Genomic DNA, 72,089 nt, shown 5'->3' on the forward strand with positions numbered 1-72,089 from the left:
CTGGGTTTATGTCACAAGCGCGAAGTGCACGGGAAAAACGAGGTTCTTTAACTTGCAGTACGGACCGAGAAAAACGAAGTTAGTACGATATTTACTATATCTCTTGATTCAAATAGAAGGGAAAAATATTTTAGTTTAAGCGAAACGGCCAGTAATGATTAACGAGCGTCAAATCCTAAGCACGAGAATATTTCATTGGCTTCCAATAAAAACTGGACTTTGGGTAAAAAGTTCAAAATATTCGTTAATTACCCATGCGTAGTTTAGAATAATGCAAAATTACACGAAAGCAACAGTTTAAGTATACCAAGGTTTTCTGTAAGGAAGTGAGATAAAACGTTCTATAAGTAACACTCTTGTCGAGAGTTTTTTTTTAATTCCTGAAATCTGCAAAGCACAACGCGTTTCTGTGTAGAGAGTGCGAACTAACGGCTAACTTTGTTCAATGTCAGTGTCAACGTCAAACAAATGAATGAATTTTATCAATTCGATCGAAAACAGCACAAGCACCTTTTTAACGATTAGTATCGGATTTTTGGTGATTTGTGGCGTTTTCATAGAAGTTGCAGGGTGCAGACTGAAAAAAAAGATTAAAGACGGGTTTACATTGACTCGATGTTTGTTGACGCGATGAAAGAAAGGCGTGGACTCGCTTGAGAGCTGAACCTACTTTTTAGAGCTTTAGGAGCAATAAAAACGAGACGATTTAGACGAAGATAACTCCAATATGCAATTTGAAAGCTTAAAATACTGTCATTTTGCTTGTCGACACCTTTAAAGAACTTGCCTAGGAGCTTATCGAGAGCAGCAGCTGGTATGCTTATTACATTAGAATTTCCATCAAACTGCTGTTCGTAAAACCCTACAAACGTTTTGCACTCGTATTTTGACTTTTCAAAGTATTCGACGACCTTTCGGCTGCAATGGAATAATCTGGTTTACGACCCGAATTATGTTCGTCGTAGATAGTCGTATTTCTCTACTTGCCGCTTGTCCTACTCAAAAACTCGAAGAATCCGACTCGAAAGATTGGGATATCTGCTTCTAAGTTTTGCTCTCTTTCCTCGTTGGCGAACTTTTCCTTAAGTCGGTTCAAATTTTTCTTGAAGCGATATTTTGGCGATCAAAACAAACTTTTGAATTTAGCGGGCCATGCAATGAAAAACGGCGCGCTAAATGGACTAATCATAGCGCACGTTCTACCCGAGAGATGTAACGAGGGGTTTTATTTGATAATCTACGAGCTTAATGCCCTGAAAATACCTGATCAGATACATCACTGTACGCACGCACAAGTAGTTTGAATATTCCATGCCAAAGCGCTTTCTGCTACTGACTGAGAAGCTACGTCGTACTAGTGCACGTGTCAACCGGACTGAGGATGAATCACCACGCCCTCACCCAACTAACCGCCCTCGTTGGGCTGTCCGCAGCGACTAATTCTATACATTTTCAGAACATTTGAAATTTCATAAATACCAGCTGTATGTTTTTCCTGATGTTCATTTGTTAAGTAAGGAATTTCAGGTATGTTATGTTCAAATGACAAGGACGACGAGCGAATATATACGTACTTTTCCTATAATAAAAATTGTCACCGGTTGATCGATTGAAGAAAAGAAGAAGAATAAAATAAATTGATTGAAGCTGTAAAGAAAATATAGTTCTTGTATATATGTGATTGTACATAGTGCGGAGCATAGATTTCACAAACGGACGGTATAAAAGTCTGGTAGGGGTTTTATAAAACCGCACGATCAGAACATATTTACCTGTCATGTAATGAAAAAGGAAGATCACGAATAACGAGTGCTGAAAGAGTCCGATAAATAAAGGAAACAAGAAAAAAAGTGTTTCTGGAACAAAATCTAGTGTTTCCGTCCACTCTAGATCTAAATTCATCAGCAGAAATAAGACAAAAATCTGTTTCCGAAAAGTAACCCAGTATTTCCGTCGACGTTCTGTCTGATTACGTCTACGGAAACAAGAGAAAAACGTGTTTCCGGAACGTGACCTTGTATTTCCGTGAACGTTTAGGTATGATGACGTCGACGGAAATATAAATAATTCATGTTTCCCCCACGTTACTATGTGTTTCCGCACATGTTAACATGAAGTTACACTTGCGGATACATTTGTTTGTTTTCCTTCAACTGAAACCTGACGGAAACATGTAAAAATGTGGTACAGTTCCGCTGTGACCGCAGCAACGGAAACACGAGTAAACGTCACCAAACCGACAGCGGAAACGCGTGTTGAGCATCGTGTTTCCGCAAGGTTTTCACATATTTCTTCCACCTTTCCGTTTATGGATTCTTGATATTTCTTCCTGTGTATATTATTCGCATCTACTTTAGCGGTAGCGAAATATCAACTTGCTTGATAAATAATAAAACAGAATACGAAAGAAATCAATTTCGAGCAAAGAAAAGCTTCACCACAGCTAAGAGTTGTCATAGGCGAATAAGATTGCTTTGCTGTGGGTGAGATAGTTTTTTTCGTCTGCCCTAGAGGGATCAACGATTGAGCAATTCTATCTGGTGGTGTGTTGCATGTGGAGGTAGTGTCTAACTGCACCAGGATTGATTTGCTTAGGTCCTTGGTCATATCCAGTTCCAAGGGGCTGGACAATTAACGCCCTAGGGCCTCGCCTATTGGATGTTGTGAAGTACTGTAAACAGTTTGGGCATATATTTCTGGTTTGATATCAACCTTAAGGAGATCAGTTTCATACTCCTCCCCTGAACTTTTTTCGGGTTCTTTGTTACCAGCGATGGAGGAACGGAAAGCTGCCAAAGCTTTGCCTTTTGCCTGCCACTTTAGCCTTTGGTCCGCTTCTTCTGCTGTTTCTTCGGCAGGAGGCTCGCTGTCTTACCATCCATTGAGCTCGCGCCAATCTTTGAACATATGAATGAACTTTTCACAATTTCTTCGTGGATCTTCCGTGGATGAAAACTGCGGGAGTTGACCGCAACCCCCTGTCCTGGACATTTTAAAAAATGTTGTTTTGAAGGACAATTTTACCTTTATCTTCAAATCACTGTTTTACAATTTACCAGAAATCCGATTTCAATCGTTCAAAATTTCATTTAAATTCATTACCTTTCATGGAGTTTTTCTCCTTACACAAGACCACATTTTTTGTAGCGACTCATACAGGGGATCAGTTAAATTTTATCGCGACACAACCCAAATCCTCTGACTCCTCGCCTCCGCCCATTCAGGTGATAAGTAATGGCTGGTAACTAAGGTCATTGGCTTTGTACTTTGCACCTTTACTCGTTCGCGACGTGGAAAGAAACGACAAGGGCGCACCCAAACCAGTCGCTAGACACTTTGATCTTCCTTATCATTCATTACAACATATGGCAGTTTGTGGCCTTTCCTTACAACTTGGTAGTTCGGAAAGCCGCAAAACACCAGAACAAAAATTTATCTTCCGAATCGGCACTCTTAATCCCCACGGTATCAACGAGCGCTTTTCATTCAACTAATTTATTCTTGTTTTCTTGTCACCATATTCCCACCAATAGCGTAGCTCTTCTTTCTGCATATAATCCCACACACAACCCACAATTCCACCAATCGCTCTGACGAAGGGCTTACGCTCGGAACATCACCTTTTTTACCCTATAAGGTGGCCAATTAACGTTTTTAACTCAGTTGTTAACACTAAATTATCTGCTATACTCTCCCACCGACGCAGCACCACAGTTTCTTTAGAAACTTACCCCCTTTACTAAACCTTGGTTTCAAATTTTAATTGCCCTGAAGTCCACGCGTTGCAGAGGGGCCAATTTACAGCTCATAATGGCAGGATCCAAATCCTACACCCCAACTGGTATATTTGCCAAGGCCCGGTTCCAAATTTTAAGAGAAATTCCATGGCCATTGTTATTAGTGGGGATGGGATTTCTATTAAAATTTTATTAATCCTGCTAACTTCAAAAAAGGTTCAGAGGTTCCCACTTCCCCCCTACCACTTTGCTCAAAATAAACATTCCCACTTTGAGAACATATTGTAACATACATATTTGTAAGGGACTAATAGAGATCCTATCACACCCTTGAAGCATTAAAATTGTTAAAATTGAGGTGGCAGGATTCAAATTCTATATCCCAACTCGCAAATTTTCCAAAGTTAACAAGTACCATAGCAAAATCAACAAATTCCCACCTCCTCCTTCCCACTCCCCCCTCCCACTTTGAGAACATATTGTTAGTTGTTGAGATCAAAATCGAACAAATCACATCGCGTATTTACCAAAACTCGGTTTTAAATTTTAATTTACCATTGGCCCATGCGATCGGCTGCATTCAAAAACAGATTTCAATCGTCACTAGTTCCATTGAAACTCACCTTTATGGAGCCTTTCCCCTAGCGCAAGCGAATATTAGGAAAAAATAATCAATTCGGACTTTTTTTCATACAATGAATGCCCAAAATAGACGGCATTCCCACCTCATCCCTCCCACTTTGAGAACACATGTTTAGGTCAAACAGAGATATTTTGTTTATTACACTCGAATCATTTATAAACAGCATAGTGTCAAAACAAAGGTTCTCTTCTTTGCGAAAGTTTAAACTGTGTATTTGTAAAAAAATTGATTTCTTTGGAGCTGCCGATGTAAAATCAAAAAGAGGCATGATCCTCGCAGGTGAGCTGCAATTTTACCAACAGCAGAAAAGAAAACTGAGATAAATTCAGGTTCGGACAAGATTTGAACCCAGGCCTCCCTCCAGAAGTAAATGTCAACTCCTCCGCCCTTATGCCTATTTAATTTTATAGGACGCTCCATAGCCCCTGAATATTTGCTTCAGTTATATGGTCATTGTCCTTCAAATGTTTTTTTAAGTGCGTATAACAAAACATTTAAAAACATTTTATAGTCGAAACGAAGGCTCATTTTACTGCGCGACTTTTCGATATGAATTTGTAATGAAATAAGTTTCTTTTAACTTGCGGGTTAAAATAAAATAAAGACATGACCTTCGCAGGTGAGCTGTAATTTTACCAATAGCAGAAAAGTTGACTAAAACAAACAATTCAGGCTCAGACGAGATTCGAACCCAGGCCATTACATTTCAAGACTAATAGTGGAACAAAATTTACCTAATTTTCTGTTTTGCTTTTCTTCGACATAAGCACTAAAAAAAACAAACAGCAGATGTGGACTTTTTTTTGCCGTACATTTCCAATACGCATCAGTAGATTCCCATGGGAGACGTAGTTTTCCAATAAAATAAGCAAAATTAAAGCCATAAATAGGCAAAATTAAAGCCATAAATAGGCAAAATTAAAGCCATAAAGCGAAACAGCTCATATCCAGTGCGAATGACTTACAGCGACTTACGGCGCTTTATTTAGGCAAATGCAGCAAGCGTGGTACATAGCTAAATATGCCTCGTTTTTTAAAGCCGTGGAGCGGAACAGCCCATATAAAACGCGAATGACTTGAAAGATACCTCGTTCTTTAGGCGCGGAAAACTTAAAATATTGTTTTTCAAGCCTTAAAAAAAAAGAACGCGCTTAACACAAGAATATGAAGTACAGTATACGGGATATATGCCTCGTTCTGAAAGCTCTGACGCAAAACAGCCCATAAACAGAAATACAAAATTGCACAATGTCAGCTACCAGAGATCACTCTCTCAAACTATGTCTGCATTTTCCTGTTAGTCAGTAAGAAAGTCCTGAACTATTAAATAGCCCATTTCAAGCGCAAATGACTTGAAAGATGCCTCGTTCTTCAAGCGCGGAATACTTCAAATCTCGTTATTTAAGCCTTAAAAAAAAAACACACTTAACACAGAAATATGAAGTACAGTATACAGGAAATATACCTCGTTCTGAAAGCCCTGACGCAAAACAGCCCATAAACAGAAATATGAAATTGCACAATGTCAGTTACCAGAGATCACTCTCTCAAACTATGTCTGCATTTTCCTGCATTCATTTTATTTTACTGACAATCGATATGTCGAGTAGTTCGAGAATGGAAAAGTTGCCGCCGAGTTACTCTTCCGAGTCAGCTGAGTGAAAGGTATTGCATAAAAAAAATAAATAATAAAAATAAAAAAATAAATAAAAACGTTCATTTTCTTCATTTGGTTAATTTCACATAATTCTGTCCATTCCAAATACGCTACTAGTCTGTTTCAAGAGGGGAAATTTGTCGAAATCGTATTGCGGGTATCGGTCTTTTTAACCTCTCGAGTTCGCGCCCATTTTCGTCCTGGCTTTGTTTCGGTTATTTATCTCCTCTGAATGTTTCATGATGAGAAATTGACCACTTTATAATTATTTCCTTAAACCATACAATACAAAAGCGTTTGAACACAGAGTTGAGTTCAAATAGAGTTTGCTTGTGAAGTGTCTTCAGCGGTCTTGCAGCCGAGGTTTAGTCAAGTAACCATTAAATCAGTATCTTTTTTTCGGTGTATCGAATTGACGATCGCGTCAAATTTATCACTACCCTACATCACTCAAGGGCATCGTTTCATACTGCCCAAAAGCCCAGCGCGTTGGAGATTGCCTTCGTCTGTATTTTTCTGAACAGACCTTTTATTTCAGTGCAGATCGGTTTTGCACACTGGAGTAAATTAGTAAGTTAAAGGGAAGGATAGACCTCAAAAATTTAGAATACACATAAAAAGTATTGGAAAAAATTGTTGTAAGGTAAGCCCTGAAAATGTTTGTCATTAGGGCCCGATGATTTCCAAGGGTAAAGATCAGAATTCAGATTCCGATGATTTTGAAAACGATCGACACACCAAAAAGTGTAAGCCAGCACCTTGAGTAAGGTTTTATTTCAAAATTTGTAGAATTAACTAAAAAGTTGCGTGAACATTGTGAAAACGCTAAGGAAAGGAAAGCCTATGTTAATAAAATTGCCCTATGGATCTGTGATCTGCGTTCTCAGTTTTCGTTTACCCGCCAACATCGCTTGGTTATTTTGGAAAACTAATGAAGCTGAATGGTGGGAGATCAATGATGTATGGCAACTATATGTATCCTTTAGAACTTTTGATAATGAAAAGCCGATTAGTGTAGCCATCTTGAGTGAGAACTTTCCATCTTATCCTATCTTGTCTCTAAACTTGCCCTTTTTTTGGTTTGTGTGACACTTATGCATTCATTTTAGTCGTAATTGAAGTGATGTGCGTTTTCTCTGGGGAGACCGATTTTTGAGCTTTTAGCGCAAAAACAGTTGAATTAGGGTGTAAAATAGTTTTATCCTTTAAAAAACAGCTTGGTTAATACACAGAGTTAGTATTCCGCCCTTCTTACTCTGGTCTATACTTTTTTGGTAATTCTATATTCGAGTAGAAATTGTCACTATTTGTGTGTTTTACTAGCTCCATGACCAAATAATAAGTTTAAAATGCATGCAGTTAAAAGGCTGCATAAGCGCAACACGCAAACTTCGTGTCATTACACGCACCTGCAAGTGTGAGTTTGAAAAACGTAAAAATTACACAAATCATTTAACTAACTTAGTTTATAAAATAATTGAAATAGTACGCGCGCTCTAATTGGCCATAAAACCATTTTACATGAGCGTACGTAAACACGGTTTTTGGTCCTCTTTCATTAGTTATTTTAGAAAAGAAATGTAAAATGGTTTCAGTGTTTACATAGCCTATGTAAACACGGAAACCATTTTATATTTCTTCGATACACATTGAACTTGTGTACTGAGACAATTGGATTCACAATTTTTCGCAAGATTTTTGACGAGCACGAGCATATATAACTGCACTTTGATGGGTTTCTTACGAATTAGAAATGCCAGTATCAAGACTTAAAAGATTAACTTTCACTGCTTCCGCTTTTCTTCGAACAGTTTCTTCCGATTGCCACGAGTTCACTCGAAGATTTGAATTTAATGATCATAAAATGGAATTTTTTAATTAAAAACAAACCAAAATTTTGGAGCACTCCCCCCCGATCAAAATCATTAAACAAATCGCACAATATTGGGAGTCGCCGGGCTCCTCGTTTCATTGGTATGCACCACTTGCAGCTAATCAGCATATTTTTAATGTCAGATTAAGTACGTCAGACCACAATTCTCTAATTGTACCAAGTGTTTAAATGTCGAGTAGAACGCGATCGCAAATTGACACGTTTAGCGTGCTTCACTAGCTCCATTATCCGGCTTGATGATTGGTTAAAAATGGGTGCAGTTAAAAGGCTGCACGCGCGCAACAAGAAAACTGCGTGTGAGTACACGCACTTGCAAGTGTGAGTGGGAGATGCGTGTAAATTACACACATCATTCAACTAGAACTCATTAAATGTATGTACTGAGACAATTGGATTTACATCTATTCGTAAGATTATTGAATAGCATGAGCTAGTAAATGCACTTTGTTGGGTTTTTTATGAATGAGAAATGCGAGTGTCGGAACTTCGAAGATTAACTTGCACCTCTTCCGCTTTCCTTAAAGGTTTTTCCCAATTGCATGAGTTGACTTGAAATCTGAATATGCTGATTATGGAATGAAGTTTTTGAAGAAAAAAAAACTGTGAAGCGCTTCCCCAATCACAATCATTAATGCTTCGATGAAATTTTTCTTGATGTCTGTTCTCTAAATCTCAAATTCAGAACGCACAAAATTAATTTGTTTGCGTGTGTGCTGCGGGCTAAATGCTCACCTAAAATATCGTTTTTGCTTCTTATTGGGATTTGGGTCGCATTAGTTACCTCAGCCTCCTGTAACTATTCGATCACGTATGTTATCCTGTCTAATCTTTGACCAAATTTTCATTCACATCCACAGATCGTTAAGCATAAACGATATCAAGAAGTTGTCTAATAATTTGTTTGCTGAATTATTCAACCTGCAAACCTATTAGCTTTACTTTAACTGTTCAAGGATTTTAATAAAACACATGTACCTACATGAATAATGAATTTCACAAAGTTTCTAGAACTCTAAGCTAATGGCATAGCAGGTGGCGTAATACACAAAACGATCGCAATGCTACATCAGTTAACAACTCAAGTTCGAGATAAAGACAAACATAATTGGAAACATAGTGTTCTTAACAATATCAAGTAATCGGCAAATAGAGGCACTTGCATTCAAAAGAGCATTAAAGAAACGTCTAAACAACCCGTACTGGATAATGATGGATAGAAAAAATCATAATATGATCCTCTCGCCTCTGTAGATAGAAAAACAACAACAATAAGGACAACAAGGACAAAAACACCAAAAAAAACATTAAATGCTCATTTAAATGATCTTTGTATTCTTCTTATTAGGATTTGAATTCTATCCAGTTCTTTAACCTGCTGTAACTATTTAATCACGCTTTTTCATATGCCTAATCTTTGTAGTTACTTCCTTGGCAACCAAATAGAAAATCTACCGCCTGGAGTCTTCGCTAACAACACCGAGTTGACTTACCTGTAAGTAAAACATTTGTAGCTTCATATTTGATACTATCGATACTATTTTATTTCAAACTTTAAAAATTGTGTTTTGTACAACACTTATTGTTATATTTTGTAAGCAACTAATGTTGATTCCATTCCACCTATAAGACAACACACGTTAAACTGTGAAGATCTAAATTCAGATTATTCAGAACATATTTTTACCCAGTCCAGGGTAGTAACATCATTAATAGCATTTCCAAAGTTATCCCCACCATTACTTTTTATATTGTCGAGAAGGACATGATTTATCTATTATCTTTAAATCACGTTTCTAAACTTCACCAGAGATCATATCTCGATTGTTCCTTATTTCGTTACATTTACCTAATTTTCTGTTCTGTTTTTCTTTGACCTAAGTAGTTAAAAAAAAGCAAAAAAAAGGTAGATATCGACTTTTTGACGTATACACCAATGGGTAACGTAGTCTTCCGATGGAATTGGCAAAATTCTATTCTTAACACCTTCCAAGGGAAGTAAGATACGTTTGACGCGAAAAAGGTACCGGAAATCAGATGAAAATCAGAGACGGCACATAATGTTGTCCGATGGTATCCTTCGATACCTATTTGTCGAATGGAATCCGATGGGGTTTATGGGAATCCAACGGTGTCCATCCACGTTCACCGAAATTACTGGTCTTGTGGTTAACCTAACCTCAGACAAGTTTAGTATAAACGAAATACGCCTCGTTCTTAAAGCCATAGAGCGAAACATCTCTTTTCAAGCGCGAATGACTTGAATTTATACCTTGTTTTTTCAGGCCTTTTAAGCAAAACAGCGCTTTACGTTAACAAATGCAGTATGCATGAAATATGGCCCGTTTTTTAAGCCATGAAGCTAAACAGCACATTTCATGCCTCATTCTTAAAGCCCTAAAGGAAAACAGCCCATTTCAAGCTCGGAAGACTTGATATATATTGTGTTCTTCCAGCCATTTAGACAGAACGGTACTTAACGCAGAAAAATTGGATGCACCTTACGTAAAATATGCCTCGTTCATAAAGTCATGAAGCAAAACTACTCATTTCAAGGGCGGATCACGTGAAGCATATCGTGTTCTTCCACCCATTAAGCGAGACCGCGTTTTGCACCGGCATGTGCAGTATGCGTGAAATATACCTTTTTCGCCAGACCGTGAAACGAGATTGGTAGATATTGAATTCGATAGAAGTAAAATCTGCTCTATTATCTTCTATTCGAAGTGAAAGAAGCTGGCATAATGTCAGTCACAACAGATGACTCTCTCAAATTATGTCGGCATTTTCCTGCATTCCTTTGATTTTTATGACAATCGATATGTCGAGTAGTTCGAAAATTGAAAAGTTGCCATGGAGTTACTCTTCCGAGTCAGCTGAGTGGAAGGTATTGCATGAAAAAAAAATGGCAAACGTTCATTTTCTTCATTTGGTTAATTTCACAGAATTCTGTCCGTTTTACATACGCTACTACTTTGTTTCAAGTGTGGGAATATGTCAAAATCGGATTCCGGGTATTGGCCTTTTTAACCTATCGTGATCGCGTCCCTTTTTGTCCTGGCTTTGTCTCGCTTATTTATCTTCTCTGGATGTTTCATGATAAGAAATCAACCCCTTTATAGTTACATTCCTGGACCAAAGTACAAATGTGTTTGACAAGAGAGATGAGTTGAAATGGGGTTTGGTTGTGAAGCGTCTTTAGCCGTCTTTCAGCCAAGGTTCAGTCAAGTAACCATTTAATCAGGAATTTTTTTCGGTTCATCGAATTCTCGATAGCGTCAAATTTGTCACTACCCTATATCACTCAAGGGGATCATTTCACACTGTCCAGAAGCCCAGCGCGTTCGAGGTTGCCTTCATCTATCTTTTTCTGAAAAGACTTTTTATTTCCGTGCAGATCAGTTTTGCACACTGGAGTAAATTAGTAAGTTAAAGGGAAGGATAGACTTCAAAAATTCAGAATACTCATAAAAAGCATTGAAAAAAATTGTTGTAAGGTACGTCTTGAAAATGTTTCTCATTAGAGCCCCATGATCTCCAAGGGTAAAGATCAGAATTCAGATTCCAATAATTCTGAAAACGATCGCCGGATACACCAAAAAATGTAAGCCAGCGCCCTGAGTTAGATTTGATTTCAAAAGTTGTAGAAATTAATCACAGCGATGTATGAACATTGGGAAAACGCTAAGAAAAGAAAGGCCCAGGTTAATAAAATTGGCCTACGGAAATGTGATGTGCATTCTCAGTTTTTTTTTTAGCCAAAGTTGTTAGGTTATTTTGGAAAACTAATGAAGCTGAATAGAAAGAGATCAGAGATTTCTATAACGTACTGTATAGGAATTATAATTATGTACCCTTTAGAACTTTTAATAATGAAAAGCAGATTGAGGTAGCCACCTTGTCTCTCACACTTATGCATTCGTTTTAGTCGTTAGTGATGTGATGTGCGTTTTCTTTGCAGAGACCCATTTTTTAGCTTTTAGCACAAAAACCGCATTGAATTGCGGTGTGCGGTGTGCGGTTTAAAATAATCCTATCCTTGAAAAAAAAAAAGCTTGGCTTAAACAGAGTTAGTAATCACCTCTCCTAACTCTGGTTTATACTTTTGTGGTAATTCCATAGTCGAGTAGAACACGATCGCAAATTGACACGTTTAGCGTGCTCTACTAGCTCCACGAATAAATTAGTAAACTGTAACGCTTCTTTTGATGTTTTCTTCACGGACGACGAGATGGTGAGGTGCTACACGCCAGGAACTAAAGGTTTCCAGGAATTGGATAGCGGAAAATAAGGCCTTCTTGTGTCCGTTTTACAAATAAAGTTTGACTCGCCATGTTTTTGTGAGCAGTGGGATCAGATAGCCGCTCGCATTAATACGAAATGTAGAGGAAAGGGGAGGACTCTTATTCACAGACTTAAGAAAACTAGTTTGTTTTCAAAACACTGAGATGGCACAATTAGTCCATCATTTCAAATAGGAAAAAAGTGTAGGTCGGTTAATTGAACAGATTTTAGCCATTGTTTAACAAAACCGCGTTCTAAATTATTTTGATTTTGGCTATTCCTAGCATATGAACATTGCTAGTTATTAAGAGAATAAAAAAAGGCATAAAACGCAGACTAGAAAATCATTCATCTGCCCAAAATAAGGCATTTACAAATAGGTTAGGTGAAGACAGTCAAAGGAATCTATAACGCCTAAAGTTTGGCAAATAGATTGTCAGTTAATAAAAGATGACGCTACTGTTGCACCATAAGGACTGTCGTACTTGTCGTAATGCCTCGGAGACTAGCACAACAGACAAACACGGTAAGAACACAGTTTACCCTCAACGAAGTAGCCATTTGCTTTGAGTTATACAGGTTTGTTTTAACTATTTTAAAGAGCTTGTGCTTGCTGCCTTTAAAAGTTCATGCGTGATTTCAAGAGCAGAGGACTTTGCTCGTTCGGCTCGTGTTTTAAAAGCTGTTTTAAGAAAATGAGGAATTCGAAAATGAAGGAAAAAACTCAAACACAGTTTTAAATGATGGACAATTAGTCGAAATATTCCTTCATGTTTGGCAAATTAGTTGCATTGGATATTGAGTATCGCATATCGGCCGGGCGTATCAGTGAGCTAAAAAGCCTTATAAGCTTAGGACGTACTTCTTGTACAAATCGAAAGCAACTTTAACTTAAAATTGGCGCGGTCTCCGTGCTATATTGTTTATTGACCACCTTCTAACAAAGCTGACGACATGAGCATTGAAGCGAGCATCGAAAGAGTTTATTTATTAAATAAAGAAACTTTGATTGTTTCCGATATCAACATCGACTTCGGAGAGAAACTAGGCTATGGTTAACATCGCCTTGCGAAAGGACTTCGTAATTTGCATTCCAAACAGCTTGTGGATTTCATTACACGCCCCGTGAATGGCGTTGAATGTGATCCGTGTAACTATCGTCCAATTTCAGTGTTACCGGTTTTGTCGAGAGTCATTGAGCGCCATGTGCACATCCTATGCACTTTTCTCTGCGATAATAACTTGATTTTTTTAAGGCAGTCTGGTTTTCGCAAAAACCTCAGAACTGAAACTGCCCTCATCAGGATAATCGATGACCTATTTAATTTGGACAAGGACAGGGTCTCTGGAGTGGTGCTTATTGACTACAGCAAAGCATTTTATATGGTTGACTATGAACTATTACTGAAGAAACTGGAGGCACATGGCATGGTGAATACGGAGCTTAAATGGTGTCGGTCTTATTTGACCGGAAGGAAGCAAGTAGTTCACCTGAGTGGAAAGGAGTCAAGTGGGGTGCCGATGGAACATGGAATTCCTCAGGGAAGTATTTTAGGCCCACTATTCTTCATACTATTCAACAACGATCCACCACTGCATGTCAGTTCACAAGAAGACCTCTATGCTGATGATGGTACCCTTGCAGCATCTGCTCACTTTAATAATTTACTTGAACTTTAACTTTCACTAAATATCTCCGCAAATGAGATACGTCACTGGGCTGACTCAAATAAACTCCCAATCAACGAGTCAAAGGCTAAAGTCTTAACGATCACCAGAAAGTACCTGGCGTCTAACATCAATAATGCACTTGTTGTCCACTCCAACTTGTTGTCCGCAACACGCAAACTGCGTTCGTTTCCTACACGTAATTGCAAGTCTGACTGTGCGATGCATGTAATTTACACGAAATCTGGCAATTACAATTCATTAAATGTTTTAACTGAGACAATTAGAAGGAAAATTTTTTGTAACATTTTTGACGAGCATCAGCCAGTAATATAACTGCACTTTGTTGCGTTCCTTATTAATGAAAATGCGAGTGTAAAGGTGGCTGGTACCAGTTTCCTCACAGGGGAGTTGGTCACTCTCATGCGTCACGCGCGAGAGAAACGCGCGAAGGAAGCGCGAGATTTAAAAGGCGTAAAATTCACAACAAACATGGCGGCGCGAGGCTTTCTTCGGTCTACGCATTTCTGTCTTATTTTGTAAGAAGTTTGCCCACCAGAGTGTATTTGATGTATTCAACGGCCACTGCGTATGCAGGAGACAGAAACGAAAATAAAGAAGGCGATTCTCGGCGACATAAAGGCTGCTTCGCATCGAAACGAAAAATCCAATCGATACGAAATCTCGTGATAGCAAAAGGAAAGAGAGAACTCAAGTGAAAGAAAATCTGCCAGAAGAAGAGAAAGACTGCGAACCTCCAAGGAAAATAAAAAAGAGGTCCTAACAGGTAAGTTATGTGTTACATCGCTGTTGCATTTTGGCTGGTTCGACTGAGATTTGTTACGTTTTCTTCTTTCCTTTTATTCTTTTGATTCTTGATAATCAAATACCCGAAATCAAATAGCTAAGCAAAAATTTTATCATTACAGCACACTGAATACGAGGTTGATATTTGAGGTACAAGACTGATTGAACTTCCAGTTCTTCGAAATGAGTTGAAATCTTGCTCAAGCTGCAAAAGAGATAAGTTCCTGTAGGAGCCTTAAGAAATATTTTTCTCAAAAAGAAAAAAAAAAAGACACACACAAAACAAAATAAGTCGATAAAAATAATAGATCTTTTTATAAATCTCATATGAGTATATTAAAATGTTTGTCTCTGGTATTGTTGTGTAAGGTGGGTAAAATAATTTTTAGGTAAAATAAAATATTTTAAAATATTACAAGTATTGTTTAACACAGTGCAGGAAACTTTTTTTAGCTATTAAGTATGGGCATTTAGACAGGCTCAAATATGACTTTTCTTGCTGGTCAAATTTCAGAGTACAATATCTTACCTCCTGTCATCTTGAACTTCCACTTTCTTAAATTGTTTGCTTTCCTCAAACTATTTGCTTCTATGCATAAATAAATGACTTTGATCACTAGGCCATTTATTGCACCCACAGGTCCATTATCCCTTACAAACATTATGGCAGAAAAACAAAGTGGTCTCAGTAGTATCTTCAGCATTAAATGCAGCTTCTGTAGTCACGAAAATGAAGTAAAATCCTCTGCTGAACACAGAGCTGGAAGCCGTGGTCCTCTTGTTAATGATTTCAACACAAGTGCAGTATCAGGATCCCTCCATGCTGGCATGGGGAATACCCACCTATATAATTTACTCTCTAGAATGTACCAACAAAGAATTTTAACCTGTTTAAAAGAAGAGAAAGAGAAGTTGGAAATGCCCTAGAGAAGGTTGCTACAGACAGCTGTAAATTTAAATTAAGTTTAGAAAAAAAATTGCCGAGAAATATTCTGGTCTATCTGCAGACCATCTCCCTGGAGTAGCTGTCTCCTATGATATGGGTTGGCAAAAAAAGGGGAAGGGGACACAACTCTGCGACTGGTCATGGGGCTGCCATAGGTCTCGCTGCTGGAAAAGTTGTGAGTTATTCCACAAGATGTGTCGAGTATGTAGCCATAACAAATTAACTGGGAAAGAAAAAAAGCATGATTGTTGAAATAATCACTATGGTCATCAAAATTAATGGAAAGAGATGTTGCTTGTGAACTGTGGAGAAAAGCTCCTCAATCTGGAGTCAAATTTTCAATTTATGTCGGGGATGATGACTCAACAACCCTTGCAGACATAAAGAACAAAGTCCCTTATGGTGTTGAGAAATGGTCCGATGTTGGTCATGCCAAGAAATCCCTTAATACCAGATTATACAATCTTAAGAGACTGCTTCAAAGGATTGAATTGCTCAATTCTCAGTTCAAAGGTTATAAATTACATCACTGAGTGCTTCAGTTTTTGTGTCAGCCAAATGTGGGAGATCCTGAATCTTTAAAGCAAGGTCTCAAAAACATTATTCCCCATGCCTTTGGGGAGCATACTTGTTGTAATGTTTCATGGTGTGGTTTCAAGCAAAATCCTGTTGCCTACAAACATACAGACTTGCCAAATGGCAAAGATCTTTTTGGAGATTCCCTAAAAATAGCCTTAAGTGACATTCTGGACCAATATTCTACTGACATTGTAGTGAACAAACTGACCCCACATGTTAATTCACAGAGAAATGAAAGTCTTAATAGCACCATTGGTTCTTAGAACTCCAAAACTCATTTTTATGGAGGCAGTGAAAGTAATGATTTTTGAGTAGCATGTGGGGTGGCACAAACCAATATTGGATACAACCACATTGGAAAAACATTAGAGATTCTTAATATTGAGCTTGCTTCTCTCTATGAAAGACATGCTAAAGCAATGGACAAGAAGCTTTTTTATGACAAACAACAAAAAGAAAAAAAGAAATTCAAGAGAAGGCGTAACCAGTTATCTTAACAAAAAACCTTGCAAACACTCAGGAGGGAAGTCAGTGAAGGGGTCACCTATGAGTCTTCAGCAGGTCTAAATTTGGACCCAACAAATCATGAAACAGTGTCACAAAATGTATTTGAAATGCCTACAGAAATATCACTCACTGAGCTAAAAGGATAAATGAAGAAATAACACCACCCTACACTATAAGGCCAAAGATTGTGCACTTACAATATGATTCAAAACAGAAATAACAATTCGTTATCTTTGACACATAAACGACTTGCACAGGGAAGCTAGCTGAGATGTGCAAACTGTCTGCTGTAAGTGGAAATGAGAAACATGAATTCTCCACTTACATTCTCCCAAAAGCAACATAAGTTACAGTGCCTACCTTGTCAATGGCCTGACCATAAAGACCATAAAAGGAGTAAGGACATTGTGCCAAGGAAGCATTCCTGTCGAAAGTATAACCATAGAGGAAGCACTTCGTGACTTCCTGACTCTTATAACTAAAGTCAAGTCTTCTGAGCGACATGAAAATCAAATTACTGTTTTAATTGGTCATTATTCGGCAACGCTCGATGTCCCTACTCTCCTGAGAAATAGTGATGAAAACTTCAAGGATGGCATTACTGATATGAATGTTTACTTTGCGGATAGTCTACATCTGATGAAAAAACTGATTAAAAACAAACATAAAGCATCTGAGCTCGATTCTAGTAGATACTGCAAACCAAACCAAAGAAACTTTTATAACCATTTGTTCAAGGAACAATTTGACGCCCATGATGCTTTAGAAAATGTCAGGGCGCTGAGAAAAATTCTTTTTGGATCGTCATTAAGCCTCTCCAGAAAAAAAACATCGTTGAGAATTCCAGTATCATCAGTGCTCCCCACGCAGTGGCAAACATGCTCTACCGAGATCAACGCCACGAACTTCTTCTAACATTCAGTGACAACTTGTTCAACGTAACCGACACCGGACCAATTAAAAGATCAATGGCACAAAATATCGCTGACAGTGATCTCTCTTACGATGACCTTCACAAACTGTACACAAGGTTTGGTATAAGAGGACTAGTCGCCATATTGTCTAATCCACCAACAACTTCATCGGCGAAGACAACACGAGTCACACGGACGAAGAGGATATTGGCCGCCATAGTTAGACACTTCGAATAAAACAGGAACGAAGAATAAGGAGAGATGCCCGAAAAAATATCAGGCATAACGTTTTACCTATTAGAAGACTCACAATCTCTAAACAAACATTCCGATCGAAGCGACAACCAACACGTGTTTTCCATTTCAAACTTTCGCTCGTTGTTTTTCAATAAAAATATGGCTAAAATAGTCAGAAGCTGGAAGTACATCTTTCAAGGTGGGCCCGGAAGGCTGTCTTTAACGGCTGCTAAATGACGTTCTGAGCAGTAAACGTTTCTGAACATCAGATCGGATGCAGTAGGAGCTCGCGCGAGCACACGCAATTGTCAGCGGTAGCCGTAACAGATCATGAACAACTGTCGATATAGTGGATCCAGATTTTTAAATGCGCGAGAACGTGCGTGGGAATCGCTAGACTCACGAAAGCTCTTGCATGAAAAAAAGTCCGGTGCCCCCTTCTTTTTAATGTTCCAATATAATAATAACATTGAAAGGAATCATCAGAAAAAAATTGGGAAATTATACGGAAGGACATTTGCGATGCGTGAAAATTGCCTTTTTCTAAATTCTCTGAAATTCCGCTCCTTATAATTTTTTTAAAGTCTTTGTGCATTTTCCTTTTCAAGTGCCAAAAGCGGTCACTAAGAAAAATCACAGGGTCGCCGAGTTATTTTTCAAATTATTTGAGCCATAAGCTAAACTAGGCGTCTGAATAGTCCTATGAAAGTGTTGCCATGGAAACTGCTGGTGACGAAATAACACCTATTTTTGGATAACCGATGGTTATATACTTCAACCCTGTAAAAGTGTTCAACTGGCTTTGGTTAGTCTTTTTGTTATATTCTTTCAAAGCTACAAACCATCAAAAAGATTAAAACTGGTACCAGCCACCTTAACTTGCACTGCTTCCGCTTTTCTTCAAACAGTTTCTTCCGATTGCCACGAGTTCACTTGAATTTTTGAATTTAATGATTGTTCGGAAGTGATAACGAAAATATCCTTAAAAAGCAGGCACGTTTAATCGGTTAAAAGACGGTAAAACTGAAAAAAAAAATGCGAATAAAACTGAAAAATACACACGCGAGAAATCGTGCGCGTAACTTGCGTACGAACTAGTAAAATTTAAATGTCTCAGCGCGCGCGCGCTAACTGCACGACACGCCAATCCCGTACTTTCTTCTTAGCATTTTCCCCCTCCCAACACTGGGAGGTAGTCCTAGTGTGTTCCTAAATAAGTGATTAAAAATTAATTCCAAGCGGAATCAGTTTATTAATTCGTCTCAAGACAGTTTTGACGCCACACGCAACTTTAGCAACACGGGTGTGACTATCACGTCCAGGATAACTTTCAACAATTCGTTCTAACGGCCAACGTCCTCTTGGAGTATCGGGCTGAATCACAAGAACTACATCTTCAACTTTTAGGTCTCGGAATTCTGAAGTCCACTTCGGTCGGCTGTTAGGGGCAGGAATACATTCCTTGAGCCATCTCCTTCACACTCCTGAAATAATGCCCTGGACCCGTTCGCCATCGTTGACGCGGACGCAAAGGAGTGGTTTCAACGGACTCAGGCACGAACTGTCCCCCCATTTGGCCCTGAAAGAAATGGTTAGGGGTCAATGGAACATCTTCTCGTGGATCTGAACTCTGATAAGTCAACGGACGGGAAATTAAGAAGGGATTCTACCCCAGCGAACACAGTGATCAGCTCCTCATCGTTTACATGTTTACACCAGTTTCTTCCGATTGCCACGAGTTCACTTGAAGTTTTGAATTTAATGATCATAGAGTGGAGTTTTTGAAGTAAAAGCAAACCAAAATTGTAAAGTGCCCCACCCATCACAATCATTAAACAACTCGCACACATTGTGAGTCGCCAGGCTTCCCGTTTCATTGGTATGCACCACTTGCAGTTACTCATCAGCATACTTTTAATATCAGACTAAGCGTGCCAAACCACAATTCTCTAATTGTACTAAGCATTTAAATATCTTTTCAAAGTTTGCAATCGAAAAACTCTGACAGACATTTCCAGGACAGAAAAGATCAGCCATACAAGGAGGAAAACAGAATCCTCTCGCCTCTCCAATGGGAAAACAACGAGAAAACTATATCTATAACAACAACATAAACAGCACAGCAAGACGTTGAATGATCACCTAAATTATCGCTCTATTTTTCTATTTGGCGTCGTTGAGTACTTAACATGTTGTAGTCATCTAATCTTTAATAAATTTCAAAATTAAGTCGCGGAAGCCTGAATGGTAAGCTTTTAAAAATGTACCTTGACCGATCTCTAATTCGTAGAAAAATAAACGTTTTAGTCGCTCATCGATACACTTAAAAATAATTTTTTTGATTGCTTAAATACCCAACCTCAATGAATTTATGCTACATTCTATTTCTGTGGGACTTGTGATACATTCAGCCAGAGGTGTCAACACTAGCAATACCGAATTGGCCGATTTGTAAAAAAATGAAATCACAATTCCAGGTTTATGCGTAGAGAATGTTTTCATTTCTATTTCTGTTGAAACACCTTTCTGTTGAGAGACTTTTTGCACATTCCCAATTCCCCATTCCCGCTTTTAACAACATCCACCTTTCTACGGATCACCGCTGACAGGCAAAACAGTTTATGACTGGATAACAGCCCTTACAGGCGTGAAGTGGAAACAAACGCCAACAACTCGAGAAAATTCAAGTCCCTGTAGGGATTTTCCATGCTCAAAAGTATAGAAATGGTTGTTTTTTTTTCTATTTCGAACGATGTTTGATCAACACTTTAGGTGTATTGAGTTCACTGATTTACTAAATTTTTGTCTATTGGGGACTTCAAAAAACTTTTAAATATTGTTTAGACTCATTCCCAGTTTAGTTTATCCAACCAAATAAAAAAAAAGGAAAAAAAATCTATCAAATGAACAACTCGAAATCATGTGTTGTTCAGAATCATAAAAAAATGACTTATTATCCTAAAGTCACGGTTCTGAAGTTTACCTGAAATCCGATCTCAATTGTCGTATATGTCAAGACTGGTCAGAGGAATACAATCTACCTCTTTTTGTTGTTTGGTTTCCGAGTCCAAGTTATAATTTGAGTTTGACTTCGAGTTGAACTTTTAACGCTAAAAAGAAAATAATAATAATGATAAAAAATTACCAACGGCCCACGTGGAATTGAAGAAATAGTTATTTCTTCATGACAAGGGTGTCAAAAAACCTCTGACGTTGAAAACTTGCCTCTCGCCATTCACAAAATTTGTATGCAAATTTCTTTAAGTTGAAAAGTGACCTTGTTATTAAGAGAGGAAGAGAAAAAACCAGGTCAGGGATAATTTGAGAATGACAGTGTTGGACATAAAGAAACCGTAGCACTCTTTTAACTTTGCTATTTAAGCGTAGATCTTTACAACAATAACCAGGTTTGATGGCTTGAAGAACTTATCAAATTTAAGGGCAGGGAGTACTATTTGGATCAACGTACTAAAAATGCTTTTCAGTAGCAAAATTCACTGCATAATAGTTAATTAGAGCTACAAATCCCACAATGTCGTGTGTCGCCGGATTTCCCGTTTCAGTAGTATGCAGTTACTTCCAGTTTTTCAGTACTCGAAATTAAGAATGCCAGACCATAATTCTATAAATGTACAAGTACAAAGTGTCCAAATATCTCCCGAAGTTTGAATAAAACACCCAGGTAGATATTTTCAGCACAGAAAGACATCAGCCATATAAGGCGGGAAAATAAAATCCCCTCGCTTCTCCTGAGGGAAAAGCGACAACCAACCAATAATCACAACAAGAGTAAAAACAATCGAACATCACACACACTACTTCAGGGGTCTCTACTTAATTCAGAACCTCGACACAAATTATTAACTATAGAAAAATAAAAATTAAAAAAAAAACCATAAAATTTAAAAAAGGAAAGAGAAAGAAAACATTTTCACACAACCATAAAACCAAACGAGCTTAATATTGAAGAGCTGATGTATCGAGCAAAGGAATGGAGTTGCATTACTGCAGCAAGAGGTTAAACGTGTGATGTTAGAATTATCATCAAATTAGTTTTAAAATTGTTTTGAGGTAGCCTAAACAATGAGCATTTTAAAAATCACCTAGGTTTTTACAATCTCTTCTAACTCGCAGTTAAATATATAATCGGTTTAGTTTCTCGTCGGAGACGCTAGAAGAATTATTTTACGCTAAACCTCAATGGTATTTTGCTACATTTTTATTATATGGGATTTGGAAGACAACCAGCAGGAGAAGATACCACCTGGAGTCTACGATAGCAATACTGAGTTGGCCGAATTATAAAAACATCAAAGCATAAATTCATGTTTGATACTTAAAGAATGTGTATTTCTTTCTTTCTTTATTTCTTTATTTGTGTTCAAACACTACTTGCACATAATTTTGTCAATCACCGAATTTGAGTGAAATTATACTCACACCGGTTGTCGTCAGTGTTGAGGCTAATTGATTTCCAGAATAAGGTTAAGGTTGCCGTATTTTTTGTTTAAGATGTAATTATTTATCAAATCTTGAGAAACCAGTTTCTCAAGAAAACACTTATTTTGTAGGTCGCTAAAGGGAAACAAGATTAAGAAGTTGCGTGGTGATTTATTTACTCCATTAGTGAAGCTACGGTACCTGTAAGTCAGGAAGCTCACTTTTATATTGATCTACTTTAACTTGAAAGGATATTAACTTTTTCTTTAGATATTTCCACGCAAGTGACAAAAGGAAAAACTTGCACTTCGCGCCCGACTCGCGCTTGCCTCAGTTCGCTTGAAAACCCAAAAAATCACGCCAGTTCTGCAGCCTAAATGCTGACCTAGATATCGCTTTATTTTTCTTGTTGGGATTTGGATTGCATCCAGAACCTAGAGCCTGATTATTTCCGAGGACAAAGATCAGAATTCGGATTCCGATGAATTTGAAAACGATCGATACACCAAAGAATGTAAGCCAACACCTTGAGTAGGATTTGATTGATTGCGTGAACATTGTCAAAACGCTAAAGAAAAAACAAAGCCCATGTTGGTAAAATTGCCCTATGGAACTGTGATCTGCGTTCTCAGTTTTCGTTTTACCCGCCAAAGTCGCCAGGTTATTTTGGAAGCTAATGAAGCAAAAAAATGAGAGATCGAGATGTCTTTAACGTACTGTATGGCAACGATACGTATCCTTTAGAACTTTTATGGAAAGCCGATAAGTGTAGCCATCTTGCATTTGTGTGAGAACTTTGCAGCTTATTCTACCTTGTCTCTGAATAAGCCCTTTTAGTGGTTTGATTCTTTTTCTCTGGGGAGACCGATCTAATTTTATCCTTAAAAAAAAAAAAAGCTCGGTTTAAATAGAGTTAGTAGTCCCCTCTTCTAACTCCGGCTTATACTCTTCTTGTAATTACATATTCGAGTAGAATGCAATCGCAAGTTTACACGTTTAGCTTGCTTTACAAGCTCCATGACTAAATAATTAGTTTAAAATGCATGCAGTAAATGTGGTTAAAAGGATGCACGCGCGCAACACGCAAACTGCGTGTCACTACACGCATTTGCAAGTGTGAGTGTAAAATGCGTGTAAATTACACGAAGTCACTCAACTACAACTCATTAAATAAGTTTACTGAGACGATTGGATTTACATTTATCCGTAAATACTTAACGAGTATCAGCAAGTTACTGGACTTTGTTGGGTTTCTTAGTTCTTAGTTGCTGAAACCTTTGTTTCTATTGCGGAATCGTAACAGCTAACATGTGCTTGCACAGAGAGGATCATGACGTTTACTGCTGTTTCCGTCGCTGCCGAAACAGCGTAACCGGATCACTTTTCTACATGTTTCCGCCAGTATTCAGTTGAAAGCAACATGTGTTTCCGGTGACGTAATCTCTTGATGACGTCAGAGGAAACAAACGAAAACTTCTCCGAAACCACTTTGTTGCATGTTTCCATCGCGCATCTACACTCATGTAACATTTACTTAGAATGAGCTTTGGAAAATTTTTTTTAATACAAGGACACATTGCTCTGTTGTCTTTTGCCTGGGAAAGTTTTTCTTCCGCCCATTTTCTTTTCGGCGTATATAATCATGTTTTGTACCCGACCTAAGCAGTACAAAATATAGTAGAGAGACTTGAAATATTAGCTTGCACCACTTCCGCTTTTCATCAGACAGTCTTTTTCCTATTGCGACGAGTTCACATTTTTCCAGAACCCTCCACCAACGCCAACACTAAACACATCCACTTGAAGTAGTATAGGCAACTGAGGACTGAAATGACACAAAACAGGGCCCTGAGCGATAAGCTTCTTGGACTCAACAAAAGCTTTGCCATGTGAGTCAGTCCACTGGAAGGGAACGTCTTTGTAGGTGAATTTTCTTAAAGCCTTGACCACATCACTCAAGTTTGGAGAAAACTTTGCCAGAAAATTCAGCATTCGGCATACTGAAAATTGCTTCTGCTATGGTTAGGGCTGGGCTGATACCTTGAAGTTGAGCTGGAATCCCGTAAAAATCACTTTTGGGGTTTTAAACTTCTACCTGGCTGGGTTGAGCTCGAGTTCCACTTGTTGCATTCGCAGCAGGAAATTGCGAAGATTCTCATCATGATCTTTCTCGGCCTCCTCCTGTGTTATTCCACATCCATATTTAAGAACACGATCCGCAATGTAACAGAGAACTTTTATTCCTGCCAGGGCTTACTGTTGTCTCGTTTAATATTCCTCTTTTCGCTAGAGACTCGCTAGGGCAGACGTCGCCACCAGTACCAGCCAAAAAGAGTATGAGAGATTGTGGCTAAGCTTCATTAGTGATCTAAAGTGTGTTGGTGAAACCAGATATCGCATCAGCTACCACAAAATAATTTGCACCATTCAGTTGTGACAAAATGTCCTCAAAACGGGGAATTTACCTTTTCGGCGTTCGATTTAGTGTAATGTCACGTCACTTTTGTTGTAAACAAACTGCGAAAGCTCGGACATTGGGTCAGCTACCCACGACCCGTGTAAGGACTTCGACATTTTGTTGTAGATAATTTCCACTGCCGTGAAGCTTCTCTATACACAAAATTGATTTCTTTGTTGTGTAATATGTTTGATTATTTATCAAGCAAGTTGTTATTTCACTACCGCCAAAGTAGATGCGAAGAATGTAACAAGAAGCGTAAAGAAAATAAGAACCGATTTCAACGCTGTCAATGTGGCAGAACTTTAAAAATATTTCGAGGAATCGGGGGATTTCAGCGAGCAGATAGTTGAAAACTTCGATCGTGGAAATCGTCTCCGCAGTTGAAAAATTGGTTCTGCCAATGGATTCAAATTTCGAATAAGACGACACCACCTCTTCAAACCATTCTGTTAATCAGGAGATACAAATTCCCAAATCATATTTCGTAAATACTGTGTACAATGTGGACGCGTCGCTGCCGTTTGGATTGTAAGACAATTTTAGTCATTGAGTACCACTCCACCGATTTGTCAGGGACTCGCCGCTTATATATCATTTTAAGATAAATTCCTATTCATCGATGGTTATGTGGAATCTTTGGTAACAACTCAGTTCAAACAAGAGGGTGTTCATGTATATGTGGCTGAAGTGCAGCCTTTGAAGAAAGTCAAAACGGACGAGGTAAAGGAATACCAAGATCTCTCTTTTATTCTTGTTTATTCTTGTACACATAGCTGTCTTTCTTGTACACGAACGACGCATTTCGATGACATGACCCTTTCCACCTTTGCCTTCTCAGCTTTTGTCTAACTGCTCCAAGAAAATGGAAAAACTTGAACGAATCGCCGATTAGACAGGATTGCCATATTGGTAATCGTTTTCGCAAGCATCATAAGTGCCTCTCTTTGTCGCAGCCATTCTTTTGGTATACTTGGGGAACTGAAATCGTACTCGTTCATCGTGTATGATTTGGTTTTAATTTAAGGAATCAAGGCTTGCTCGCGTTCAAAGCGATTCGAGAGTACTAATTTCCATCACGCATACCTTTTACTAATCGAGTTCGAGGGCCGTACTGTAAGATACGGACCTAGTTTTTTTCCGCTGGGTTTATGGCACAAGCGCGAAGTGCACGGGAAAAACGAGGTTCTTTAACTTGCAGTACGGACCGAGAAAAACGAAGTTAGTACGATATTTACTATATCTCTTGATTCAATTAGAAGGGAAAAAGATTTTAGTTCAAGCGGAACGGCCAGTGATGATTAACGAGCGTCAAATTGTAAGCACGAGAATATTTTATTGGCTTCCAATAAAAACTGGACTTTGGTTCAAAAGTTCAAAATATTCGTTTATTACCCATGCATAGTTTAGAATAATGCAAAATTACACGAAAGCAGCAGTTTAAGTATACCAAGGTTTTCTGTAAGGAAGTGAGATAAAACGTTCTATAAGTAACACTCTTGTCGAGAGTTTTTTTTTTAATTCCTGAAATCTGCAAAGCACAGCGCGTTTCTGTGTAGAGAGTGCGAACTAACGGCTAACTTTGTTCAATGTCAGTGTCAACGTCAAACGAATGAATGAATTTTATCAATTCGATCGAAAACAGCACAAGCACCTTTTTAACGATTAGTATCTGATTTTTGGTGATTTGTGGCGTTTTCATAGAAGTTGCAGGGTGGATTACTCGGTGCAGACTGAAAAAAAAGATTAAAGACGGGTTTACATTGAGTCGATGTTTGTTGACGCGATGAAAGAAAGGCGTGGACTCGCTTGAGAGCTGAACCTACTTTTTAGAGCTTTAGGAGCAATAAAAACGAGACGATTTAGACGAAGATAACTCCAATATGCAATTTGAAAGCTTAAAATACTGTCATTTTGCTTGTCGACACCTTTAAAGAACTTGCCTAGGAGCTTATCGAGAGCAGCAGCTGGTATGCTTATTACATTAGAATTTCCATCAAACTGCTGTTCGTAAAACTCTACAAACTTTTTGCACTTGTATTTTGACTTTTCAAAGTATTCGACGACCTTTCGGCTGCAATGGAATAATCTGGTTTACGACCCGAATTATGTTCGTCGTAGATAGTCGAATTTCTCTACTTGCCGCTTGTCCTACTCAAAAACTCGAAGAATCCGACTCGAAAGATTGGGATATCTGCTTCTAAGTTTTGCTCTTTTTCCTCGTTGGCGCACTTTTCCTTAAGTCGGTTCAAATTTTTCTTGAAGCGATATTTTGGCGATCAAAACAAACTTTTGAATTTAGCGGGCCATGCAAAGAAATACGGCGCGCTAAATGGACTAATCATAGCGCACGTTCTACCCGAGAGATGTAACGAGGGGTTTTATTTGATAATCTACGAGCTTATGCCCTGAAAATACCTGATCAGATACATCACTGTACGCACGCACAACTAGTTTGATTATTCCATGCCAAAGCGCTTTCTGCTACTGACTGAGAAGCAACGTCGTACTAGTGCACGTGTCAACCGGATTGACGATGAATCACCACGCCCTCACCCACCTAACGGCCCTCGTTGGGCTGTCCACAGCGACTAATTCTATACATTTTCAGAACATTTGACATTTCATAAATACCAGCTGTATGTTTTTCCTGATGTTCATTTGTTAAGTAAGGAATTTCAGGTATGTTATGTTCAAATGACAAGGACGACGAGGGAATATATACGTACTTTTCATATAATAAAAATTGTCACCGGTCGATCGATTGAAGAAAAGAAGAAGAATGAAATAAATTGATTGAAGCTGTAAAGAAAATATAGTTCTTGTATATGTGTGATTGTACATAGTGCGGAGCATAGATTTCACAAACGTACGGTATAAAAGTCTGGTAGGGGTTATATAAAACCGCACGATCAGAACATATTTACCTGTCATGTAATGAAAAAGGAAGATCACGAATAACGAGTGCTGAAAGAGTCCGATAAATAGAGGAAACAAGAAAAAAAAGTGTTTCTGGAACAAAATCTAGTGTTTCCGTCCACTCTAGATCTGAATTCGTTAGCAGAAATAAGACAAAAATCTGTTTCCGAAAAGTAACCCAGTATTTCCGTCGACGTTCTGTCTGATTACGTCTACGGAAACAAGAGAAAAACGTGTTTCCGGAACGTGACCTTGTATTTCCGTGAACGTTTAGGTATGATGACGTCGACATAAATACAAAAAATTCATGTTTCCGCCACGTTACTATGTATTTCCGCACATGTTAACATGACGTTACACTTGCGGATACATTTGTTTGTTTTCCTTCAACTGAAACCTGACGGAAACATGTAAAAATGTGGTACGGTTCCGCTGTGACCGCAGCAACGGAAACACGAGTAAACGTCACCAAACCGACAGCGGAAACGCGTTTTGAGCATCGTGTTTCCGCAAGGTTTTCACATATTTCTTCCACGTTTCCGTTTACGGATTCTTGATATTTCTTCATGTGTATATTATTCGCATCTACTTTAGCGGTAGCGAAATATCAACTTGCTTGATAAATAATAAAACATATAATACGAAAGAATTCAATTTCGAGCAAAGAAAAACTTCACCACAGCTAAGAGTTGTCATAGGCATATAAGGTTGCTTTGCTGTGGGTGAGATAGTTTTTTTCGTCAGCCCTAGAGGGATCAAAGATTGAGCAATTCTATCTGGTGGTGTGTTGCATGTGGAGGTAGTGTCTAACAGCACCATGATTGATTTGTTTAGGTCCTTGGTCACACCCAGTTCCAAGGGGCTGGACAATTAACGCCCTAAGGCCTCGCCTATTGGATGTTGTAAAGTGCTGTAGACAGTTTGGGAATATATTTCTGGTTTGATATAAACCTTAAAGAGATCAGTTTCATACTCCTCCCCTGAACTTTTTTCGGGTTCTTCTTACCAGCTATGGAGGAACGGAAAGCTGCCAAAGCTTTGTCTTTTTCCTGCCACTTTAGCCTAACAGGCACAATCCGCTTCTTCTGCTGTTTCTTCGGCAGGAGGCTCGCTGTCTTACCATCCATTGAGCTCGCACCAATTGCCACCATATCATCACCCAATCCGAAGTAATACATCAATCCCAAAACATTCTGAAAAAGTTTACCTTTATTGTCAATTCACAGTTTTATAATTAACCAGAAATCCGATTTCAATCGTTACACGAAGGCGCGCCATAAAAGGAGAGGTGCCTTAGGTCCCTCTGAATCATTTGTCAATCATCCGTCGTGGCATACAGAACTCCAAAACAGCCTGAGCTGCAGCCAATGCAAGGCACTGACCAGAGGCGCATTTCTCGGTAAAAATTTCTACGTTTTCATGACAATGGAAGAATTTTTTGAGGTTTGTACTACCTTCCTCCGATCGAAACCTTCTTCACTTGTGGCGGTAAATTTGAAATTCGAAATGATTCGCTTCGCCGTCGCCTAAAATTGCCATGGCGTAATAGCCCACTTTGGAAAAGAGCGGTAGCCTGGAACCGAAGTCGCCGCGCAAGCGCTTATGGGACTGTTTGGGGGGACGTAAGTAAAACAAAAACATGGCGGAATTTAGCGCGGAATGTAGTAGTGACAGCAAGGTTTTAACAGAGCAAAATAGCGATAAGGTCGAAGTTATCGAAAGAAACAAATCTGACAGCGTAAAGCTAAGAGAAGAAGATGTACCAGGAGCAATTTTACCTCGGGAAATACCAGAAGAATGCACCGTGAAACAGCTGCAGCGATGGCTTCTTTGCCGTGGAGCTAAAACAACTGGAAACAAAAATTCAGCTTGTTCAAAGGTAAGAAAGCTTTGAAATTATTCGAGAACTCTTATTATTGCCCCCTGTGCTTTACATTACGATGCTAGTCGACAATTTTCTGAGAACATCGTTAATACGTTCGTGTTTTGTCTATTTTGTTTCAGGGTAAAAGACTATATTGCTGGTGGCCTAAGCTCGAAGATAAAGGACCCTGATGGTGGAATCCATTTGGCTAAAGCTAAGGCAGACCTTGGACTCATGGAAGAAATTAACGCTAAAAAACTCAAAGAAAACTTTCCAGTGGACGGATTTACAGAAGATTTGAATATTTTACCTGCTATATCATTTGGTACAATATAGAGGTACATGATTGAAGAGAGTGATGCTAAGAAGCAATTATCCACAGCAAAACCTCTTGTCAAGGGATACAATTTTTTTAAATCTGGCCATGTCCTTAGCATTAAATGCAGGGAATCTGACGGAAAGTTTTATGTTAAAAGTCAAGTTCTTCCATCAATGAAAAAGACAGTGTTGTATAATTGCTTCATTGTTTTCAACAAAGATGGCAGTGTAGTAACAGCTTATGATGGTTGCCCAGCTGGAGTTGACGGGCGTTGCAACCATGTAACTTCAACACTATTTGCACCGGAGGAGTTCTTCAAACAAAGTAAAGCACCTGTAAATCCTTCCTTAACCCCTGCACTTTCTTGCACTTCAAAGCCATGTGCATGGAATGTCCCAAGAAAAAGATAGATTGACAATCTGCCAATTGCCAAAGCCAAATTTAAAAAACATCAACATGGCAAACTAAGCAAGAGTGAGGATAAATCTCCTCCATCAACAAGGGATGTTAGAGCACCACACCAGCAGTACCCGGGCGGGGGTTGGAAGGGTTTAAATGAAAAAACCCTCCTATGGGGAAGTATGGACATTTCTGGAATCATGCATTACACTTTAATCAATGAGAGGTGGTAAAAAGTTTGTAAGTGCCCCTATGATTATAAACATGTCACTAGCAATAGGAGCCAATGTTAAAGGAATTCTGCTGTCAAAAATATGCCAGTTTTTCATCCTTTCAATACATCTCTCAACATGTATTCTCAGGCTAGCAATTTTTTTGTTGTGTGCCATTTCTTCTTTGCTGAACTGAGTTTTTCCTTTAAGAAAAGAAGGTATGTTTACAGTAACCCCTTTTGCAGCAAAGTCATCTTGTATGTCAAAGCCTTTGTCTGCCATGACATCGTCCCCAGGATGCAAGTAGTCAATCACATGAGACATTTTGGTAAGCTCCTTGTCACTTATGCTACCAGTGTAAAGCTCGCTTAAAAATCCCAGGGCTCCAGTGGGCGAAAGAGCAACTAGTCCTTTCATAGTTGTTGTTCCTTTATACGAGGAATAACACACTGACTGCATGTCAAGTGATGAGGGGCTCTCTGCTCGAATTTCAACAGCATCAATAATTAGAACTGTCCTTGGATAAAGTTCCTTGAAAATGTTTGGCATGAACTGATGTAGAAGCTCTCTCCTGGGGAGGCAAATTAAAGGCTCCACTTCAATCCTCATAAACCGAATCCAAGTGTTAAACACAACAGAAACAGTAGTTTCAGAAACATTAAATCTGTGTGCAAGATCCTTTTGAAACAAGCCAAGCCTAAGTCTCATTAAAGTCAAAACAAACTCTTCAAATAAAGTCAATGCTCTGGGCCTTCCAAGCTTTTGCTCTGAACCACTGTCTTTCTTTTCGTAACTGCCATAGTTCAGGTTCTGAGCCTTCTGACTGACCAGGTCATAAAGGAGCATAAGTGCATCCCAGTGGGGAAGGCCTGTGTAAAATTCGACATCTTCAGGGCTGTCCTTAAATTTTACAATGTCAAATTTCTGATTTTTCGTTACATGCTGAAGTCTCTTTAACTCCCTTGATAACTCGTCTCTCTCCCTTGCCAACCTTTCCTTTTCCTCTCTCATCTCTTTAAGTTCGGCTTCCATTCGATCCAGCATTTCTACAGTCATGTCAGTTTGTGTCGCTGCATCGCAAAAAGAGGCCGGAATGGACTCCTCGTGATCAATTTCAATAAGAGTCCCTTCGTCAATTTCGGTAGAAGATCCCACGTCCACTTTTCTTTTCTTGCTTGCTGTATTTGCAGTCGCTTCCGTTCTGAACAAAATCCGTCGCTCCTTTTCCTTCTTGCTCCAAGGAAATATCGATGGAAGGTGAGTTCTGCTGAGCTTACTACCTCCAGTCCAATGCGCAGAGCAAACGCGTTTACTGTCGGACTCTATCTTCAAATTATCATTTCTTAGTAAACGGACATATTCTCTGCGAATACTTTCATCTTTTGGAATTCGATAAAACGTCAATCCGAAGGAGTTTCTGAAATTATTGGTGCACAAAGGCACACAACAACTTACGAGCTTGGGCATAATTCAAGATGGCCGACTTGAGCGTCCCCCCAAACAATCCCATAAGCGCTTGCGTGGCGACTTCGGTTCCAGGCTACCGCTCTTTTCCAAAGTGGGCTATTTCATGTCTGTTCTTAAATACTGGATGTAGATGACCGTTAGAATAAAAAGAAAAGATGAAGAAATGTTCAAGGCATTTCTTTAATAATGCGAAGAGGAAGTGCTGTTAACCCAACGGAAGAAAAATAAAAGCAAAGCGACCATTGCAGGCGAAGTTCTGGAGCGCGCGAGTGAACCGCCGCCAACCACCGATTCACTTGGACATGTCCAGGCATCGATGTCGCCAAATGAATCATCTGCACGGGCTTCCTCCACAAATGGTGCGATTTATTTTCTTTTTTTTAATCTAAGTATAATATGATTCCAAAAGTACTGAATGACCTTTAACCTTTGGAACAATACATTAGAAAGGTAACTTAGGACTACAGTTCGATACCAACAATCACTGTGATAATGTATCACCAAGATTGAAACACTCGCGTAACGCAATAATTTTCCAGAAATAACTAATTGCAGATTTTTTTCAAACTAGGAAATATTAGTTAGAATAAACTTGCAAACCATAGATTTTTTTCGTATGATGCAACAGTTCATGTCTAACACTGCTTCCTTTTGATGCCTTCATTTTCCGAAATGCAGCCTTGCGTGACACCTACCAAACGTTTTGTCCTGCCTAAGAATGTTTTGTCCTGTCTAAGAATGTTTTGTCTTGCCTAAGAATGTTTTGTCCTGCCTAAGAATGTTTTGTCCCGCCTGAGAATGTTTTGTCCTACCTAAGAATATTTTGAAAGGAGTTATTTCTTTAGAACTACAAGTTATATTTATTGCGATATTTTATGCTACACCATGGGCATACGTGTCAATTAAACATGAAAAATGTACATAAAAATTGTCCAAAATAAAATGTAGGCGGGAAGACTAGTTGTACGATCATATCATACTTCATGACCGTTCAGTTGCGCTTTAGCTCTAACAGTTATTTCACCTTGTCTCCACAATAGCTGATGCAAGAGGGGACGAGTTCGAAATGTGTATTTACTGTTGGCAAACGCCATATGTAACGACCGACAGTCGCGAATACCTTGCCTATCGTGAAGCACATATTCAAAATCACGTGCGACGTAGAAAAGATTAGAAGACGTACTGGAGAGCATTGAACAAATGTGGGCTCTGGAAAGACCCTGTTTACCAGGCTAGAAAAGTCGAACTGGGGGACCACGTTAATGTAGTGCGGGAAAGGATGTCCAATTGTGTTATAAAAAATGTGAGCTGAAGGTTTCCTAACCCTCCTGGTATTGCCTACATGGGGCATAAAAGGGAATAATAAAATTCTCATACAAATGCCCACCTCAAAGAGAGCCCAAGTACCCAATTTTTTTTTTTTTTTTTTTTTTTATGGTCCATTTTACAATGTCCACACAGCAAATTATAGTGACTTTCCTATAGGTTAGGAAAAGATATACAGTGCAAAGAAAAGTAACAGGAGGAAACAGAGAATGAGTCTGCTTGGAAATACCTTATGTCAAACCTAATATTCATGTTTTCATTGCTTGGTACCAGCAGTTGTTAGAATTGGTCCTCCCTAATGACCTCACATATTAATACTGAACATTTGGGCTCCTAGTTGTAATTATCACAGAAACTGTGGTGCAATGGAAAACAGAAGAGACATCATTTGTTTATATTAAAAAAGGTAGACTAGATAGTTTCTCTGAAATTAAAAGTCTTTGAAGTAAGCACCCTGGTCTCTGCCAAGCAGTTTGGATGCCTGGTATGTTGGTACATCTGTAGAGATGATGCTTCTCGATTCACATTTTCATTCTGTAAGACAAATGTGTCAATGAGCAAGAGAAGGCAGTGAATCCAAAAAGTGCCAAAGTAATTGTGCAGAATTAACAACATAAGTTTCTTACCCAATCAAGAATGGCTAACTCCATACACATGTTGTAAGTGTCATCCCCATAATGAATCCGCTTTGCAGCATAAATGAGCATCACTGAATGGAGAGACTCAATCCAATATGTTTCCCTGCACTGAAGAAATGAATTTGTTCAACTCATTTATGGCCCTTACATCAACATCATTAATTTGGAAGAAGAGATAAACTTCTTCATGCAAAGAAACATAAACATACAGCATGCATCACTTAATTACCCGCATGTAGTCCGATGCATGCCTATAAATTGAAGTGCCCATAATGGCCTCCCTGCATGCAGCTACTACTTCAGGTTTAGTTAAAAGTTTTTTGCTCATCACATAGCCATTCTGCTTGCACCATGACTCCGCATGGCATCTGACATGATTTCCCTGAGTAATAAATACACCAAGTTATAGAAAAATAGATTAATAAATCAGTAGTAATAATTATAGTAAGTATAATGTCTCTTGTTCACCATTATTAAAGAAATATGTGCAATCTTTGAGGTAATGATCATGTCATATCTTACTAGAATAACACAACAAAAGGTACTTACAGAAATGAAAACAAAATACTATGTTCTCAATAAACAGTCACTCAAACTACCTGGTAATGGTCAACTACATTCAACAGTGTACCCTGAAATTCTTCTTCATTGGGTGGACTGTTCTTCATGCAGAAGTATACAAGAGTCCTTGTACTTTTCAATGTAAAATATTCAGAATTATTATATTCCATTATAGTCATCTTACATCAAGAAGGAATTTGACATCTGCAGGTAATTGTGGAGAGAATATAGCTTTTGATGACTCTCATAAGAGAGATATCTTACCTTTGTCTAACAATTCAAAAAACCACTTTGAGCCCTCATCCCTCTGGGCCCCTAAGGCAACTTCCTTCATTGCTTTAGTCACAGACTTTGCACCTGAAAATAAACAAAAAAATATTAATACCAATAAAATGCTAACTTTCAAGAAATAGTCATAATCATCAAGACAAAATGAGCCAAAAAATACAAGTGTGTACTGAGTACCATGCCAAGAGTCAAAGGAATTAAACATTCCTTTTGACAAGATCCATGTTTTTAGCTGTAATACAAAGTCATATATGCCACCTCTGCAACATGGAACCCTGAAAAAGAATTACTTTAGCTGCATTATAAAAGATACTTCTGACCTCCATATTTGTATTACATATGCGATATGATATTATTGAGGATGCAAATTTATCATACCTTGTGTCTCAGAGAGATAAGTCAGCAGCTCTTTTGTCATAGGGACCTCACAGCTTACTGCTGAAGTTTCATTGGCTCTACTCCAGTTGACAACTGCTAACACCTTGTGTTGAACATACCAGAGGTTCAACATATCATACAAAGAGATCAAGTAGAAACCATCTTACCAGAAAGAAAGGGCTGACACTGTTGTGTGTGCTGCTGATTGACTGGAATCATGCCTTGCATCTGTTATAACACACTGCAGGAAGAAATGGTAGAAATCAAAACATAAAAATGGTCACATTTCTCTACTCACAGATATTTTCAAGGTTTACAATCTGATATAAGATTTTATATTTTTGTATGTGCCAGTCTACATAATATATTCCGAGTATGGCAGGTGTATAAGTATGTGGCCAAAGACAAAATGAAATTAAAATGACAACTTGTACCTCTCCATTCACAGCATATGCAGGGTTACTCTTCACTTGTTCTTGAGTAGCCAACATTGACTCATTGGAGACCCTCTTCATGACTGTCAAGTAACTGAGCTTTTTCAAGACTGTTGAAGTGATTAAAAATAGAAGTATTTTAGAATTGCATCTGGTAAGGCACAAACCAAAGAAGGAACAGTTCAGTCAGTTTGAGCTATCTTGGTAGAACATTCATGATTTAGCAACCTGCAAACTGCTGTTGACTGCCTTCTCCTTTCAAAGAGAAAGACTACATGATTTTCAGAGCATCTGCGCATGTGCATTGCTAACCTGTGTCGGAGGTCTTTTCTCCCTCTGACCTGATGTTGGCTGCTTGACAGAAACTTGTGTATTCTGTCTCTGTCAAGCCACAGGAATACTCCATGAATCAATCTGTGAAAGAGAGACAGAGAAGTGACCAGTTACAAAAAACAAAAACTGTAAAATACCGAGATAACAAATTTCTGTAAATTTCAAGCAAAAATAAAAGAGTGCTCACCTCAAATTTACATAGTACTTTGGAGGAGATCCTCCCATGATAGGGGAGGAGTGCCACTTGAAAGAATCTTCACCAACACATGAAATTGTCACTGACACTTCATGACTCTGTCGATTGAAGACAAGTGACTCACAACCGAGGGGTTTTCCACAATAACAACATGATGTCGTTGGCGTATTAGAGAAAAAAAAACAGAGTTCGCAGAGATTCTTTATTGCAGAGATATATGGAGTCGTTCTCTACTGAAGATGCAGTGATTTGCATTCTTTGTGACGTACGTTCTGCTTGTGGAGGAGAAATTGGAGAAAAAGGATTGGATGAATTGGATGAATGGATTGGAAGAAGCTGAAGGAATTGAAAACCGTGCGGTTGTGGATGGTGTATTTCGGACTTCCCGTTGATGATAAGCTCAGATCGCTCGATGTCAGTCATTTCCTCTCAATTTTCTCCTCAAAAGCTAACAGAAGAGCTTCCATCAAATCTGCATTCTGTGTGCTTGTCGTCGCTTTTGTAAGATTCAACGAGCCTTTGGCCATCTTTATGCGGTCTTTGATGCCGAGAAGTCTGCTCTCCTGAGTTCGAGGAACTTCTATGTTGAACGAGAACTGTGGACCTCGATCCGTTGGATGCTTTTTCTTGGGTACAGATTACTTATTTCCCTCAGCCATAACGAATAAATTTCCCAATAAATATATCTTTCGAGCAGCGACAGCCAAGACTATTCTCCAAACTGAACTAGAGTTGTGAAATTCTGTCTCAAAATCGCACTTACTTGTGAAATCATCCCTACTTTAGAGGTTTTGTCACAGAATTGTCACAGATAACAATAGTCTGAGCATTGCGCATAGAATGTGTCATGAATCCGCTAGTTTCAATGGGAATAATCTGAAGGCTCGAAGAACCAGTTTGTATCAGGGGCTTGGGACATAAGCCGAAGTTACACGGCGCGAATTTTGAAAAGACAACTGTGCGAGTGTCTCGTCGACCGCAGATAGCGCTTTGAGCGGCCGAACGATAAGTTAGTGCCAATCAATATCAAAATGAGCTCAATCATGGGAATGAGAGTCAACAAGACGCAATATCTTCTAATTTATTGACACACAAAAAAAACACTTAAAGTGTGTCTTCTATGCAGACCGTTTCACTCATGGTGGGAACTTTTGTCGCCATATTGGATGATTTTTGCATTTGAGCTGAAACAAAGGGGAGGAGCCAACCTATTTATAACGCGCCTTCGTGTTAAAATTCACCTTTCACAAAGCCTTTCCCTAACGCAAGCAATCATCAGTAAAAAATAATCAATTCGGACTTTTTTCCATAAAATGAATGTTCAAAATGAACATTCCCACCTCCCCCCTCCCACTTAGAGAACACACTGTTAGGTCAAAAAGAGATATTTTGTTTATTAAACTTGAATCATCTACAAACAGTATTATGTCAAAACTAAGGTTCTCTTCTTTGCGCAAGTTTAGACTATGTATTTTTTTAAAAAAAAATTAATTTCTTTGGAGCTGCCGATGTAAATTTAAAGAGAGGCACCATTCTTGCAGGCGAGCTGCAATTTTAAACCAAATCCTCTGACTCTTCCCTTGCGGCCACTTAAGCGATAAATGATGACCGGTAACTAAGGTCTCGAGGGATTTGGCCGAAATTCCAAGGGTCTCCCTCAGTAGAAGAGGAGTCTGGAAAGAAGTTAAGGGTTAATTTCTATTCCTAAAGATGTACTTTGCAAACTCTGTAAGTCTTAAAACTTTATGAGATGATTAATTTGCTTTATTGTCTTTCTTAATATGGTTTACGTAGGAATTTAGGAGACAATCAGATAGCAGAGCTACCACGTGGAGTCTTCAGCTACAACACCAAGTTGATTCGACTGTAAGTAAACAACATTTGTTGCTTATCCCATGAGACTTATTTTTAAGAAGCTTATACAGACCCAGTCACACGTGTAAACTATAGCAATTTGTAACGTTGGGACTCAAATCCAATATCTCAGCTCATGTACTTACAAAATCTTGGTTTCAAATTTTAATTGCCCTTAAGTCCATGCGTTGCAGAGGGGCCAGTTTACAGCTCATAATGGCAGGATCCAAATCCTATATCCCAACTGGCATATTTGCCAAGACCCCTTTTCAAATTTTATAATAGAAATCCCATCGCCATTGTTATTAGTGGGAGTGGGATTCAGTTTCTATTAAAATTTTGTTAATCCCACTAGCTTCAAAAAGGGTTCAGAGAGACGCAATTTACCGAAAGATGGAGAGTTCAAAACTCAGCCAGTCGAAAAGAAATTTGAAGTTAACAAGAATAGCAAAATCAACAAATTCCAACCTCCTCCTTCCCACTTCCCCCCTCCCACTTTGAGAACATGTTGTTAGTTCGTAATATTCAGATCAAAATCGAACAAATCACATCGCGTATTTACCAAAACTTGGTTCTAAATTTTAATTGCCCACTGGCACATGCGATCGGCTGCATTGAAAATCCGATTTCTATCGTTACTGATCCCATTTAAATTCACCTTTTATGGAGCCTTTCCCCTAACGTAAGCAATTATTAGGAAAAAAAATAATCAATTCGGACTTTTTTTCATACAATGACTGCTCAAAATAAACATTTCCACCACTCCCCTTCCACTTTGAGAACACATGGTTAGGTCAAACAGGGGATATTTTGTTTATTACTTTTCAATCGTTTTCAAACAGTATATTGTCAAAACAAAGGTTCTCTTCTTTGCGCAAGTTTAAGCTGTGTATTTGTAAAAAAATTAATTTTTTTGGAGCTGCCGATGTAAAATTAAAGAAAGACATGATCCTTGCAGGTAAGCTGCAATTTTACCAATTGCAGAAAAGGAAGACTAAGAAATATTCAGGCTCGGACGGGGTTTGAACCCAGGCCTCCCAAAATATTATTACCAACTGAGCTACAGAAGTAAATGTCAACTCCTCCGCCCTTATGCCTACTTACTTTTATAGGACGCTTAATAGCCCTTTAATATTTGCTTCAGTTTTATTCTGGTCATTGTCCTTCAAATTTTTTTAAGTGCGTACAACAAAACATTTAGAAACATTTTATTGTCGAAATGAAGGCTCATTTTACCGCGCGACTTTTCGATATGAATTTGTGATGAAATAAGTTTCTTTTGACTTCCGGATTAAAATCAAATAAAGACATGATTCTCGAAGGTGAGCTGCAATTTTACTAATTGAGCGAAACAGCTCATATCAAGCGCGAATGACTTACAGCAACTTACGGCGCTTTATTTGAGCAAATGCAGCAAGCGTGGTACATAGCTAAATATGCCTCGTTTTTTTAAAGCCATGAAGCGGAACAGCCCATATCAAACGCGAATGACTTGAAAGATACCTCGTTCTTCAGGCGCGGAAAACTTAAAATATCGTTTTTCAAGCCTTAAAAAAAAGAACGCGCTTAACACAAAAATATGAAGTACAGTATACGGGGTACAGGCCTCGTTCTTAAAGTCCTGAATTATTAAACAGCCCATTTCAAGCGCGAATGACTTGAAAGATACCTCGTTCTTCAAGCGCGGAATACTTCAAATCTCGTTCTTTAAGCCTTAAAAAAAACACTTAACACAGAAATATGAAGTACAGTATACGGGAAATATGCCTCGTTCTGAAAGCTCTGACGCAAAACAGCCCATAAACAGAAATCTGAAATTGCACAATGTCAGTTACCAGAGATCACTCTCTCAAACTATGTCTGCATTCTCCTGCATCCTTTTATTTTACTGACAATTGATATGTCGAGTAGTTTGAGAATTGAAAATTTGCCGTCGAGTTACTCTTCCGAGTCAGCTGAGTGAACGGTATTGCATAAAAAAATAAATAAAAAAGAATAAAAACGTTCATTTCTTCATTTGGTCAATTTCACAGAATTCCGTCCATTCTGCATATGCTACAGGTCTGTTTCAAGAGGGGAAATTTGTCTAAATTGTATTGCGGGTATCGGTCTTTTTAACCTCTCGAGTTCGCGCCCCTTTTCGTTCTGGCTTTGTTTCGGTTATTTATCTCCTCTGAATGTTTCGTGATAAGAAATTGACTCCTTTATAATTATTTCCTTAAACCATACAGTACAAAAGCGTTTGAACATCGAGTTGAGTTGAAATAGGTTTGCTTGTGAAGTGTCTTCAGCTGTCTCGCAGCCGAGGTTTAGTCAAGTAACCATTATCAGTACTTTTTATTCGGTTTATCAAATTCACGATCGTTGCACGCTCAGGATAAAAACAAACAATATTACTGCTGTTTTCTATTTTTTCTTATTTTTATTCTATTATGCGATTCAAGGAAAATCCATTACCTGACTCGTGAATTCCACGTTAAATTGCACACGAAAACCGTGCTTCGCGATTCATGCGATGTCAGTTTTCGCGTGCAATTTAACGCAATTCAGGCAATGAATTTTCCTAAAAATTGATTTAAGATAACCTAAACGGTGAGCATTTTAAAAATCACCTAGTTTTTTATAACCTTCTCTAACTCGTAGTCAAATAAACGTTTTTTTTTTCCCGTCGGATACACTGAAAGAATTATTTTATGCTCAACCTCAATGATATTTTGCTACATTTTTATCATATGGAAGTTAGGATACAACCAGCCAGAGAAGCTACCACCTGGAGTCTACAATAGCAATACTGAGTTCACCGAATTATAAATATAAATTATTATTAGTGATGTGATGTGCAATTTCTCTGGGGAGACCGATTTTTGAGCTTTTAGCGCAAAAACCATTGAATTGCGGTGTAAAATAATTTCATCCTTTTAAAAAAAACAGCTTGGTTTAAACAGAGTTAGTAGTGCCCTCTTCTAACTCTGGTTTATACTCTTCTCGTACAGTTCCATATTCGAGTAGAACACAATCGCAAATTGATACGTTTAATATGCTTCACTAGCTCCATGACTCATTAAATGTGTGTACTGAGACAATTGGATTCTTAATTATTCGTAAGATTGTTGACGAGCATAAGCTAATAACTGCAATTTATTGTTTTTTTAGAGGGCACGGTAACGAATCTTGCAATCTGATTGGTTCTTTACCCGGTCAGTATTTTCCTTTCTCTGCCCACGGGCCACGGTAACGCTTTCGTGAGTCGCCGAGTACATCCCAACTTTCGTTGTAATTTTTCATAAATATACCTCGTTTTCCGGCTGGGCAGTATTTTTAAGCAAACACGTCGGTCACTACCTCAAGCCGATAAATAACTTATGAGTCCTCCCTTTTCTCTCTATCAAATCACTTTGGTTGACAGAAAAATATTGGTTTCAGAATGAATTTGTATAAACAATAGTGTCATTACGTTGGTTGACAAGCGGCCTAAAAACCGTCTGCAATTAATTTTAATAGTTCACAAAAAGTACCCAGAAAGGTTACAGTTAAACTGAACGATGGAACTTTCATTCATTGAATATCTGAATTTTCTCGAGCAATTTGTTCATAGTAAAAAAAAGCGAGCGAAGTTTTAATTTAAGTTCTACAACAAATATACGCTCCTGGTGAGTCTTTCCAATTCCGTTCAATTTGGACATTTGTACCTTAAATTGCACAACAGAAATTGAAGGAATTGAGAAAAGGCTGCATTAAATTCCCTTGTGTCTCGTTGGAGTGTGCCGTTCGAATTTAGTTTTTGTGAAGGAAAGATCAGAGTTAAACACGCCATTACAGCAAACAAACAAGCAAACTCCCACAACTTCAAAATAAAAAAATGAATTTACTCACAATTACTTTCCTCGCCGTTTACTTAATGAACAGAGGTAAATCTTCGCACATGAATGAATGGTCGATGAGAGTAAATAATACTTTCCGTTAGATCATTAACTGATTTTGAAGAAAACATTGTCGTGACAGTCCTTGCCAAACTAGTTCTGTTGGTTTTCAAATGTTCCTACGATTTTTTTTTCTTGCGCGCTCTCTAATTGACAGATGTCAGATTGTGACAGATACTTGTAAAAATAATGTTTCAAAGTTTGTTTGGAAGCCTTTTAAATCACCTTTATCGTTACGGAAATGAAAATGTTTCGCTGAGGCATCTCTCTTGAATTTGCATCACCTCTATTTTAACTACCATTTACTCACTCAAAAATTGTTCAGTTTATGGAAGATCTTGCCGTATTTACGGCCATAAGTCATTCGGGTTCTTTCGGAAAGAATTTCGTCAAGTTTAAAACAATAAATATGTTATTTACCGGCTAAGGGTCGGTCCGTATGGTGAAAAACTGTGACCTCGGTCTTGAAAATGCTATTTTTCAAGACCTCGGTCACAGTTTTTCACCATACGGACCTCCCAGCCGGCAAATAACATATATTTATTGTTTTTTTAGAGGGCACGGTAACGAATCCTGCAATCTGATTGGTTCTTTACCCGGTCAGTATTTTCCTATCTCTGCCCACGGGCCACGGTAACGCTTTCGTGAATCGCCGGGTGCATCCCAACTTTCGTTGTCATTTTTCATAAATATACCTCGTTTTCCGGCTGGGCAGTATTTTTAAGCAAACACGTCGGTCACTACCTCAAGCCGATAAATAACTTATGAATCCTCTCTTTTCTCTCTATCAAATCACTTTGGTTGACAGAAAAATATTGGTTTCAGAATGAATTTGTATAAACAATAGTGTCATTACGTTGGTTGACAAGCGGCCTTAAAACCGTCTGCAATTAATTTTAATCGTTCGCAAAAAGTACCCAGAAAGTTGAAACGTGAGGTATTTGGTTACAGTTAAACTGAACGATGGAACTTTCATTCATTTAATATCTGAATTTTCTCCAGCAATTTGTTCATAGTGAAAGAGCGAGCGAAGTTTTAGTTTAAATTCTACAACAAATATACGCTCCCGGTGAGTCTTTCCAATTCCGTTCAATTTGGACATTTGTACCGTAAATTGCACAACAGAAATTCAAGGAATTTTTTGAGAAAAGGCCGCATTAAATTCCCTTGTGTCTCGTTGGAGTGTGCCGTTCGAATTTAGTTTTTGTGAAGGAAAGACCAGAGTTAAACACGCCATTACAGCAAACAAACGAGCAAACTCTCACAACTTCAAAATAAAAAAATTGAATTTACTCACAATTACTTTCCTCGCCGTTTACTTAATGAACAGAGGTAAATCTTCGTACATGAATGAATGGTCGATGAGAGTGAATAATACTTTCCGTTAGATCATTGACTGATTTTGAAGAAAATATTGTCGTGACAGTCCTTGCCAAACTAGTTCTGTTGGTTTTCAAATGTTCCTACACTTTTTTTTTCTTGCGCGCTCTCTAATTGACAGGTGTCAGATTGTGACAGATACTTGTAAAAATAATGTTTCAAAGTTTGTTTGGAAGCCTTTTAAATCACCTTTATCGTTACGGAAATGAAAATGTTTCGCTGAGGCATCTCTCTCTCTATTTGCATCACCTCTATTTCAACTACCATTTACTCACTCAAAAATTGTTCAGTTTATGGAAGATCTTGCCGTATTTACGGCCATAAATCATTCGCGTTCTTTCAGAAAGAATTTCGTCAAGTTTAAAAACAATAAATATGTTATTTACCGGCTAAGGGTCGGTCCGTATGGTGAAAAACTGTGACCTCGGTCTTGAAAATGCTATTTTTCAAGACCTCGGTCACAGTTTTTCACCATACGGACCTCCCAGCCGGCAAATAACATATATTTATTGGCTTTCTTATGAATTAGAAATGCGAGTGTCGAGACTTCGAAGATTAACTTGCACTGCTTCCACTTTCCTTAAACGCTTTCTTCCAATTGCATGAGTTGACTTGAAATCTGAATATACTGATTTTAAAATGAGGTTTTTGAAGAAAAAAAAATTGTGAAGCACTTCCCCGATCACAATCATTGATGCTTCGATGAAAAATTTTGATGTGCTTTTTAAAATTCGTTGCCAGGCGTGTCACCAAATTTTGATGTCTGTTCTTTAAATTTCAAATTCAGAACGCACAAAATTAAGTTGTTTGCGCAAGTGCTGTGGGCTAAATGCTCACCTAAAGTATCGTTTTTACTTCTTAGTTAGATTTGGGTCGCATTAGATACCTCAGCCTCCTGTAACTGTTTTATCACGTATGTTATCCTGTCTAATCTTTGACCAAATTTTCATACACATCCATAGATCGTTAAGCATAAACGATATCAAGAAGTTGTCTAATGATTTGTTTTCTGAATTATTCAACCTGCAAACCTATTAGCTTTACTTTAACTGTTCCAGGATTTTACTAAAACGCATGTTCCTTCATGAATAATGAATATCACACAGTTTCTAGAACTCTAACCTACTAGCATAGCAGGTGGCGTAATACACAAAACGATCGCAATGCTACATCAGTTAACAACTCAAGTTCGAGATAAAGACAAATATAATTGGAAACATAGTGTTCTTAACAATATCAAGTAATCGGCAAATAGAGGCACTTGCATTCAAAAGAGCATTAAAGAAACGTCTATACAACCCGTACTGGATAATGATGGATAGAAAAAATCATAATATGATCCCTCGCCTCTGTAGACAGAAAAACAACAACAATAAGGACAACAAGGACAAAAACAACAAAAAAAAACATTCAATGCTCATTTAAATGATCTTTGTATTCTTCTTATAAGGATTTGAATTCTATCCAGTTCTTTAACCTGCTGTAACTATTTAATCACGCTTTTTCATATGCCTAATCTTTGTAGTTACTTCTCTGGCAACCAAATAGAAAATCTACCGCCTGGAGTCTTCGCTAACAACACCGAGTTGACTGACCTGTAAGTAAAACATTTGTAGCTTCATATTTGATACTACCGATACTATTTTATTTCAAACTTTAAAAATTGTGTTTTGTACAACACTTATTGTTATATTTTGTAAGCAACTAATGTTGATTCCATTCCACCTATAATACAACACACGTTAAACTGTAAAGATCTAAATTCAGATTATTCAGAACATATTTTACCCAGTCCAGGGTAGTAACATCATTAATAGCATTTCCAAAGTTATCCCTACCATTACTTTTTATATTGTCGAGAAGGACATGATTTATCTATTATCTTTAAATCACGTTTCTAAACTTCACCAGAGATCATATCTCCATTGTTCCTTATCTCGTTACATTTACCTAATTTTCTGTTCTGTTTTTCTTTGACCTAAGTAGTTAAAAAAAGAAAAAAAAAGGTAGATATCGACTTTTTGACGTACATCACCAATTTACACCAATGGGTAACGTAGTCTTCCGATGGAATTGACAAAATTCTATTCTTAACACCTTCCAAGGGAAGTAAGATACGTTTGACGCGAAAAAGGTACCGGAAATCAGATGAAAATCAGAGAGGGCACATAATGTTGTCCGATGGTATCCTTCGATACCTATTTGTCGAATGGAATCCGATGGGGTTTATGGGAATCTAACGGTGTCCATCCACGTTCACCGAAATTACTGGTCTTGTGGTTAACCTAACCTCAGACAAGTGTAGTATAAACGAAATACGCCAAGTTCTTAAAGCCATAGGGCGAAACAGCTCTTTTCAAGCGCGAATGACTTGAATTTATACCTTGTTTTTTCAGGCCTTTTAAGCAAAACAGCGCTTTACGTTAACAAATGCAGTATGCATGAAATATGGCCCGTTTTTTAAGCCATGAAGCTAAACAGCTCATATCATGCCTGAACAGATTTTAGCCATTGTTTAACAAAACCGCGTTCTAAATTATTTTGATTTTGGCTATTCCTAGCATATGAACATTGCTAATCATTAAGAGAATAAAAAAGGCATAAAACGCAGACTAGAAAATCATTCATCTGCCCAAAATAAGGCATTTACAAATAGGTTAGGTGAAGACAGTCAAAGGAATCTATAACGCCTAAAGTTTGGCAAATAGATTGTCAGTTAATAAAAGATGACGCTACTGTTGCACCATAAGGACTGTCGTACTTGTCGTAATGCCTCGGAGACTAGCACAACAGACAAACACGGTAAGAACACAGTTTACCCTCAACAAAGTAGCCATTTGCTTTGAGTTATATAGGTTTGTTTTAATTATTTTAAAGAGCTTGTGCTTGCTGCCCGTGTTTTAAAAGCTGTTTTAGGAAAATGAGGAATTCGAAAATGAAGGAAAAATCTCAAACACAGTTTTAAATGAAGGACAATAAGTCGAAATATTCCTTCATGTTTGGCGAATTAGTTGCATTGGATATTGAGTATCGTATATCGGCCGGGCGTATCAGTGAGCTAAAAAGCCTTAAAGCTTAGGACGTACTTCTTGTACAAATCGAAAGCAACTTTAACTTTCAGAAGCGTGTTATAAAATTGGCGCGGTCTCCGTGCTATATTGTGCAAAGTTGCAAGCATTTATTTATTGACCACCTTCTAACAAAGCTGACGACATGAGCATTGAAGCGAGCATCGAAAGAGTTCATTAATTAAATAAAGAAACTTTGATTGTTTCCGATATCAACATCGACTTCAGAGAGAAACTAGGCTATGGTTAACATCGCCTTGCGAAAGGACTTCGTAATTTGCATTTCAAACAGCTTGTGGATTTCATTACACGCCCCGTGAATGGCGCTGAATGTGATCCGTGTAACTAGCGTCCAATTTCAGTGTTACCGGTTTTGTCGAGAGTCATTGAGCGCCATGTGCGCATCTTATGCACTTTTCTCTGCGATAATAACTTGATTTTTTTAAGGCAGTCTGGTTTTCGCAAAAACCTCAGAACTGAAACTGCCCTCATCAGGATAATCGATGACCTATTTAATTTGGACAAGGACAGGGTCTCTGGAGTGGTGCTTATTGACTACTGCAAAGCATTTTATATGGTTGACTATGAACTATTACTGAAGAAACTGGAGGCACATGGCATGGTGAATACGGAGCTTAAATGGTGTCGGTCTTATTTGACCGGAAGGAAGCAAGTAGTTCACCTGAGTGGAAAGGAGTCAAGTGGGATGCCGATGGAACGTGGAATTCCTCAGGGAAGTATTTTAGGCCCAATATTCTTCATACTATTCATCAACGATCTACCACTGCATGTCAGTTAACAAGAAGACCTCTATGATGATGGTACCCTTGCAGCATCTGCTCACTTTAATAATTTACTTGAACTTAAACTTTAATTAAATATCTAAATATCTAATATAATCTAATATATCTAAATACCCTAAATATCTCCGCAAATGAAATATGTCACTGGGCCGACTCAAATAAATTCCCAATCAACAAGTCAAAGGCTAAAGTCTTAACGATCACCAGAAAGTACCTGGCGTCTAACATCAATGATGAACTTGTTGTCCACTCCAACTTGTTGTCCGCAACACGCAAACTGCGCTCGTTTCCTACACGCAATTGCAAGTCTGACTGTGAGATGCGTGTAATTTACACGAAATCTGGCAATTACAATTCATTAAATGTTTTAACTGAGACAATTAGAAGGAAAATTGTTTGTAACATTTTTGACGAGCATCAGCCAGTAATATAACTGCACTTTGTTGCGTTCCTTATTAATGAAAATGCGAGTGTAAAGGTGGCTGGTACCAGTTTCCTCACAGGGGAGTTGGTCACTCTCATGCGTCACGCGCGAGAGAAACGCGCGAAGGAAGCGCAAGATTTAAAAGGCGAAAAATTCACAACAAACATGGCGGCGCGAGGCTTTCTACGGTCTACGCATTTTTTTCTTATTTTGTAAGAAGTTTGCCCACCAGAGTGTATTTGATGTATTCAACGGCCACTGCGTATGCAAGAGACAGAAACGAAAATAAAGAAGGCGATTCTCGGCGACATAAAGGCTGCTTCGCATCGAAACGAAAAATCCAATCGATACGAAATCTCGTGACAGCAAAAAAAGAGAGAACTCAAGTGAAAGAAAATCTGCCAGAAGAAGAGAAAGACTGCGAACCTCCAAGGAAAATAAAACGAGGTCACAACAGGTAAGTTATGTGTTACATCGCTGTTGCATTTTGGCTGGTTCGACTGAGATTTGTTACATTTTCTTCTTTCCCTTTCTTCTTTTGATTCTTGATAATTAAATACCCGGAATCAAATAGCTAAGCAAAAATTTTTATCATTACAGCACACTAAATATGAGGTTGATATTTGTGGTACAAGACTGATCGAACTTCCAGTTCTTCGAAATGAGTTGAAATCTTGCTCAAGTTGCAAAAGAGGTAAGTTCCTGTAGGAGCCTTAAGAAAATAAAGGGAAAAAAAAGAGACACACAAAACAAAATAAGTCGGTAAAAATAATAGATCTTTTTATAAATCTCATATGAGTATATTAAAATGTTTGTCTCTGGTATTGTTGTGTAAGGTGGGTAAAATAATTTTTAGGTTAAATAAAATATTTTAAAATATTACTAGTATTGTTTAACACAGTGCAGGAAACTTTTTTTAGCTATTGCGTATGGGCATTTAGACAGGCTCAAATATGACTTTTTTTGCTGATCAAATTTCAGAGTACAATATCTTACCTCCTGTCATCTTGAACTTCCACTTTCTTAAATTGTTTGCTTTCCTCAAACTATTTGCTTCTATGCATAAATAAATGACTGATCACTAGGCCATTTATTGCACCCACAGGTCCATTATCCCTTACAAACATTATGGAAGAAAACCAAAGTGGTCTTAGTAGTATCTTCAGCATTAAATGCAGCTTCTGTAGTCACCTAAGTGAAGTAAAATCCTCTGCTGAACACAGAGCTGGAAGCCGTGGTCCTCTTGTTAACGATATCGACACAAGGGCAGAATTGGGATCCCTCCATGCTGGCATGGGGAATACCCACCTAAATAATTTACTCTCTAGAATGTACCAACAAAGAATTTTAACCTGTTTAAAAGAAGAGAAAGAGAAGTTGGAAATGCCCTAGAGAAGGTTGCTACAGACAGCTGTAAATTTAAATTAAATTTAGAAAAAAAAAATTGGCAAGAAATCTTCTGGTCTATCTGCAGACCATCTCCCTGGAGAAGCTGTCTCCTATGATATGGGTTGGCAAAAAAGGGGAAGGGGACACAACTCTGCAACTGGTCATGGGGCTGCCATGGGTCTCGTTGCTGGAAAAGTTGTGAGTTATTCCACAAGATGCAAGATGTGTCGAGTATGTAGCCATAACAAATTAACTGGGAAAGAAAAAAAGCTTGATTGTTGAAATAATCACTATGGTCATCAAAATCAATGGAAAGAGATGTTGCTTGTGAACTGTGGAGAAAAGCTCCTCAATCTGGAGTCAAATTTTCAATTTATGTAGGGGATGATGACTCAACAACCCTTGCAGACATAAAGAACAAAGTCCCTTATGGTGTTGAGAAATGGTCCAATGTTGGTCATGCCAAGAAATCCCTTAATACCAGACTATACAATCTTGGAGACTGTTTCAAAGGATTGAATTGCTCAATTCTCAGTTCAAAGGTTATAAATTACATCACTGAGTGCTTCAGTTTTTGTGTCAGCCAAATGTGGGAGATCCTGAATCTTTAAAGCAAGGTCTCAAAAACATTATTCCCCATGCCTTTAAGGAGCATACTTGTTGTAATGTTTTATGGTGTGGTTTCAAGCAAAATCCTGTTGCCTACAAATATACAGACTTGCCAAATGGCAAAGATCTCTTTGGAGATTCCCTAAAAATAGCCTTAAGTGACATTCTGGACGAATATTCTACTGACATTGTAGTGAACAAACTGACCCCATGTGCTAATTCACAGATAAATGAAAGTCTTAATAGCACCATTGGTTCTTAAAACTCCAAAACTCGTTTTTATGGAGGCAGTGAAAGTAATGATTTTTGAGTAGCATGTGGGGTGGTACAAACCAATATTGGATACAACCACATTGGAAAAACATTAGAGATTCTTAAAATTGAGCTTGGTTCTCTCTATGAAAGACATGCTAAAGCAATGGACAAGAAGGTTTTTTATGACAAACAACAAAAAGAAAAAAAGAAATTCAAGAGAAGGCGTAACCAGTTATCTTAACAAAAAAACCTCACAAACACTCAGGAGGGAAGTCAGTGAAGGGGTCACCTATGAGTCTTCAGCAGGTCTAAATTTGGACCCAACAAATCATCAAACAGGGTCACAAAATGTATTTGAAAGGCCTACAGAAATATCACTCACTGAGCTAAAAGGATATGAAGAAATAACACCACTCCACACTATAAGGCCAAAGATTGTGCACTTACAATATGATTCAAAACAGAAATATCAATTCGTTATCTTTGACACATAAACGACTTGCACAGGGAAGCTAGCTGAGATGTGCAAACTGTCTGCTGTAAGTGGAAATGGGAAACATGAATTCTCCATTTACATTCTCCCAAAAGCAACATAAGTTACAGTGCCTACCTTGTCAATGGCCTGACCATAAAGACCATAAAAGGAGTAAAGACATTGTGCCAAGGAAACATTCCTGTCGAAAGTATAACCATAGAGGAAGCACTTGGTGACTTCCTGACTCTTATAAGTAACGTCAAGTCTTCTGAGTGACATGAAAATCAAATAACTGTTTTAATTGGTCATAATTCGACAACGTTCGATGTCCCTACTCTCCTAAGAAATAGTGATGAAAACTTCAAGGATGGCATTACTGACATGAATGTTTACTTTGCGGATAGTCTACATCTGATGAAAAAACTGATTAAAAACAAACATAAAGCACTTGAGCTCGATTCTAGTGGATACTGCAAACCAAACCAAACCAAAGCAACTTTTACAACCATTTGTTCAAGGAACAATTTGACGCCCATGATGCTTTAGAAAATGTCAATGCGCTGAGAAAAATTCTTTTTGGATCGTCATTAAGCCTCTCCAGGAAAAACATCGTTGAGAATTCCAGTATCATCAGTGCTCCCCACGCAGTGGCAAACATGCTCTACCAACATCAACGCCACGAACTTCTTCTAACATTCAGTGACAACTTGTTCAACGTAACCGACACCAGACCAATTAAAAGATCAATGGCACAAAATATCGCTGACAGTGATCTCTCTTACGATGACCTTCACAAACTGTACACAAGGTTACAAGGTTTGGTAGAAGAGGACTAGTCGCCATATTGTCTAATCCACCAACAACTTCATCGGCGAAGACAACACGAGTCACACGGACGAAGAGGATATTGGCCACCATAGTTAGACACTTCGAAGAAACCAGGAACGAAGAATAAGGAGAGATGCCCGAAAAAGTCTCAGGCATAACGTTTTACCTATTGGAAGACTCACAATCTCTAAACAAACATTCCGATCGAAGCGCCAACCAACACGTGTTTTCCATTTCAAACTTTCGCTCGTTGTTTTTCAATAAAAATATGGCTAATATAGTCAGAAGCTGGATGTATATCTTTCAAGGTGGGCCCGGAAGGCTGTTTTTAACGGCTGCTGAATGACTTTCTGAGCAGTAAACGTTTCTGAACATCGGATCGGATGCAGTAAGAGCTCGCGCGAGCACACGCAATTGTCAGCGGTAGCCGTAACAGATCATGAACAACTGTCGTTATAATGGATCCGGATTTTTAAATGCGCGAGAACGCGCGTGGAAATTGCTAGACTCACGAAAGCTTTTGCATGAAAAAAAATTCCGGTGACCCCTTCTTTTTAATGTTGCAACATAATAATAACATTGAAAGGAATCATCAGAAAAATATTAGGAAATTCTACGGAAGGACATTTGCGATGCGTGAAAATTGCCTTTTTCTAAATTCTCTGAAATTCCGCTCCGTATAATTTTTTTTAAGTCTTTGTGCATTTTCCTTTTCAAGTGCCAAAAGCGGTCACTAATAAAAATCACGGGGTCGCCGAGTTAGTTTTAAAATTATTTGAGCCGTAAGCTAAAATAGGCGTCTGAATAATCCTATAAAAGTGTTGCCATGGAAACTGCTGGTGACGAAATAACACCTATTTTTGGATAACCAATGGTTATATACTTCAACCCTGTAAAAGTGTTCAACTGGCCTTGGTTAGTCTTTTTGTTATATTTTTTTCAAAGCTACAAACCATCAAAAAGATGAAAACTGGTACCAGCCACCCTAACTTGCACTGCTTCCGCTTTTCTTCAAACAGTTTCTTCCGATTGCCACGAGTTCACTTGAAGTTTTGAATTTAATGATTGTTCGGAAGCGATAACGAAAATCCCCTTAAAAAGCAGGCACGTTTAATCGGTTAAAAGACGGTAAAACTGGAAAAATGCGACTAAAACTGAAAAACACACACGCGAGAAATCGTACGCGTAACTTGCGTACGAACTGGTAAAATTTAAATGTCTCAGCGCGCGCGTGCGCTAACCGCACGACACGCCATTCCCGTACTATCTTCTTAGCATTTTCCCCCTCCCAACACTGGGAGGTAGTCCTAGTGTGTTCCTAAATAAGGAATTAAAAATTAATTCCAAGCGGAATCAGTTTATTAATTCGTCTCACGACAGTTTTGACGCCACACGCAAATTAGCACCACGGGTGTGGCCATCACGTCCAGGATACACTTCGGCAATTCGTCCTAACGGCCAACGTCCTCTTGGAGTATCGGGCTGAATCACAAGAACTACATCTCCAACTTTTAGGTCTCGGAATTCTGAAGTCCACTTCGGTCGGCTGTTAAGGGCAGGAATACATTCCTTGAGCCATCTCCTCCAAACTCGTGAAATAATGCCCCGGAGCTTTCGCCATCGTTGACGCGGAGGCAAAGGAGTGGTTTCAACGGAGTCAGGCACGAACTGTCCCCCCATTTGGCCCTGTAAGAAATGGTTAGGGGTCAATGGAACATCTTCTCGTGGATCTGAACTCTGATAAGTCAACGGACGGGAAATTAAGAAGGGATTCTACCCCAGCGAACACAATGATCAGCTCCTCATCGTTTACATGTTTACACCAGTTTCTTCCGATTGCCACGAGTTCACTTGAAGTTTTGAATTTAATGATCATAGAATGGAGTTTTTGAAGTAAAAGCAAACCAAAATTGTAAAGTGCTCCCCCCATCACGATCATTAAACAAATCGCACAGTATTGTGAGTCGCCAGGCTTCCCGTTTCATTGGTATGCACCACTTTCAGTTACTCAGCATACTTTTAATATCAGACTAAGCGTGCCAAACCACAATTCTCTCATTGTACTAAGCGTTTAAATATCTTTTCAAAGTTTGCAATCGAAAAACTCTGACAGACATTTCCAGGACAGAAAAGATCAGCCATACAAGGAGGAAAACAGAATCCTCTCGCCTCTCCAATGGGAAAACAACGAGAAAACTATATCTATAACAACAACATAAACAGCACGACAAGATGTTGAATGATCACCTAAATTTTCGCTATATTTTTCTATTTGGCGTCGTTGAGTACTTAACATGTTGTAGTCATCTAATCTTTAATAAATTTCAAGTTGAAGCCTGAACGGTAAGCTTTTAAAATGTACCTAGTTTTGGATAACCTTGACCGATCTCTAATTCGTAGAAAAATAAACGTTTTAGTCTCTCATCGATACACTTAAAAATATTTTTTTGATAGCTTAAATACCCAGCCTCAATGAATTTATGCTACATTCTATTTCTATGGGACTTGTGAGACATCCAGCCAGAGGAGACACTAGCATTACCGAATTGGCTGAATTGTAAAAAAATGAAATCACAATTCCAGGTTTATGCGTAGAGAATGTTTTCATTTCTATTTCTGTTGAAATACCTTTCTGTTGAGAGACTTTTTGCACATTCCCAATTCCCCATTCCCGCTTTTAACAACATCCACCTTTCTACGGATCACCGCTGACAGGCAAAACAGTGTATGACTGGATAACAGCCCTTACAGGCGTGAAGTGGAAACAAACGCCGACAACTCGAGAAATTTCAAGTCCCTGTAGGCATTTTCCCTGCTCAAAAGTATAGAAATCTGGAAACAAGTTTGCTTTTTTTTTGTTTGTTTTTTTTTCTATTTCGAACGATGTTTGATCAACACTTTAGGTGTATTGAGTTCACTGATTTACTAAATTTTTGCCTATTAGGGACTTCAAAAAACTTTTAAATATTGTTTAGACTCATTCCCAGTTTAGTTTATCCAACCAAATAAAGAAAAGAAAAAAAAAACAGTCCAATGAACAACTCGAAATCATGTGTTGTTCAGAATCACCAAAAATGACTTATTATCCTAAAGTCACGGTTCTGAAGTTTACCTGAAATCCGATCTCAATTGTCGTATATGTCAAGACTAGTCAGAGGAATACAATCTACCTCTTTTTGTTGTTTGGTTTCCGAGTCCAAGTTATAATTTGAGTTTGACTTCGAGTTGAACTTTTAACGCTAGAAAGAAAAAAAATAATAATGATAAAAAATTACCAATAGGCCTACGTGGAATTGAAGAAATAGTTATTTCTTCATGACAAGGGTGTCAAAAAACCTCTGACGTTGAAAACTTGCCTCTCGCCATTCACAAAATTTGTATGCAAATTTCTTTAAGTTGAAAAGTGACCTTGTTATTAAGAGAGGAAGAGAAAAAACCAGGTCAGGGATAATTTGAGAATGACAGTGTTGGACATAAAGAAACCGTAGCACTCTTTTAACTTTACTATTTAAGCGTAGATCTTTACAACAATAACCAGGTTTGATGGCTTGAAGAACTTATCAAATTTAAGGGCAGAGATTACTATTTGGATCAACGTACTAAAAATGCTTTTCAGTAGCAAAATTCACTGCATAATAGTTAATTAGAGCTACAAATCGCACAATGTGGTGTGTCGCCGGATTTCCCGTTTCAGTGGTATGCAGTTACTTCCAGTTTTTCAGTACTCGAAATTAAGAATGCCAGACTATAATTCTATAAATGTACGTGTACAAAGAGTCCAAATATCTCCCGAAGTTTGAATAAAACACCCAGGTAGATATTTTCAGCACAGAAAGACATCAGCCATATAAGGCGGGAAAATAAAATCCCCTCGCTTCTCCTGAGGGAAAAGCGACAACCAACCAATAATCACAACAAGAGTAAAAACAATCGAACATCACACACACTACTTCAGGAGTCTCTACTTAATTCAGAACCTCGACACAAATTATTAACTATAGAAAAATAAAAATTAAAAAAACCCATAAAATTTAAAAAAGGAAAGAGAAAGAAAACATTTTCACACAACCATAAAACCAAACGAACTTAATATTGAAGAGCTGATGTATCGAGCAAAGGAATGGAGTTGCATTACTGCAGCAAGAGTTTAAACGTGTGATGTTAGAATTATCATTAAATTAGTTTTAAAATTGTTTTGAGGTAGCCTAAACAGTGAGAATTTTAAAAATCACCTAGGTTTTTACAACCTCTTCTAACTCGCAGTCAAATATATAAGCGGTTTAGTTTCTCGTCGGATACGCTATAAGAATTATTTTACGCTAAACCTCAATGGTATTTTGCTACATTTTTATTATATGGGATTTGGAAGACAACCAGCTGGAGAAGATACCACCTGGAGTCTACAATAGCAATACTGAGTTGGCCGAATTATAAAAAAATCAAAGCATAAGTTCATGTTTGATACTTAAAGAATGTATTCGTCTCTATTCGTGTTCAAACACCACTTGCACATAATTTTGTCAATCACCGAATGTGAGTGAAATTGTACTCACACCGGTTGTCGTGAGTCTTGAGGCTAATTGATTTCCGGAATAAGGTTAAGGTTGCCGTATTTTTTGTTTAGGATGTAATTATTTATCAAATCTTGAGAAACCAGTTTCTCAAGAAAACACTTATTTTGTAGGTCGCTAGGCGGAAACAAGATTAAGAAGTTGCGTGGTGATTTATTTACTCCATTAGTGAAGCTACGGACTCTGTAAGTCAGGAAGCTCATTTTTATATCGATCTACCTTAACTTGAAAGGATATGAACTTTTGCTTTAGATATTTCCACGCAAGTAACAAAAGGAAAAACTTGCACTTCGCGCCCGACTCGCGCTTGCCTCCGTTCGCTTGAAAACCCAAAAAATCACGCCAGTTCTGAAGGCTAAATGCTGACCTAGATATCGCTTTATTTTTCTTGTTGGTATTTGTATTGCATCCAGAACCTAGAGCCTGATTATTTCCGAGGGTAAAGATCAGAATTCAGATTCCGATGAATTTGAAAACGATCGATACACCAAAGAATGTTAGCTAACACCTTGAGTAGGATTTGATTGATTGCGTGAACATTGTCAAAACGCTAAAGAAAAAACAAAGCCCATGTTGGTAAAATTGCCCTATGGAACTGTGATCTGCGTTCTCAGTTTTCGTTTACCCGCCAAAGTCGCCAGGTTATTTTGGAAGCTAATGAAGCAAAAAAGTGAGAGATTAGAGATGTCTTTAACTTACTGTATGGCAACGATACGTATCCTTTAGAACTTTAATTTATGGAAAGCCGATAAGTGTAGCCATCTTGCATTTGTGTGAGAACTTTGCAGCTTATTCTACCTTGTCTCTGAATAAGCCCTTTTAGTGGTTTGATTCTTTTTCTCTGGGGAGACCGATTTAATTTTATCCTTAAAAAAAAAACAGCTCGGTTTAAATAGAGTTAGTAGTCCCCTCTTTTAACTCTGGCCTATACTCTTCTTGTAATTCCATATTTGAGTAGAATGCGATCGCAAGTTTACACGTTTAGCGTGCTTTACAAGCTTTATGACTAAATAATTAGTTTAAAATGCATGTAGTAAAAAATGCATGCAGTTAAAAGGATGCACGCGCGCAACACGCAAACTGCGTGTCACTACACGCATTTGCAAGTGTGAGTGTAAGATGCGTGTAAATTACACGAAATCAGTCAACTACAACTCATTAAATGTGTTTACTGAGACGATTGGATCTACATTCATCCGTAAATACTTAACGAGTATCAGCAAGTTACTAGACTTTGTTGGGTTTCTTAATTCTTAGTTGCTGAAACCTTTGTTTCTATTGCGGAATCGTAACAGCTAACACGTGCTTGCGTAGAGGGGATCATGACGTTTACTGCTGTTTCCGTCGCTGCCGAAACAGCGTAACCGGATCACTTTTCAACATGTTTCCGCCAGTATTCAGTTGAAAGCAACATGTGTTTCCGGTGACGTAATCTCTTGATGACGTCAGCGGAAACAAACGAAAACTTCTCCGAAACCCCTTTGTTGCATGTTTCCATCGCGCATCTACACTCATGTAACATTTACTTGGAATGAGCTTTGGAAAAATTTCTTTAATACAAGGACACATTGCTCTGTTGTCTTTTGCCTGGGAAAGTTTTTCTTCCGCCCATTTTCTTTTCGGCGTATATAATCATGTTTTGTACCCGACCTAAGCAGTACAAAATATAGTAGAGAGACTTGAAATATTAGCTTGCATCACTTCCGCTTTTCATCAGACAGTCTTTTTCCTATTGCGACGAGTTCACATTTTTCCAGAACCCTCCAATAACGCCAACACTAGACACATCCACTTGAAGTAGTATAGGCAACTGAGGACTGAAATGACACAAAACAGGGCCCTGAGCGATAAACTTCTTGGACTCAACAAAAGCTTTGCCATGTGAGTCAGTCCACTGGAAGGGAACGTCTTTGTAGGTGAATTTTCTTAAAGCCTTGACCACATCACTCAAGTTTGGAGAAAACTTTGCCAGAAAATTCAGCATTCGGCATACTGAAAATTGCTTCTGCTATGGTTAGGGCTGGGCTGACACCTTGAAGTTGAGCTGGAATCCCGTAAAAATCACTTTTGGGGTTTTAAACTTCTACCTGGCTGGGTTGAGCTCGAGTTCCACTTGTTGCATTCGCAGCAGGAAATTGCGAAGATTCTCACCATGATCTTTCTCGGCCTCCTCCTGTGTTATTCCACATTCATATTTAAGAACACGATCCGCAATGTTACAGAGACCTTTTATTCCTGCCAGGGCTTACTGCTGTCTCGTTTGATATTCCTCGTTTCGCTAGACACTCGCTAGGGCAGACGTCGCCACCAGTACCAGCCAAAAGGAGTATGAGAGATTTTGGCTAAGCTTCATTAGTGAAGTATTAGTAAAGTATGTTGGTGAAACCAGATATCGCATCAGCTACCACAAAATAATTTGCACCATTCAGTTGTGGCAAAATGTCCTCAAAACGGGGAATTTACCTTTTCGGCGTTCGATTTAGTGTAATGTCACGTCACTTTTGTTGTAAACAAACCGCGAAAGCTCGGACATTGGGTCAGCTACCCACGACCCGTGTAAGGACTCCGACATTTTGTTGTAGATAATTTACACTGTCGTGAAGCTTCTCTATACACAAAATTGATCTCTTTGTTGCGTAATATGTTTGATTATTTATCAAGCAAGTTGTTATTTCACTACCGCCAAAGTAGATGCGAAGAATGTAGCAAGAAGCGTAAACAAAATAAGAACCGATTTCAACGCTGTCAATGTGGCAGAACTTTAAAAATATTTCGAGGAATCGGGGGATTTTAGCGAGCAGATAGTTGAAAACTTCGATCGTGGAAATCGTCTCCGCAGTTGAAAAATTGGTTCTGCCAATGGATTCAAATTTCGAATAAGACGACACCACCTCTTCAAACCATTCTGTTAATCAGGAGATACAAATTCCCAAATCATCTTTCGTAAAGACTGTGTACAATGTGGACGCGTCGCTGCCGTTTGGATTGTAAGACATTTTTAGTCATTTGAGTACCACTCTACCGATTGGTCAGGGACTCGCCGCCTATATATCATTTTAAGATAAATTCCTATTCATCGATGGTTATGTGGAATCTTTGGTAACAACTCAGTTCAAACAAGAGGGTGTTCAGGTATATGTGGCTTAAGTGCAGCCTTTGAAGAAAGTCAAACGGACGAGGTAAAGGAATACCAAGATCTCTCTTTTATTCTTGTTTATTCTTGTACACATAGCTGTCTTTCTTGTACACGAACGACGCACTTCGATGACATGACCCTTTCCACCTTTGCCTTCTCAGCTTTTGTCTAACTGCTCCAAGAAAATGGAAAAACTTGAACGAATCGCCGATTAGACAGGATTGCGATATTGGTAATCGTTTTCTGAAGCATCATAAGTGCCTCTCTTTGTCGCAACCATTCTTTTGGTATACTTGGTGAACTGAAATCGTACTCGTTCATCGTGTATGAGTCGGTTTTAATTTAGGGAATCAAGGCTTGCTCGCGTTTCAGAGCGATTCGAGAGTACTAATTTCCATCACGCATACCTTTTACTAATCGAGTTCGAGGGCCGTACTGTAAGATACGGACCTAGTTTTTTTCCGCTGGGTTTATGGCACAAGCGCGAAGTGCACGGGAAAAACGAGGTTCTTTAACTTGCAGTACGGACCGAGAAAAACGAAGTAAGTACGATATTTACTATATCTCTTGATTCAAATAGAAGGGAAAAAGATTTTAGTTCAAGCGGAACGGCCAGTAATGATAAACGAGCGTCAAATCCTAAGCACGAGAATATTTTATTGGCTTCCAATAAAAACTGGACTTTGGGTCAAAAGTTCAAAATATTCGTTAATTACCCATGCGTAGTTTAGAATAATGCAAAATTACACGAAAGCAACAGTTTAAGTATACCAAGGTTTTCTGTAAGGAAGTGAGATAAAACGTTCTATAAGTAACACTCTTGTCGAGAGTTTTTTTTTTTATTCCTGAAATCTGCAAAGCACAACGCGTTTCTGTGTAAAGAGTGCGAACTACCGGCTAACTTTGTTCAATGTCAGTGTCAACGTCAAACAAATGAATGAATTTTATCAATTCGATCGAAAACAGCACAAGCACCTTTTTAACGATTAGTATCTGATTTTTGGTGATTTGTGGCGTTTTCATAGAAGTTGCAGGGTGCAGACTGAAAAAAAAGATTAAAGACGGGTTTACATTGACTCGATGTTTGTTGACGCGATGAAAGAAAGGCGTGGACTCGCTTGAGAACTGAACCTACTTTTTAGAGCTTTAGGAGCAATAAAAACGAGACGATTTAGACGAAGATAACTCCAATATGCAATTTGAAAGCTTAAAATACTGTCATTTTGCTTGTCGACACCTTTAAAGAACTTGCCTAGGAGCTTATCGAGAGCAGCAGCTGGTATGCTTATTACATTAGAATTTCCATCAAACTGCTGTTCGTAAAACTCTACAAACTTTTTGCACTCGTATTTTGACTTTTAAAAGTATTCGACGACCTTTCGGCTGCAATGGAATAATCTGGTTTACGACCCGAATTAAGTTCGTCGTAGATAGTCGTATTTCTCTACTTGCCGCTTGTCCTACTCAAAAACTCGAAGAATCCGACTCGAAAGATTGGGATATCTGCTTCTAAGTTTTGCTCTTTTTCCTCGTTGGCGAACTTTTCCTTAAGTCGGTTCGAATTTTTCTTGAAGCGATATTTTGGCGATCAAAACAAAATTTTGAATTTAGCGGGCCATGCAATGAAAAACGGCGCGCTAAATGGACTAATCATAGCGCACGTTCTACCCGAGAGATGTAACGAGGGGTTTTATTTGATAATCTACGAGCTTAATGCCCTGAAAATACCTGATCAGATACATCACTGTACGCACGCACAACTAGTTTGATTATTCCATGCCAAAGCGCTTTCTGCTACTGACTGAGAAGCAACGTCGTACTAGTGCACGTGTCAACCGGACTGAGGATGAATCACCACGCCCTCACCCAACTAACCGCCCTCGTTGGACTGTCCGCAGCGACTAATTCTATACATTTTCAGAACACATGACATTTCATAAATACCAGCTGTATGTTTTTCCTGATGTTCATTTGTTAAGTAAGGAATTTCAGGTATGTTATGTTCAAATGACAAGGACGACGAGCGAATATATACGTACTTTTCATATAATAAAAATTGTCACCGGTCGATCGATTGAAGAAAAGAAGAAGAATAAAATGAATTGATTGAAGCTGTAAAGAAATATAGTTCTTGTATATGTGTGATTGTACATAGTACGGAGCATAGATTTCACAAACGTACGGTATAAAAGTCTGGTAGGGGTTATATAAAACCGCACGATCAGAACATATTTACCTGTCATGTAATGAAAAAGGAAGATCACGAATAACGAGTGCTGAAAGAGTCCGATAAATAGAGGAAACAAGAAAAAAAGTGTTTCTGGAACAAAATCTAGTGTTTCCGTCCACTCTAGATCTGAATTCGTCAGCAGAAATAAGACAAAAATCTGTTTCCGAAAAGTAACCCAGTATTTCCGTCGACGTTCTGTCTTATTACGTCTACGGAAACAAGAGAAAAACGTGTTTCCGGAACGTGACCTTGTATTTCCGTGAACGTTTAGGTATGATGACGTCGACGGAAATATAAATAATTCATGTTTCCGCCACGTTACTATGTGTTTCCGCACATGTTAACATGAAGTTACATTTGCGGATACATTTGTTTTTTTTCCTTCAACTGAAACCTGACGGAAACATGTAAAAATGTGGTACGGTTCCGCTGTGACCGCAGCAACGGAAACACGAGTAAACGTCACCAAACCGACAGCGGAAACGCGTGTTGAGCATCGTGTTTCCGCAAGGTTTTCACATATTTCTTCCACGTTTCCGTTTACGGATTCTTGATATTTCTTCCTGTGTATATTATTCGCATCTACTTTAGCGGTAGCGAAATATCAACTTGCTTGATAAATAATAAAACATATAATACGAAAGAAATCAATTTCGAGCAAAGAAAAGCTTCACCACAGCTAAGAGTTGTCATAGGCGAATAAGATTGCTTTGCTGTGGGTGAGATAGTTTTTTTCGTCTGCCCTAGAGGGATCAACGATTGAGCAATTCTATCTGGTGGTGTGTTGCATGTGGAGGTAGTGTCTAACTGCACCAGGATTGATTTGCTTAGGTCCTTGGTCACATCCAGTTCCAAGGGGCTGGACAATTAACGCCCTAGGGCCTCGCCTATTGGATGTTGTGAAGTGCTGTAGACAGTTTGGGCATATATTTCTGGTTTGATATCAACCTTAAGGAGATCAGTTTCATACTCCTCCCCTGAACTTTTTTCGGGTTCTTTGTTACCAGCGATGGAGGAACGGAAAGCTGCCAAAGCTTTGCCTTTTGCCTGCCACTTTAGCCTTTGGTCCGCTTCTTCTGCTGTTTCTTCGGCAGGAGTCTCGCTGTCTTACCATCCATTGAGCTCGCGCTAATCTTTGAACATATGAATGAACTTTTCACAATTTCTTCGTGGATCTTCCGTGGATGAAAACTGCGGGAGTTGACCGCAACCCCCTGTCCAGGACATTTTAAAAAATGTTGTTTTGAAGGACAATTTTACCTTTATCTTCAAATCACTGTTTTTACAATTTACCAGAAAGCAGATTTCAATCGTTCAAAATTTCATTTAAATTCATTTACCTTTCATGGAGTTTTTCCCCTTACACAAGACCACATTTTTTGTAGCGACTCATACAGGGGATCAGTTAAATTTTATCGCGATACAACCCAAATCCTCTGACTCCTCGCCTCCGCCCATTCAGGTGATAAGTAATGACTGGTAACTAAGGTCATTGGCTTTGTACTTTGCACCTTTACACGTTCGCGACGTGGAAAGAAACGACAAGGGCGCACCCAAACCAGTCGCTAGACACTTTAATCTTCCTTATCATTCATTACAACATATGGCAGTTTGTGGCCTTTCCTTACATCTTAGTAGTTCGGAAAGCCGCAAAACACCAGAACAAAAATTTATCTTCCAAATCGGCACTCTTAATCCCCACGGTATCAACGAGCGCTTTTCATTCAACTAATTTATTCTTGTTTTCTTGTCACCATATTCCCACCAATAGCGTAGCTCCTCTTTCTGCATATAAACCCACACACAACCCACAATTCCACCAATCGCTCTGACGAAGGGCTTACGCTCGGAACATCACCTTTTTTACCCTATACGGTGGCCAATTAACGTTTTTAACTCAGTTGTTAACACTAAATTATCTGCTATACTCTCCCACCGACGCAGCACCACAGTTTCTTTAGAAACTTACCCCCTTTACTAAACATTGGTTTCAAATTTTAATTGCCCTGAAGTCCACGCGTTGCAGAGGGTCCAATTTACAGCTCATAATGGCAGGATCCAAATCCTACACCCCAACTGGTATATTTGCCAAGGCCCGCTTCCAAATTTTAAGAGAAATTCCATGGCCATTGTTTTTAGTGGGGATGGGATTTCTATTAAAATTTTATTAATCCTGCTAACTTCAAAAAAGGTTCAGAGGTTCCCACTTCCCCCCTACCACTTTGCTCAAAATAAACATTCCCACTTTGAGAACATATTGTAACATACATATTTGTAAGGGACTAATAGAGATCCTATCACACCCTTGAAGCATTAAAATTGTTAAAATTGAGGTGGCAGGATTCAAATTCTATATCCCAACTCGCAAATTTTCCAAAGTTAACAAGTACCATAGCAAAATCAACAAATTCCCACCTCCTCCTTCCCACTCCCCCCTCCCACTTTGAGAACATATTGTTAGTTGTTGAGATCAAAATCGAACAAATCACATCGCTATTTACCAAAACTCGGTTTTAAATTTTAATTTCCCATTTGCCCATGCGATCGGCTGCATTCAAAAACAGATTTCAATCGTCACTAGTTCCATTGAAACTCACCTTTTATGGAGCCTTTCCCCGAACGCAAGCGATTATTAGGAAAAAATAATCAATTCGGACTTTTTTTTCATACAATGAATGCCCAAAATAGACATTCCCACCTCATCCCTCCCACTTTGAGAACACATGTTTAGGTCAAACAGAGATATTTTGTTTATTACACTCGAATCATTTATAAACAGCATAGTGTCAAAACAAAGGTTCTCTTCTTTGCGAAAGTTTAAACTGTGTATTTGTAAAAAAATTGATTTCTTTGGAGCTGCCGATGTAAAATCAAAAAGAGGCATGATCCTCGCAGGTGAGCTGCAATTTTACCAACAGCAGAAAAGAAAACTGAGAAAAATTCAGGTTCGGACAAGATTTGAACCCAGGCCTCCCTCCAGAAGTAAATGTCAACTCCTCCGCCCTTATGCCTATTTACTTTTATAGGACGCTCCATAGCCCCTGAATATTTGCTTCAGTTATATTCTGGTCATTGTCCTTCAAATGTGTTTTTAAGTGCGTATAACAAAACATTTAAAAACATTTTATAGTCGAAACGAAGGCTCATTTTACTGCGCGACTTTTCGATATGAATTTGTAATGAAATAAGTTTCTTTTAACTTGCGGGTTAAAATAAAATCAAGACATGACCTTCGCAGGTGAGCTGTAATTTTACCAATAGCAGAAAAGTTGACTAAAACAAAAAATTCAGGCTCAGACGAGATTCGAACCTAGGCCATTACATTTCAAGACTAATAGTGGAACAAAATTTACCTAATTTTCTGTTTTGCTTTTCTTCGACATGAGCACTAAAAAAAACAAACAGCAGATGTGGACTTTTTTTTGCCGTACATTTCCAATACGCATCAGTAGATTCCCATGGGAGACGTAGTTTTCCAATAAAATAAGCAAAATTAAAGCCATAAATAGGCAAAATTAAAGCCATAAAGCGAAACAGCTCATATCCAGTGCGAATGACTTACAGCGACTTACGGCGCTTTATTTAGGCAAATGCGGCAAGCGTAGTACATAGCTAAATATGCCTCGTTTTTTAAAGCCGTGGAGCGGAACAGCCCATATAAAACGCGAATGACTTGAAAGATACCTCGTTCTTTAGGCGCGGAAAACTTAAAATATTGTTTTTCAAGCCTTAAGAAAAAAGAACGCGCTTAACACAAGAATATGAAGTACAGTATACGGGATATATGCCTCGTTCTGAAAGCTCTGACGCAAAACAGCCCATAAACAGAAATACAAAATTGCACAATGTCAGCTACCAGAGATCACTCTCTCAAACTATGTCTGCGTTTTCCTGTTAGTCAGTAAGAAAGTCCTGAACTATTAAACAGCCCGTTTCAAGCGCAAATGACTTGAAAGATGCCTCGTTCTTCAAGCGCGGAATACTTCAAATCTCGTTATTTAAGCCTAAAAAAAAAAAAACACACTTAACACAGAAATATGAAGTACAGTATACAGGAAATATACCTCGTTCTGAAAGCCCTGACGCAAAACAGCCCATAAACAGAAATATGAAATTGCACAATGTCATTTACCAGAGATCACTCTCTCAAACTATGTCTGCATTTTCCTGCATTCATTTTATTTTACTGACAATCGATATGTCGAGTAGTTCGAGAATGGAAAAGTTGCCGTCGAGTTACTCTTCCGAGTCAGCTGAGTGAAAGGTATTGCATAAAAAAAAATAGATAATAAAAATAAAAAAATAAATAAAAACGTTCATTTTCTTCATTTGGTTAATTTCACATAATTCCGTCCATTCCAAATACGCTACTAGTCTGTTTCAAGAGGGGAAATTTGTCGAAATCGTATTGCGGGTATCGGTCTTTTTAACCTCTCGAGTTCGCGCCCCTTTTCGTCCTGGCTTTGTTTCGGTTATTTATCTCCTCTAAATGTTTCATGATGAGAAATTGACCACTTTATAATTATTTCCTTAAACCATACAATACAAAAGCGTTTGAACACAGAGTTGAGTTCAAATAGAGTTTGCTTGTGAAGTGTCTTCAGCGGTCTTGCAGCCGAGGTTTAGTGAAGTAACCATTAAATCAGTATCTTTTTTTCGGTTTATCGAATTGACGATCGCGTCAAATTTATCACTACCCTACATCACTCAAGGGCATCGTTTCATACTGCCCAAAAGCCCAGCACGTTGGAGATTGCCTTCGTCTGTATTTTTCTGAACAGACCTTTTATTTCAGTGCAGATCGGTTTTGCACACTGGAGTAAATTAGTAAGTTAAAGGGAAGGATAGACCTCAAAAATTTAGAATACTCATAAAAAGTATTGGAAAAATTGTTGTAAGGTTAGCCCTGAAAATGTTTGCCATTAGGGCCCGATGATTTCCAAGGGTAAAGATCAGAATTCAGATTCCGATGATTTTGAAAACGATCGATACACCAAAAAGTGTAAGCCAGCACCTTGAGTAAGGTTTTATTTCAAAATTTGTAGGATTAACTAAAAAGTTGCGTGAACATTGTGAAACGCTAAGGAAAGGAAAGCCTATGTTAATAAAATTGCCCTATGGATCTGTGATCTGCATTCTCAGTTTTCGTTTACCCGCCAACATCGCTTGGTTATTTTGGAAAACTAATGAAGCTGAATGGTGGGAGATCAATGATGTATGGCAACTATATGTATCCTTTAGAACTTTTGATAATGAAAAGCCTATTAGTGTAGCCATCTTGAGTGAGAACTTTCCATCTTATCCTATCTTGTCTCTAAACTTGCCCTTTTTTTGTTTGTGTGACACTTATGCCTTCATTTTAGTCGTAATTGAAGTGATGTGCGTTTTCTCTGGGGAGACCGATTTTTGAGCTTTTAGCGCAAAAACCATTGAATTAGGGTGTAAAATAATTTTATCCTTTAAAAAACAGCTTGGTTAATACACAGAGTTAGTAGTCCGACCTTCTAACTCTGGTCTATACTTTTTTGGTAATTCTATATTCGAGTAGAAATTGACACTATTTGCGTGCTTTACTAGCTCCATGACCAAATAATTAGTTTAAAATGCATGAAGTTAAAAGGCTGCACGCGCGCAACACGCAAACTGCGTGTCATTACACGCACCTGCAAGTGTGAGTTTGAAAAACATATAAATTAGACAAATCATTTAACTAACTTAGTTTATAAAATAATTCAAATAGTACGCGCGCTCTGATTGGCCATAAAACCATTTTACATGAGCGTACGCAAACACGGTTTTTGGTCCTCTTTCATTAGTTATTTTAGAAAAGAAATGTAAAATGGTTTCAGTGTTTACATAGCCTATGTAAACACGGAAACCATTTTATATTTCTTCGATACACATTGAACTTGTGTAATGAGACAATTGGATTCACAATTTTTCGCAAGATTTTTGACGAGCACGAGCATATATAACTACACTTTGATGGGTTTCTTACGAATTAGAAATGCGAGTATCAAGACTTAAAAGATTAACTTGCACTGCTTCCGCTTTTCTTCGAACAGTTTCTTCCGATTGCCACGAGTTCACTCGAAGATTTGAATTTAATGATCATAAAATGGAATTTTTGAATTAAAAACAAACCAAAATTTTGGAGCACTCCCGCCGATCAAAATCATTAAACAAATCGCACAATATTGGGAGTCGCCGGGCTTCTCGTTTCATTGGTATGCACCACTTGCAGCTAATCAGCATATTTTTAATGTCAGATTAAGTACGTCAGACCACAATTCTCTAATTGTAGCAAGTGTTTAAATGTCGAGTAGAACGCGATCGCAAATTGACACGTTTAGCGTGCTTCACTAGCTCCATTATCCGGCTTGATGATTGGTTAAAAATGGGTGCAGTTAAAAGGCTGCACGCGCGCAACAAGAAAACTGCGTGTGAGTACACGCACTTGCAAGTGTGAGTGGGAGATGCGTGTAAATTACACACATCATTCAGCTAGAACTCATTAAATGTATGTACTGAGACAGTTGGATTTACATCTATTCGTAAGATTATTGAATAGCATGAGCTAGTAAATGCACTTTGTTGGGTTTTTTATGAATGAGAAATGCGAGTGTCGGGACTTCGAAGATTAACTTGCACCTCTTCCGCTTTCCTTAAAGGTTTCTCCCAATTGCATGAGTTGACTTGAAATCTGAATATGCTGATTATGGAATGAAGTTTTTGAAGAAAAAAAAACTGTGAAGCGCTTCCCCAATCACAATCATTAATGCTTCGATGAAAGTTTTGATGTGCTTTTTAAAATTCGTTGCCAGGCGCGTTACCAAATTTTTCTTGATGTCTGTTCTCTAAATCTCAAATTCAGAACGCACAAAATTAATTTGTTTGCGTGTGTGCTGCGGGCTAAATGCTCACCTAAAATATCGTTTTTGCTTCTTATTGGGATTTGGGTCGCATTAGTTACCTCAGCCTCCTGTAACTATTCGATCACGTATGTTATCCTGTCTAATCTTTGACCAAATTTTCATACACATCCACAGATCGTTAAGCATAAACGATATCAAGAAGTTGTCTAATAATTTGTTTGCTGAATTATTCAACCTGCAAACCTATTAGCTTTACTTTAACTGTTCAAGGATTTTATTAAAACACATGTTCCTACATGAATAATGAATATCACACAGTTTCTAGAACTCTAAGCTAATGGCATAGCAGGTGGCGTAATACACAAAACGATCGCAATGCTACATCAGTTAACAACTCAAGTTCGAGATAAAGACAAATATAATTGGAAACATAGTGTTCTTAACAATATCAAGTAATCGGCAAATAGAGACACTTGCATTTTAAAGAGCATTAAAGAAACGTCTGAACAACCCGTACTGGATAATGATGGATAGAAAAAATCATAATATGATCCCCTCACCTCTGTAGAGAGAAAAACGACAACAATAAGGACAACAAGGACAAAAACAGCAAAAAAAAACATTAAAGGCTCATTTAAATGATCTTTGTATTCTTCTTATTAGGATTTGAATTCTATCCAGTTCTTTAACCTGCTGTAACTATTTAATCACGCTTTTTCATATGCCTAATCTTTGTAGTTACTTCTCTGGCAACCAAATAGAAAATCTACCGCCTGGAGTCTTCGCTAACAACACCGAGTTGACTCACCTGTAAGTAAAACATTTGTAGCTTCATATTTGATACTATCGATACTATTTTATTTAAAACTTTAAAAATTGTGTTTTGTACAACACTTATTGTTATATTTTGTAAGCAACTAATGTTGATTCCATTCCACCTATAATACAACACACGTTAAACTGTGAAGATCTAAATTCAGATTATTCAGAACATATTTTTACCCAGTCCAGGGTAGTAACATCATTAATAGCATTTCCAAAGTTATCCCTACCATTACTTTTTATATTGTCGAGAAGGACATGATTTATCTTTTATCTTTAAATCACGTTTCTAAACTTCACCAGAGATCATATTTCGATTGTTCCTTATCTCGTTACATTTACCTAATTTTCTGTTCTGTTTTTCTTTGACCTAAGTAGTTAAAAAAAAGGGAAAAAAAGGAATAAACGAAATATGCCTCTTCTTAAAGCCATAGAGCGAAACAGCTCTTTTCAAGCGTGAATGACTTGAATTTATACCTTGTTTTTTCAAGCCTTTTAAGCAAAACAGCGCTTTACGTTAACATATGCAGTATGCATGAAATATGGCCCGTTTTTTAAGCCATGAAGCTAAACAGCTCATATCATGCCTCATTCTTAAAGCCCTAAAGCAAAACAGCCCATTTCAAGCTCGGAAGACTTGATACATATTGTGTTCTTCCAGCCATTTAGACAGAACGGTACTTAACGCAGAAAAATTGGATGCACCTTAAGTAAAATATGCCTCGTTCATAAAGTCATGAAGCAAAACTACTCATTTCAAGGGCGGATCACGTGAAGCATATCGTGTTCTTCGACCCATTAAGCGAGACCGCGTTTTGCACCGGCATGTGCAGTATGCGTGAAATATGCCTTTTTCGCCAGACCATGAAACGAGATTGTTAGATATTGAATTCGATAGAAGTAAAATCTGTTCTATTATCTTCTATTCGAGGTGAACGAAGCTGGTAAACAGAAATATGAAATTGCACAATGTCAGTCACAACAGATCACTCTCTCAAATTATGTCAGCATTTTCCTGCATTCCTTTTATTTTTATGACAATCGATATGTCGAGTAGTTCGAAAATTGAAAAGTTGCCATCGAGTTACTCTTCCGAGTCAGCTGAGTGGAAGGTATTGCATGAAAAAAAAAATGGCAAACGTTCATTTTCTTCATTTGGTTAATTACACAGAATTCTGTCCGTTTTACATACGCTACTACTTTGTTTCAAGTGTGGGAATTTGTCAAAATCGGATTCCGGGTATTGGCCTTTTTTGGTACTTCCTGAAAATGTTTCTCATTAGAGCCCGATGATCTCCAAGGGTAAAGATCAGAATTCAGATTCCAATAATTCTGAAAACGATCGCCGGATACACCAAAAAATGTAAGCCAGCGCCCTGAGTTAGATTTGATTTCAAAAGTTGTAGAAATTAATCACAGCGATGCATGAACATTGGGAAAACGCTAAGAAAAGAAAGGCCCAGGTTAATAAAATTGCCCTATGGAGATGTGATGTGCGTTCTCAGTTTTTTTTTTTTTTTTTTTTTAGCCAAAGTTGTTGGGTAATTTTGGAAAACTAATGAAGCTGAATATAAAAAGATCAGAGGGCTCTATAACGTACTGTATAGGAATTATAATTATGTATCCTTTAGAACTTTTAATAATGAAAAGCAGATTGAGGTAGCCACCTTGTCTCTCACACTTATGCATTCGTTTTAGTCGTTAGTGATGTGATGTGCGTTTTCTCTGGGGAGACCCCTTTTTTAGCTTTTAGCACAAAAACCATTGAATTGCAGTGTGCGGTGTAAAACAATTCTATCCTTAAAAAAAAAAAAAAAAAAAAAAAAAAAAAAAGCTTGGCTTAAACAGAGTTAGTAATCACCTCTCCAACACTGGTTTATACTTTTGTGGTAATTCCATAGTCGAGTAGAACAGGATCGCAAATTGACACATTTAGCGTGCTCTACTAGCTTTATGGCTAAATTAGTTAACTGTAACGCTTCTTTTGATGTTTTCTTCACGGACGACGAGATGGCGAGGTGCTACACGCCAGGAACTAAAGGTAAAGAAAATGAGGAATTCGAAGATGAAGGAAAAAACTCTAACACAGTTTTAAATGATGGACAATAAGTCGAGATATTCCTTCATGTTTGGCGAATTAGTTGCATTGGATATTGAGTATCGTATATCGGCCGGGCGTATCGGTGAGCTAAAAAGCCTTAAAGCTTAGGACGTACTTCTTGTACAAATCGAAAGCAACTTTAACTTTAAGAGGCGTGTTATAAAATTGGCGCGGTCTCTGTGCTAAATTGTGCAAAGTTGCAAGCATTTATTTACTGACCACCTTCTTCTAACAAAGCTGACGACATGAGCATTGAAGCGAGCATCGAAAGGGTTCATTTATTAAATAAGGAAACTTTGATTGTTTCCGATATCAACATCGACTTCAGAGAGAAACTGGGCTATGGTAAACATCACCTTGCAAAAGGACTTCGTAATTTGCATTCCAAACAGCTTGTAGATTTCATTACACGCCCCGTGAATGGCGCTGAATGTGATCCGTGTAACTATCATCCAATTTCAGGGTTACCGGTTTTGTCTAGAGTCATTGAGCGCCATATGCACAATACGTTATGCACTTTTCTCTGCGATAATAACTTGATTTTTTCAAGTCAGTCCGGTTTTCGAAAAAACCTCAGAACTGAAACTGCCCTCATCAGGATAATCGATGAACTATTTAATTTGGACAAGGACAGGGTCTCTGGAGTGGTGCTTATTGACTATTGCAAAGCATTTTATATTGTCGACCATGAACTATCACTGAAGAAACTGGAGGCATATGTCGGTCTTATTTGAATGGAAGGAAGCAAGTAGTTCACCTGAGTGGAAAGGAGTCAAGTAAGGCGCCGATGAAACATGGAATTCCTCAGGGAAGTATTTTAGGCCCACTATTCTTCATACTATTCAACAACGATCCACCAGTGCATGTCAGTTCACAAGTAGACCTCTATGCTGATGATTACTTGAACTTAAACTTTCACTAAATATCTCCGCAAATGAAATATGTCACTGGGCCGACTCAAATAAACTCCCAATCAACAAGTCAAAGGCTAAAGTCTTAACGATCACCAGAAAGTGCCTGGCGTCTAACATCAATGATGAACTTGTTGTCCACTCCAACTTGCTGTCGCAACACGCAAACTGCGTTCGTTTTTTACACGCAATTGCACGTCTGACTGTGAGTTGCGTGTAATTTACACGAAATCAGGCAATTACAATTCATCAAATGTTTTAACTGAGACAATTAGAAGGAAAATTATTCGTAACATTTTTGACGAGCATCAGCCAGTAATATAACTACACTTTGTT

The 72,089-nt window shown here is 38.3% G+C and overlaps 1 protein-coding gene, 1 non-coding gene and 1 pseudogene across 2 annotated transcripts; 1 reads left to right on the top strand and 2 right to left on the bottom strand.

The window, feature by feature from the left end:
- Positions 1-15,911: 15,911 nt before the first annotated feature.
- LOC136280110 (uncharacterized) lies at positions 15,912-16,475 on the top strand (annotated as a pseudogene).
- A 14,006-nt stretch (positions 16,476-30,481) lies between these two features.
- On the bottom strand, positions 30,482-31,442 carry LOC136278500 (uncharacterized). The gene has a single exon (XM_066161983.1). It carries the CDS (start codon positions 31,325-31,327, stop codon positions 30,482-30,484), a length of 846 nt encoding a protein of 281 aa, XP_066018080.1. The 5' UTR covers positions 31,328-31,442.
- A 2,055-nt stretch (positions 31,443-33,497) lies between these two features.
- Positions 33,498-35,654, bottom strand: LOC131799682 (uncharacterized). Its single transcript, XR_010716977.1, has 9 exons — positions 35,574-35,654; positions 35,307-35,380; positions 35,140-35,219; positions 34,939-35,036; positions 34,738-34,830; positions 34,658-34,677; positions 34,142-34,294; positions 33,901-34,020; positions 33,498-33,808 (listed from the first exon to the last, which is right to left on the bottom strand). It is a non-coding gene; the product is annotated as an uncharacterized protein (transcript).
- Positions 35,655-72,089: the final 36,435 nt, after the last annotated feature.

The sequence above is a fragment of the Pocillopora verrucosa genome, chromosome 1 (genome assembly GCF_036669915.1).
Source record: "Pocillopora verrucosa isolate sample1 chromosome 1, ASM3666991v2, whole genome shotgun sequence".
Taxonomy (NCBI): domain Eukaryota; kingdom Metazoa; phylum Cnidaria; class Anthozoa; order Scleractinia; family Pocilloporidae; genus Pocillopora; species Pocillopora verrucosa.

What these genes read in the sequence shown, in the direction of transcription:
- LOC136278500 (XM_066161983.1), bottom strand. Translation starts at nt 31,327, where the DNA reads ATGCTCCTTTATGACCTGGTCAGTCAGAAGGCTCAGAACCTGAACTAT.